Below are 72,089 nucleotides of genomic sequence, written 5' to 3'. Positions count from 1 at the left end.
CAAGGAAGATCCTTTATGTGACTTATGCCCGTGACCATTATCAAAGATGTCGCAATCTAAGTCAAGGATACAAATTGATAGATGAATTTATTAAGGAGTTCCATACATTGACATCATGGTTAGGGTTTCTTGAGTATGAAGACCAAAAGATTTCAAGATATCTTAATGGTCTTAATCCAAACATTAGAATATATATATATATATATTTTTTGAAAAGGTATTTATTTATGGTAATGGTGGCCATAGCGGCGATCTTCATTATTACCATTACATTACAGGCCATTACGGTTGTTTCAACCTTTAAAAAAAATTGTATCGGCCCTGTAACAGATTGACAACGGCTGTTATGGCCCCCATAACACATAACAATTCCCACCATCATGTAACAACCATATCAAGTATTACATAAACTATTTTTTAATACCTTATCTTTCAAAGATATATTTAAAATGTCCAATGTATATATACTTGTGATGAAATAATATTAATTGGGGACTTGGGAGATGATTTGGTGCCTTATGAAAACTTTTATCAATAATGGACAACATGCTAATTTCTCACACAAGGCAACAATTGTGCCTTCCATATGTCTAAGGATGATGGGCTAACATCCAACAATGAAGCCAAACGCCAACTTGCTGGGAGGTGGTTATGGACAAGGGGCTAGTGCACCCAAGATGGAGTAAAACAACACTCATTTTTAATACTTTTAAGTGTGGACAATCAGGACGTAGTTCTTTTCGCTAGTTTGGACATCAATCCACAGTTAAAGTAAATTTGGCTGAGGAAGGAGAATTATTTATGACACTTCCGACTGTATGAAAGCCAAGTATGGCACAAAAATATCAAGAACATGCATAAGACTATCCTTTTTCGTTTCTTCTTCCTTTCTTTTGTTTAAATTCATGTAAGTACTCTTAAGTGACTTAGTACCTATTGTATGAAGCACTCTGTTACACCTTGCATTGTTGACTTCTAACGTGCGTATTTTGCCTGCTAGTCAATGTTAAATCAATACATGCTTGTGATGTTCCGAGAACATGAATAGCAATATGGTCATTTTGTGTATTGAAGCTCTTTCTTTCTCAAAGAATAGTTTTCCAGTCATTTATGGTTTCTATCCTTGTGAGTGCTCTTGATGCATCTTTTTGACAATTGGTTTCTATCAGTAAATGTTAAACCGGCGTTTGGGTGAATGGCTAGCATCATGGGTTTGCTCCCCATAAACGCAAGTTTGATTCCTCTTCCCGTGATTTACCCAATGCACGTGGTTTGCAGGTGATTGCGTGCATCTCCAGGGATTAGTCTTGCCTTAAAAAGGAGTGGGACACCCTGTTGTCATTAAAGAAAAATCAGTAAATGCTAAACCAAAGGAAGATAATTATGACACTGATTTGTATCTAATTTCAATGTTCCTACCTGTAGGTGTTGAGCCAAAAGTCACTATCTCACCGGAAAGCTTTGATGAAGTGCAAGTGTGGTTTTGTTATTTCTTTAACTCTGCGTGAAAGCAACTGATCTTATCTCTTTTCACAAATTCAAACAACAGAATCTTTTTGTTTCCTTAATGTTTTCCTTTAATCTATGAACTTTGCAGTTTTGCGTTCAGAATGTTTTCGTTTTTGAACTTCATGATTTGCTACAGATGCATCAGGCAATATGATACCTGGAGTTGATGTTGTTCATAATTGACGGCAGGTTAGGTTCTCATTGATAAACTTTATAAAGTGGCATTCATGAACAAATGCACAATGACCGACATTCTAAATTATTCAACCCCAACAAATTTTTGTGCTGATCCATAAAGATGGGAAACAAATTACATAGTTCCAGTTTTGACCTCTTTGGTAAATTCCAATCAGTTTTAAGGATCCCAAATAAATTCAGGTTCAAGAGTAGCATAACAGTTTACCCACCACAAATTGAAACCACTTGTTTTGAAATATTTTATCCATTACTCAGTTTGCTAGTAACGGTTTCCAATATGATATGTTCATTTAGTCTAAGGTTCAATGTTGTCAGAATTTACTGCCCATTGATTGGTGAGGAGACAGGTCCAACTGAGCTGACAGTTCTGTGTTTTGACACTTCACAGTTTTTGGGGGGTACATCTAGTATGGATCTGTTCAAACAAGTTCAAGTGGCCGCTGTCTTTGTTTGTCTTACTTAATGACTTCTTACTACTTTTCACCATTCTATTTGATTAATCTGGTAGTCTGAAAGCTTTTTGGGTATCCATCTGGTATGGGTCTGTTTAAACAAGTTCAAGTGGCTGCTGTCTTTTTTGTCATACTTGATGACTTCGTACTATTCACCTCAATGTTTTCAGAATACCATGGGAAAGGAATTATGGTATTTGGCATTGGCATGATCAACAACATACGAATAATCAAATGCTTAGAGAAAACAATAGCACTAACACAATTGAGTCTTTTTTGCTACTCTTTTGTGGTGATTTGATGGATTCATGGATTTTTTTCCCCATTAAATTTGGTGTTTTAATTAGGCATGGGCTTATAATGGTCCTTTTGGTGTTGTTGAATTTTGAAGTCTATCACCTTTCCAGAAAAAAAAAAAAAAGGTTTATAATGTTATTTTGTGGGGTTTATGAGGGTTTTGTGGGCCTGATCTATGGCATCCCTAAATGAGACTTCAAATAGAATTGATTGATGAGGAAGCGAGAAGTTGACAAAAACAAATGCACCAACTGAACATTGGGTGATAAACAAATGAAAAAGAAGAAGATTTGAATGCAAACATTACTGCAATAGCAGAGACAGACTCTTCCATGTCCATCCTGCAAATCACTTTGGATTATTGCAAAGGCTGGTTTAATCACAATCCATGTGATGCATAAACCAGCAAGTTGTTGCAGTTTCAATAATCTTCATGCTGTAAGAAATGAATTTTTTTCAACTTTAAATATTTATGTCTTATGCCATGCTGGATTATTGTAATAAACCATATGCATTTGATCTAAACTAAATCCAAGAGCTACCCACAAGGAATTTTTCGAGCTTCTTACATCTGATAGAGTATGCTATCTACTCACATTGATGGTTTTATTTATATTATTGTGAGAACTCTGGCATTTTCATTTAATATAAGCTGTTTGCACTTTGTTCTATCTCCCGGGACTGCGAAAAAGTAGAATGGTATGAGATGTGATTGCCTTCTTAATTGGAAAATTGATAGAACAAATTAATATTGGGAAATGACCAAATACAGGGTGTACTAAAGAAGCTTGGAAGTCTACCAGAGATGCATTCAATCTTCATTTTGGGGTTCAAAATGATTTTCAACAATTAAAGAGTCGTTATAAACTGCTTAGAAAGCATTATCTCACTATGCAAACTCTTCCACAACATAATGGATATGGTTGGGATGATCATGCATGTGTTATAAGAATGGTTTTCCTCCTTCTTCTTCGTCTTTTATTTTTTTTTAATTAATTAATTTATTATTATTATTATTATTATTATTATTATTTATGTTGTTTTTCCATGATATTTTATTGTTTGTATTGACTTCATTGATAAGAAATGATATTCCATTTTTTTTTCCTATAGTTTTTTCATCTTACAGCAACAGATAGCAATGCTGACATTAGCAGAGGACCACAAATACAAATAGGCATACAAACCTTGAATTCTCAGATACAAAGTCAAGCTCAAGTATTTGGTATCTATCAATCTTCTAACAGAAGGTTGCATTCTACAAGTACATATTTATTAGCATATTTCATCGCCAAGTAATCTAGGCCATCCCTCTTTTCTAACCCACCAAAGTGGATGATTGAACCGAACCATGAAAGACGGACAATTATTATTGTTGATTTTTCTACTTGAACATGAGCTTGTTGGCCTGTTTTCCTTTTGAACTATCCATTTTAAAATTGCTTGTTGAACAAATAGGATTGCCCAATTGATACAATATTCATACAAATGAACACACCAGATGATCCATCCATTCATCCACATGAACCCAGCCCATCCTGCTACCACCTATATATGCGAGTAGTACTAACCATTGATTGAATGGTCTGAATAGCCTGATTGGAGATGGATACCGTTTCCACATGGACATATAATGCCTGGACATGCCACATGGAGGGTAGATATTAAGGACACAGATGGAGGTTAGTTCAAAGTGACAAGTATGACGTATTAAGAAAGTACCCAATACTCTTCATTTCCTTAGAGTGGGCTAATAGCTCAATAATCTAGACTGTTGAAAGAATGGACAACACCATGTAAGATCATGTCCTAAGTTTTCCTAGACCGAGAGATCCAAATCATCCAACGTTTGGTCCTTGCTTGTTTGAACTGAAACAATGCTAGGGGTCGTTTTGGAGTATCCTTGAAGGCCCGTTTGGCCGGGTGGATTGGAAGGGATTGAATGGTATTAGGGTGGATGGCATGGATTTCTAGGTAATGATGATGTTGTCAGTGGATTGTCTTGAGATCCATGGGATTGCTGTATCCCTGGATTGGTATATCCAGTCTGTTTGGCACGCCCGGCCAATCCCGGGATTAAACCTTCTCATCCCTGCCAATCCCTCTGACCAAACACATCCAGGCAAATTTGAACGAATTAGGGTGGATTGGATTGGATTTAAAAGTAATGATGGTGTTGTCAGTGTATTGTCTTAAGATCTGTGGGATTGGGATCAGATCACGGACTCTGTTTGGCACGCCTGGCCAATCCCGGGATTTAACTTCAATCCCTTCCAATACCATCCAGTCCCTTCCAATCCGACCGGCCAAACGGGCCCTGAAAGGAGCATTCGATGCTTAAACACTGTTATGAGCCAAATCCCAATTCCCCGTGTCGGATAAACCGTTCAAATGGGCCCTGTACTGTGCTTTTTTCTCAAGCGTGGAGTTGCAAAATCTCAGCCAAGGATGCTATTTAAAACCAAGGGTCAATTATCATAGAAATTTATTTAGGTTATTAAGTTGAGAATCGTACCATTTCTCCAAATTAAGGGTCGGTTTCTAGTGCATGATAGCCATAATAGCACCATCAGCGGGGGCACATGGGCTCAACACTATTTGTAGGATGTAACCCGTTCAAAAAGGTTATCCAACCGTGGAAGTAGGATGCTAAAGAAATCAGATTAATCCAACCAACCAAGTGTACCATCACTTAAATTAGGAGGTTTTTGAATGATTGTCCATTGTTTTTTCATGGTGTAGCCCACCTGATGATTGTATAGGCTCACTTTTTTATTATTTATTTATTTATTAATTATTATTATTATTATTTTTAGGGAAGTGGGCTCATGCCGCTGAGATTCCATTGATATGAGAAAATTTACAGCCTTTCGGGTGGGTCCCAACAAAAAGATATCGGACCGCACCTATCATATAAACACAACTTAGGCTACACGCTAAGATCGGATGAAAGCATCCTGATGGCCCTCCCCTCTAAAGCAAAAAACAAACATCAGAACTTGTCTCTGGGGCTATCAGAAGATTGGGATCCACGTCAAGAGCACCTGATGGATCCAAGACCGGCCTTCTTTTCTTTTCTTTTTCTTTTTTCCTGAGGAAAATGGAATGGAGGAGAAATTCTGCCGGAAAAGGTTCCCAAGAACAAGTAACTGGCTGAGCAGCCCGCAAGGCGAGGATCGAGTGAGAGAGCAGGGCAATGAAGGCTTACAACAAAAAGAGGCCTCCCGCAGCACAAAAAAACTGGGCCTAACCAAAAGTAAATCAGCCTATTCCTTTTCTTGGCTTGTTGTGCCTAATGAGGCCTAAGGAGGCTTTATCAAGGAGATATGAGCCTCTAATGAATCTGGGGAGGTCAGCCGGAGCAAGGAATATCCTGTTAGGGGACCCGTTGCTGGCTGTTTTGGCGAGGCCATCTGCCACTGATTTGCCCTCATGAAGAGTATGGGAGAATTGGATATGCATGGACTGGATAAGATGTTGGATTTTTCCAAGGTTTTACCAGATTTTCCAGCAGCTGGGATTGATCAACGCCTTGTAGACCACGCGAGTCTGTTTTTGCGATGATGTTGGACAGCCCCTTGTCCCTGCAGAGTTGCAAACCTTCCGCCATGGCATGGCTTGGGCTCCTGCCACTGTATTGGAGATATGGTCGTATTGGTTGTGATTATAAGTAGCGTTGAGTAATTGGACAGAACAAATCCAGGACCATATTAGAATGTGTGGCCTATTGGGTGGTGGCACATGCTCCTTTGCAACTGCAAGTCCTGTATTAGGAGGGGGCAATTTCCATTCTAGTGCTAGTTGGACTGACCATATTAAATGCCATTTGTCAAATGGTTAAATAATTATTTAATATATTTAGTTCAATCCATACCGTCCAAATTGTGGACACCATAATGCATATATGGAAGCCTAAAAATCACATGGTTAGATTATCTTAAGTATTTTAATTATTAGATTTTTTTAAATTAATAAATTCTTAGCATAAGCATTTTAATTATTAAAAAACCAACAAAGTAAATAATAATTTACATAGTTTATCATTAATTTATGAAATTGCAATTTATGTAATCCAAACACCAAATAGTGTAAGCACAAAGGTCCACAATAATAGGAACAAATTGACTGCCAAACGCTATAAATAAGCATTATAATCATAAAATACCAATGTCCAGATTACTCTATACACATAATGCTATGATGCACACAAAACGGAGGCTAGGACATGTGGCATAGGCAAGGGTACAAAGCCGGGGAAGTTGGTGGGATCCCTGACGGTGGGGCCTACTGTGATTTACGTAGCTTGAATCCACGGCCGTCCATCCGTTTTGAAAGCTCATTTTAGGGTGTCATGCTAAAAATGAATCACATTAAAATTTTAAGTGGATGACACCACATGAAACAGTGGTGATTAAATCTCCTCCATTAAAAACTTCTTGGGGCCACTGAAATTTTAATTTTCGGTCCAACCTTTTAATAAGGTCAGGAATACCTGGATGAAGGACTCATCCAAATATCAGCTTCATCCAGAACTTTTGTAGCCCACAAGAAATTTCTAATGATCCATCACCACTGTTTCTTGTGGTATGGTCGTCCAACTGAGATTTAGATCTGCTACATTTATAGGATCATGCCCTAAAATGAACTGTCAAAAAGGTTGAACGGAATGGATGTAAGTAACATGCATCAAGGTGGACCCAAAGTCAGGGATCTCACCCACTTCCTCGTACAAGGCCCAAGAACTAGGAGACCCACCGTGTTGTGTGTGACATCCTCTCTGTCCATCGGCTACAAAACATAAATTTGATGGCCATCATAATAAAATCATAATAATCATCCTATCTATCCTGTTTTGTTTTTACCCAATGGATTAGACAAGGCGTCTCTCTTCAAAATCAACATATTTTATCTTCTTCCCTTTGCTTAAGCTTGTATTTGCCAAATGCAATGGGTGAATAACCTCTGAATATGTCTCCCTATATTTGTCAACCCTGAAATGCACATCAACATAGTCATCTATGTTACGTCCACTGTATTCGATAGCTGCAATGGCATGATTGCAAAGGTGTCCAAAGATTTGCCAGTCAAGGCATGAGCATTGTCTGACTTAGAAAATAAAAAAGGCATGAGCATGTTCTCCGTTCAAGATCCACCTTCTCTGTATTTGCATCTTCTGCACAAAGAACCTTAAGCTCTGCTGCACCACCACACACAGAATAATCATCCTCTATGTAATCCTCTATTATAACTTCAACGGAGGGAACCGATATTCTGTCCCAGTTTGAACTTTCATTAAGCCTTTTTGTAAATATATCTTTCATATAATCGTGCATGTTTACCAACACCCTAGTGATAGCCTGATAGGCACCTCTGTCCATTCAATCTCATCACACCACCAATCGCGTACCACATCTAAATAAAAATTCTCAGAAAAATAAAGCTTCTCTTCAAAGTGAAAAGTGGCCCAATGCTTAGGATTAATATCCTTTACAATATTCCATGCTTCTTTATATTTATCACGAATATCACTCATGCGAGCATCAAATTCAAAATGACCCCCTGCATAAACTGCATTTATAAAAATCTGATCCAAATCCCGACATTTGAACTTCTCCCACATTTCTAGAATCAGCTCCCACTGAGAGTAACGATGACATGCAAGGGGAAATATACCACTAACCACTTCAAGAATTCCTTCTTGTCTCCCTGATATAAATGTTAATTTAGGTATGCATTTCAGGACTTGAGCCAATTCATCACAGAACCATTTCCAACTCCCTATGTTCTTTGATTCAACAAATGCATATGAGACTGGGAACCAATTGTCTTTTGCATCAAAGGCTATGGCAAACAGCCACACGCCTTGGCATTTTCCTTCCATCTTTATACAAGTAAGCCTTACAAGTGGTCGGCATGCTTGCTTGAAACCATGAATGACAGCCTTATATGCAACAAAAAGTCTCAAGGAGTTGTCCGATGACCTACTAAGCTTTGCTGTGCTTCCTAGATTTGTTCTCTGTATTTCTTCACAAATCTCCATGAGAGTTGTAATCAAGTGCCTCTCTTTTACTGCCAATTCTTTACCCCTCCAAGCTTTATCATAACTCACTTTGATTCCATATTCTCGACTAATCTCATCAACAATATCTTTGGGTGTACGACACAATTTTTTCTGGAGTCGGTCCTTCACCAAATCAGCAATCCACTTCTTACTGGCTTGTCGATGCGTTCTTGTATTTGACATTGTTGACTCATTTACAACAGTACAAGTAATGTCTCCCTTCAAGGATTTTATTTTGAATGTAGGTTTGTCAGGAAGCTTCCATGCATATATGTGCCATGGGCAATTGTTTTTAATGCATTTCGCCTGATAATGGCCACCGCCTGACCTCGTTCGCTTGTATTCAAAATTCGAATGTACGGCGTACTCCCTTAAAACCTTGTGGAAAGCATTTGCATCTTCAAATTCTTGGTCTTTTTTTAAAATTGACATAATTTTCGGCATGTCATTAACACAACTACCAACCACTCCATAATGTAATTCTTGATTATCCATCAACAAGCAGTCCACTTTACGTAAATCATTTGATGCACTTGGAACATTATTGTTATTGACATTGGTATTATGTGAGAAAGGTGCAGGTGTTCCATTACTTTGATGGAAATTCCACAATGATGCTTGATCATTTTCATTATTGGCATTCTGCATCAGAAAACTTAAGAAACAGAGAGAGTTAGAAACAAGAGAGAGAGAGAGAGAGAGAGAGAGAGAGAGAGAGAGAGAGAGAGAGAGAGTCAATGAACTGCATAACTACAAACACAAACAAATTTGTATTTCAACTACCTGGGAATCGCAGTGGGGATTGAAAAGTTTTGATCACAAAAAACAAAGAGCTGAATAGGCTTGCTGCGTTGAGGAAATGCTTCCATCATATTAGATACGTCATCATCATTCTCAATCAACACAAGTGAATCCAAATTTAGACCAGGATATTTGTACTTGATGCTGCTAATGTTGGTCCACTTGCAAATCCCACACACTTTGGATAAAAGATTATTGTAATCAATCCCTCGATTGACACAAACAATGCGGTTTGTGCCTCCCTTGTAATAAACAGTATTTAATTCCGAAATGAAGTTGCCCCCAAATTTACAGAGCACCAGCATCTTGCTCGTAGACATCATTTGGATGTGTTGTAATGAACTGAAAATTCATAACAGGAGAAACGTTGTTATGCTTAAGAAGCTCAACAACAATAGCTTTTACATGCATGTTTTAGAAAAGAAAAAAGTCAAATTCTTGTCTACTTAATTGTTTACTTATGACCTAACCTCAGTTCTAGGGTAATTATATCACAATTTCCCTGTGTACTTATTTGAATAGGTGAGGAGCATGATCTTGTTTTTTATGACAAGGACCTCATTGTCCTCATGTTGGATGAAACATGCCTTAAAATTTGCCCTGATTACAGAATTCTACCAATCCAACGTTTAGCTGTTTTCCTATTGAGTTGGGTGCTTGTCGCAATTCTTTCTTCCTTATTGTCTACTCACAGGCCACACGTTGAAGAGTTAGAATTGTCCCATCGTGAAGATATTTGGGGCATGGTCCAATCAGAGCTGGCTAAAATCACAGGTCTTAATTAATCACAAACCATGTTCCCTGCTTGTGTAATCAAAGAGCTCCAAGTTACCACACATTTTCTCATCCCAAAACTCTCAAAATGCAAGTATCATATGATTCTCGATCAAGTAAAGCATGCAGGTTCAGCCCACCTTTTACTAATATGGTGGGCCATCATGAGTAGGCCCTTCTGCAACAATCACTTTTATTGAATGATTTAAATTGTTCAAGCTAGTAGACTCCAGATGCATAACTTTGCCCATGGTCCACACTAAGAAAAGGTTAACCAATCTTATGAATAAGATAATTCAATGGGTGTGGGTTAGGGTCCAATTGGGACCCATTTGAGGTTCAGGTACCATCTTTTGATGAACCATACCTAAATTTGATAAGGTTATCAAGTACCTATCACATCTTAGGACCTTGGCTTGACCATCAGGACCACCAATTAAGGGGTCATGATCATCCAATTGAGACCTTAAAGCAAGATCCATCCATGAAGTCACTTGTACAAATTGAAGAAGCAAGGATACAATATACATGTCTTTAGAGAAAGGTTATGCAAGATAATAAACCACATGAATTAGATATAGAATGAGAGAAATCAGATCTTAGATGTCGATCAGAATGGCATAGATCTAGTTACAATTTTCTAGAGAACGATCAATACAGGCAAAAACAGTGGAGATATCCAGAGGGGCCTTTGATCACTCAAAATTAGTGGAGATCTATGCAAGTCTTCATTGCAGAGGTGGATGCAAACATACATCAAACATTTAGGGAGAGCAATAGAGAAGAGAGCTTTGCATTTCTTGAGTTTGGTTTGGGCGTGTCATGTTTAGGGAGAGAATTTTGTAGCAGTCCTCCGTCTTCTACATAACTTTTCTTTTGAGACGTGTTATATAATTTTCCCTCTTTTAGGCAATCATTTTCCCATGTATTGCTTCACATACTGGTCAATTTTCCATGATGTATATGCATTATATTCATGCTGCCCATCCGTTTTGACGGTCATTCTAGCGCATGATCCAAAGAATGAAGCAGATCCAAATCTCATGTGGACCACACCACAGGAAACAGTGGTAATTAAATGCCCACCATTAAAAACTTCCTAAGGCCTACTGTAATCTTTATTTTACATTCAACCTGTTAATAAGGTCACACAGACCTGGATGAAGGGATCACACAAATATCAGCTCGATCCAAAATTTTTGTGGCACCCAAGAAGTTTCTAAAGATCAGTGTTCAATCACCACTATTTCATGCCTTGTGTTCCACCTGAGATTTGGATTTGATTCAGTTTTGGGCTCATGCCCTAAAATGAGCTAGCAAGTTGGATGGATGGCATGTGTTAAGAACCTAACCAATGTGTGGCGGTTGCACTCTAGTTGGTCAGGTAGCCCTTTTCATGTTGTGGCGGCTTTCACTCTTTCTGGTGAACACAAGATGCCGTGTTGGCTCTAATACCAATTGTTAAGAACTTAACTAATACCCCAAAAGCCCCAAGACTGATGGAATATGTAAAGTCAGGTTATTAAACCCTTGAGATCCTAACGACATGATATAAGACATACATCATAGTGGCGCCCAAAGTTAGGGATCCGGCAATCCACCCACACCACGTCCCTTTGGATTTATCAATCATCTTTTGCTGCATAAACACCATTATTTAATTTTTAATTTTTAATTTTTTTTTAAAAAAAAAAGAAAGAAAGAAAGAAAGAAAAGAAAAGAAAAGTGTAAAGCCCTCGGTTGAGAGGTTGGAATTGATTCATATATACGCTCTGCGGGGTATGGTTGAGATGAGTACCTTCCATATTAAATTTACACTCTCTTTATCAATATCATTTGTTACATGGCAGTAAAAAATTCACCTTGTGATACCTCAAAAGGAGGAACTCGGCTGGAATAAAGTAAGAGGGAATGTGAAAGAATAGGAAGAAGAAAGAATGAAAGAGGAGAAAGAAACTTTAGTACCTTTGCTCGAGGAAAGAATTGACCAGAGACGGTAATTGAGAGGAAGAATCTTTAATGATATGATTCAAAATATTTTCAATCTTTGCTTGTAAGATGAGTTACTAGCACCAAAGTCTCGTCATGTAAAAATGATTAAGCAGGTGGTCCTAATAGAAAAGGTGACAGAAGCAAATGTTGAGAGGTACGAGGACAAATGCGTTGACATAGGATAGGAAGGCCAGGATGCGGATTAGTTACTACTTACCACCCTGATCGTATCTAGCTAGGAACGGACGCAGGAAGTTCCTGCAATGAAAACTTAAGTGGGTCCTCCGTAATTTGTTTCAGAAATCTACCTGTCCATCTGTTTTGTGATCTCATTTTAGGACTTAAGACTAAAATTTAGCAGGATTCAAGACTCAAGTGGGTCGCACTAAAGGAAAAGGTGGGTAGGAAAATTCTTACTGTTGAAACCTCCCTGGGTTGACAGTGATGTTTACATGCCATGCATCTATACCGTTCATAGCGTCCTTCCTAATGGGATGAGCCGAGCGAACAAATATTATCCTATTGAAGACTTCTGTAATCCCACGAATATTTTAACTGTGGACATTCGACTATTAAGTTTTTGGCCAACTTGTGTATATGATCTGGCTCATTTTTTGTCAGTTTTGGCAGCCAAAAATGAGCCAACAAAAAGGATGGATATGTTAGAATTCTCCCAAACATCACGGTGGGCCCCACCTAAGTTTCCACTGTGAAAGCTATTAGCAGGAAATCCAGATTGCGATATGAGGGCCATATGGATTTTATCCACACCGTCTAAATTTGAGGCAATTCCAAGGCTAAAGTCTACTACACGGTGGGGATTAAACACTCCCGTTGAAAACTTTTTAAAAGCGACGGTGGTTTTGGTTCACGCTGATATTGGTATTTTCTCTATATGAACAGGTACGGATGGATGGAATATGGTAGAACACCTCACCAGTATACAATGTAAGCCCCACCTTTGCGCTCGTAACTTGCCACATTGGCATGGTATACAAATTTTGTTTTTGTTTTGTTGAGAAAATGCCAATTTCCTATTTCCTTGCGTTTGAGCATTTTTACCTGTTTGGGTATTTGTCTTGTGAGATACAATCTCCGTAAATAACTTATCTTTACAAAATCATGTGTTTTAGGGCAAAACAAAATTGCCTTTGATCTTTAATTTTAATGGTAGATGTAACGACTCATCCCACCATTGTGATATTGTCCACTCTGTCGAAGCTCACGGATTTAAAACGCGTCACGCTAATTAAGGTATAATATTGTCTACTTTAAGTCACAACCATTTTGGTAGCTCGACCAGGTCCTACTCAGGCTCCGCCCACAACAGCCCGAATGCACCCTCACGGATTTGTTCTTGCTCAGCAGAAGCACCAAGGCCACATCACCCACAGGACTCGTCACTTGGGGTAAGGATACTAGTAGCTCACCCAGGCCTGCCCGGCCCCGCCCACATCAGCGCCTACCCGTCCATGATATTGTCCAACCCAACTGCCATCAGAGTGCACAGCTGTGGTTTTGTTTGTCACTGGACACAGGCTCACCTGTTCTAAGCACAACGCATGACGCTAGGGCGGGCTGTTACAAATGGCATCAGAGCCGAGGATGGCTCTGCCCTCAGTGGGGGATATTGTGACATAATACTGTGGCACATGTAGGCAGATGCTGAGTGGGCGAGGTCTGAAAAAGGACTTGGGCGAGTTAGTAGTGGTTGGCAGACTACTGTGTTGGTAGTGGGGCAGGCCGTTATAGTAGAAATCCGGTGTAATAACGAATTTTGACAGTCCTTATCTCACTTTTATAATACTTGTGCCTTTGTCTTGAATTGCTTTGATCTGATCATTACAAGGAAAATTGATGATATTGATTGTAGGAATGGGTTTAATCATCAATGACTGTCTATCTTGCACGTTCTCTCGGAGTATCAAATAGCTACTACTCTCTTTTACTCCTCCCGCAGCCCTTTCTAATTTTTCCTGCTTTCCCTCCACCATCCTTGCTCCTTGTTGACGGAAGGAGAAGAGGAAGCTGAACTGTCGGATCATCGACGGCTGCTGGGGCCATTCTCGTAGGTGAGTTAACCATCGATGTGGCCTTCTTTCCTTTCCAAACGAACTGCCAAGGATTCAATCCCAGACTCCATTTCCGCTATCTTGATTGTTGGTGTTTTCTTCATATCCGTTCGTTCTGATTTTCAGTTCCCTGAGTGATTCCTGAAATGCTACTCGCATTCTCACTGAGATCGAACTCTAGGTCATGCCTCTGCTCTGGAGTCCACCAATAAATCAGCGTGGCCTAGAATTAGCCACTGATAGCCGGTTAGCGGGAATCTCGGCGCAGTTCCAAGATGGGATCCGGAGAGATCCTGTTTTGTATATGCGTTGGGATTCCCGCCAGCTGCTCGCTGGAGTGGGTGGGATGTTGGGGGTAAGACGAATGGTTCTCTCTCTCAGACTAATGGCTCTCTCTCTCTCTCTCTCTCTCTCTCTCTCTCTCTCTCTCAGTGAAATATACCGCTGTAAATCTGCATCCGGATTCCTACAGATTGGGGTGTGCTGTCTTCATCATGTACCCTTGGGGAATACCCAATCGACGACGGCGTTAACATATCTGGTTTCAAACAGTTCTAATTTCCACTTGCTTCATGATTTCCGCTCATCCTTGGGTGATAGGAAATTGAGGGTACGCTGAAATGTTAGCATATCTTGTTTCAAACAGTCCCAATTTCCACTTGCATCGGCATTCCTGCCCATCATTAGTTGGGGGAAATTGTGGGTATGCTGCAGTTTTAACATCTGTTTTTATTTATTTATTTATTTTTAAGAGTCCCAACTTCCATTTGCATTGGGATTCGTACAAGTCCTCAGGTGGTGGGAAATCAAATGCACGCTGCATTGTTAACATATCTGGTTTGAAACCTTCAGAATTTCCATGTGCGTTGGGATTCCTGCATGTCCTCACAGTGGTGGGAAATTGAGGCTATGCTGTTGTTTTTTCATATTTGGCTTCAAACAGTCCCCAGTTACATCTGTATCAGGATTCCTGCCTGTTGTCAGGTGGCGTGAAATTGAGGGTCCATTGCCGTGTTAAGATATCTGGTTTTAAACAGTCCCAACTTCACCATTTCCATTGGAATTCCTGCCTGTTCTTAGGTGGCGGAATGGAAATTGGGGGTACTGCTGCTCTTGTTACACTGTTCCCTTTTACCCTAACGTCGATATTGGTAAATTTTAATAATGCCTCGCTTGGAGATTTTGACTGCTAATGTGGAATTTGGTAGAAGCAGCTTCCTATGCTTGTGATTTCTGCTGTGGGATTCGTGGCTCTCTTCTTGGTACACATGGCAATGTGGCTTGTATGTGATATGAGGTATTTAGATATAGTTCATTCCTTAGGTGGAGCCTGCAGTGAGAAGAGCCTTGCCCAAAAATTAGACCAGTTTATTCATCAGATAAATTGTGAAGGGCATCCCATCTGATGAGTGGACTGCCTATGTTTTAGCCAAGGCATGCTCAAAGTGGTTTGGATTGCACAAGTGTGTTGATTTAACATGTATGCTGAGAAGATGTTGCCTACTCATGACATACAAATGAGGGGGAAGTGAAGCAGATACGATTCAAAATATCCTCTCCTATTTGATTTGCTTCATCACACAATAAGAATACCATCTCTCTTATTTCTGTTTCTTTCAGTGTACTGCTACACTTGCATAATCAAATCATAAAACTAGCATGAAGCATGAAAAGTTGAGAGTTTGGGAGCGTAGAAATACTTATGCGGAAATACATGTCCCCACATAAATCAAATAGTTTGCTCTTTCGTGAGTTTGTGGAAATGTCCCATCACAAAAATCACTTCTTTCCATTTCCGTTTTCAGGAAAAATCCTTGGTTAAAGTCCAGAATTTTCGTGAGAGGTATCATGAAAGATATCTTATCAACTGAGAGGTATTTCTGAAAATCTTGCAAACGTATTTGATAGATATAATGTTAGAAAAGTGAATAGTGATGTCAATTTTTACTAGGAAATGGAAAAAGCTCTCTAACAGCCCATTTCCATTTCCATTTCCATTTCCATTTCCATTTCTAGTCAAGGTGTTCCGTATCCGTTACGATATAACTGTAAAGGCCAATACGAATAGGTAACCGGCATGACCATTATGCGATACAGGGCAATTGGGTTTTTTTGGACCATATCGGCCCTGGGCACAACGACCGGCACAACGACCGTTACCCCTGTAATCGTCGAAAAATGACCTTTTTTTTTTCAATTTAAATCTATTTTTCTCCTCATTTTTTTTTTCATTCCAAATTTTTTTAAAGATTATTCTACAATAAATTTTGACCACTCTTACTATAGTTTTTAGGATTAAAACCGTCGTAGATTGAAGTGATTTGGGTGAATAGAAGCTCCGAGGGCTACTTTTAAAAAAATAAATAAATTGAAAAAGTGGTATTTATGCATTTTTTCGATTTCTTGTTCTAATGCTTGATTGTGATGTGTAAATATTAGAGACACATAACCATGTTCATAAATTCACCTGACAACTAGATACAACACTCTCACCAAAGATTGGACCGTTACACAACCATAAACATATTCAAAATAAAAATGAATACATATTTGGAATATTTACATTATTTTGGATTTTTTAAATATTTTTTTTAAAGAAGATTTCGGACAAAAAAATTTCAACTGTTATGGGGTTCGTAATGGTCATTACACCTCATATCAACCATTATGGCCAATACCCGTATCGGTAACGGTGGTGACCGTTACGGCCACCATTATCGAAATAGAATACTTGTTTCTAGTTGTTGTTGAAAAAGGTAACAAAAAATTTCCACAATAAGGCCTTTCAAAAGATAAAATTCCCACACTTAACTTTTCAGCTCTCTTCAACTGATTGTTATGAGGCTTAGAGTGTATGCTTCATGCATGGCATTTTCTTGGATAGCATACTCCTGATTTGCACTTCTATTGGCTAGAATCAGCTTCCCAAGAGAACTACCACCAACTTCAACTCGGGAGCATCGGAGCGTTGAGCTTTCTATCTTAATGACTATAGATTGAGCCCAACTACTTTCGACACAATCCTCCAAAGAAATACTAGGGAAATCTTTTGTAAAATTTTGCTTGAGAGGTTACCATATCTAAGGAAGATACTTCCAAAGTTGATATATATTTGATTTGAGTTTGTCCACTTGTAAGTGTTGAGCGGAAAGTTATCTTGAAGGCGAGATTTGACCGAGTGAAGGTGTGGTCTAATTCTTTTCTAAACTTTGCATGGATTAGTTGAAGAAAACAACTATTTCTTCAACCTCTTTTTGGTGCAGGATGGGATGTTCTAACTTAATACGATGTGTTGAAACTAGATAGTGGATTAACTAGAGTAATCAAAAGACAAAATAAAGCTAAACTACCACAAGTTAAAGAAACTCAGATTTGTAACATGTTAAGATTCAAAACACCTGACAGTCCCGCAATGTGATTCTTATGAAGTATCAAGTAATTAGGATCATGTAGAAGATATGACTCCCACTTAGCTTAAGTATTAAATCTGAACGTACATGGAATCACTTGAGTTCTATGGGTTTTGCATATTTAGGGTTGTTTTAAGGGTTAGGGAATGTAGGGAATAAGTTTAGAGTATTTAGGAAACTAGCAATTTAGGGCTTCGATATAGGGATTTAGGATTTTGGGGATAGGGATTTGAGGGTTTAGGGTTAATAAGTTAGGAAAAACTGGGGAAATTAGGTTTAGGGTTATAGGATTTTAGGGGAATTTGGATTAAGGTTCAAATTTGGGGATTAGGGTTTGGAAAGATTGGGGATTTTGGGAATCTTAGGGTTAGGGATTTATATTTAGGGTTTGATAAAGGGGATCTAAGTGAAGAGGGAAGTCAAATATTCGAAGCAGGGGGGCCACGGATTGGGGCTGTCCGTACGGACATTGTTCACGCGATACTGTTCCCACGGTGCTATTCATGGTTGGAGCTTGGGTTTAGTTGGGTATAGGTTAGGTCTAGGTTGGTTTAGAATCATAAAAAAGAAGAAGAAATAGAAGAAGATGATGAAGAAAGAAAGATGAGAAGAGAAGTACCTTGAGAAAGAGAAAATAAGAGGATAACTAGGGGAATCACTCTCCAAATGGCTTCACACCATCAATCCAATCGTAGGATGAATTGCTCAATCACATAGCAAAGGAGAGGAAACTCTTTTCATTCATGGTTCATAATCATCAAACCCTAAATGGGGTCCGAACCTTTTATAGTATTAGAAAGAGACTTTTACAAAAAACCTCTCTTAGGAAAGAATTCTCATAAAAAATCCCTATCTTAAGTAAACCATAGAATAGTCTAAAAAAAATAAAATAAATGACAAAAACTACTCAAAACAAATAATTCTAAACTATCCTAAACTATTCATGGCCAATAAGGTGGTCCATGATCAAGATGGGCCATAACCAAGAGCGGTCCAAAGGTCTATCGTGTGCGATCCAACAGGCCGATCGATGTGCCCATGCAATCCAACGGTCCAAACACTCCAAACAAGCAACCCAGGCGCATCTACCTAGTGTTGGGTCTTCAACGATGGCTAGGAATGTGACTTGGGCCTCGTGGGCCCCATGTGATGATCGTCTAGCCATAAATGCTCGAATGTCCTCTTCACTTTTTTTCTTTGAATTTTGTCATCTTGTGCTATCAATAAACTGATATCTTATTCTTCCATTGTTCAATTGATTCTAACTCGATCCAAGAAAGTATCATGTAGTGATTTTTCATGCTTCCTTCAATATTTACTAGAAAATGCTATCTATTGTGAACATTATTCTGAAAAAATGTACCCTTTTCGATTACATTGAATATAAGATGCCTGCACCTGGCCCCACCTCCCAAGACTATAGCAAGGCAAATTGGAATGAAGCACACGACACTTTCGTAGTTAAAGGATTGATAGAGCAAGCTAATATTGGGAAACACAATGCCTCGGTTTGGAATAAGGAAGCATGGAAGTCCATTAGAGATGCATTCAATCTTAGATTTGGGTTAGAATTTGATCATATCAAAAATTAAAAATTGCTACCGCCTGCTCAAAAGGCTATATCACATTCTATAAACACTTGTTCAACAAAGTGGGTTTGGTTGGGATGATCATTTCCATGCTGTTACCGTTAACACGGATGTGTGGAACCAATATCTCTTAGTAAGTTCATCTACTAGGATTTATTTTGATGGTTAGTTTGTGCATGATTTTCACTAATAAGAATCTATTTTCTTTTTATCATAGATGCATACTAAAGCCAAGTTTTTTTAGAAAGGAAAACTTCCCTATTTACGATCAGCTAGACATATTAATACAAGGTACTTGTTTTCTTTTCATTCTGTTGATATGTTAAAAGCTTTAGGGATTTTTTATATGGTTTTTTTGAAGTTATGGATTCAATATCAAAGCATGCATCCTTTTTCATACTTGGTTTTCATTCAAATGTGAGAATACGAAGGATCTATATATTGGAATATTGGTATTGTATTGGCTGATATGGCTGTATCGTATTTGAATTGTCACGACTCACAAGATGATATGTTATAGGGGGTTGTATTGGTATCAATACAGGTTGCTGCAAGCCGATACACCCATGAAAGCCCAATTTTGAATTCTTAAAAAAAAAAAAAAAAAAAAAAAAAATTCACTTGTCTCCTTTGTTTTTCATTTAAACCAAAGAGGAAGCTTAAAAGCTCATTTTAAGCTAGATCTAGGCCTATTTTTGGATTAAAAAAATGATTTGAATGTGATTTGATAAAGCTAAGTGAAGTGGACCATTATGGGAAAAATCAGAAAGAAGGGTACACTTTCACTTTCTTTTTGTTGTATTTCAATGTGATGGATCTTAATTCACCAAATTATGCTTGATTTGTGTTCAATTAGGGCGCATTTAGTTAACCTTCAACAAGTGAAACCAACAGACAACATTCTCATCAGGGAATGGTTTGATACACCATCGTATGTATGTCCAAAATTTAAAAAAAAATGGATAGAATTTTGAATATCTTATTTTTGTCTTTTATTTTTCCTGGTTTTCCCCTTAATTCTTTGGCTTATTATTATTATTATTATTATTTTTCCGACTGATTCAGGCTGATATGGTCTAATAAGGTCCGATGTCGATACGCGACGCCTATATTGTTTCGTTTTTTAGCTAGTGCTGATACGCTCCCCGATATTGATATTCAAAACCATGAAACAATCTTTTTTTTTTTTCCTGTTCATTAATTTTCTGATAATTTTGAGATTGCGATGGAGATGAGAATCCTAACATCTTTTCTATCTAGAAGTGTGAATTTCTCAATCTTTTTGAAGATTTTTGTAGTATACTTTTCTTGTAGTTATTCATCTATAATGAGGTAAAATGGCAAGGTCCCATAGTATTGCAGTTTTCTTTTCTTCTGATATATGATATCAAATTCTGTATCAAATATATGCAATTGTGAATTCATTGCATTCGGTTAATTAGAAGATTTTCAGAAATGTTCTGTTCTGTTATCATTTCTGCAAGTTTGATTGAAATTTCGAGTTTTCTGTTTCATTGTATTCAATTCAATGCTTCATTTTGAATTGTGTTTGAATTCTGAGTTTTCTGTTTCCTTGTATTCAATTCAATGCTTCATTGTGAATTGTCAAATATATGCAATTGTGAATTCATTGCATTCGGTGAATTGTAAGATTTTCAGAAAGGTTCTGTTCTGTTATCATTTCTGCAAGTTTGATTGAAATTATGAGTTTTCTGTTTCCTTGTATTCAATTCAATGCTTCATTTTGAATTGTGTTTGGAATTTTATTTCCTTGGTCTACTGTGTGATTTTCAATTATTCCTACTATTATTTGTTTCTACTATATACATCAATAAGATACATTCAAATCTTCACTTCTATGAGAAGAAATCAATTTTCTGGTACATGGATTTTAAAGGATTTTAGATGTGGAATGTTGCTGCAGCTGGAGTTCTTTGCATTGTGGAAGTGGCACAAACATCACAACCGCAAGGAATGGAAATGAGCCTAAGAAAATAAGAAGGAAAATAATTCTATTGGTCCTTCGGATCTTTGCTTCCAAAAGATGACTAGGAACATCAATTTCTAGAAGAAGAAGAAGAAAAAAAAGAAGAAGATGATGATGATGATGACTGGATGCCAAGTCAGATCTGGTGGAGAAGAGAACCAAGTATTACTGATCTGTTGAAATGGGAAGATATTGGTTTGCAAACATCACTTTTTATCTAAATCAACAAAAACAAATCATATTCAGATATCTGTGCATCTTTGTGTCTATATTTCAATTTGAATCCTCATATTTAGTTGATAACAGTAGGGTCTAGTGAAGATGTTGAAGTGATACTGTTTTCCTTCTGGGATTAAACTGTAGCATGTGAATGCAGCATATAGTGTTAATTGCCACTCCAATTGAAGTTTTGATGCTTGGACCACTGGACTATGTGGATTGGCAGGCCCATGGCCCACCATTCTAACATGTTCTGATTTTGGGCTGTTTGTTGCAAAATTTGAGGTTAAATGTCAGTGATCATATTTGCCATTTGTGGAAGATAAGGGGGGCTGATGTGGAAGATATGATTGGAGATTTTGGGGTATTTAATAGATTTTCTTTTGTTATTTAAAACCAAATCTTCATTGGTGTGATTTTGTTATTGTAAATAAGTTATAGATTGATTTAAAATCAATGTAATAGTTTGTGTATTTTCATTGAAGATTCATAGGGATTGTCTTTAGGGTCTATAAAGGGGGAGGTGCTATAGGAGGTAGGCATTCCACATTTTTTTACATTTATGAGTTTTTGTGTAAGCCTTTGTAAGGAGAATTTTAATTTTCATTGAAGTTGCTCACTCCTTGCTACTCGAACATTCTTGGGGGCATACTCTTGTCCATTCTTGCGATCCAAGTATTGAAATCTCATTGACTCAATAACTAGGTTGCACTATTTTGGAATCAAAGCAGGTGCTTGTTGGGGGGATTTTGACTCCACGTCATTCCCTAATGGTTTCGAAGGGGTGACGCATGAAGAATTTGTGTAAGTAATCCAATTGATCCATGTACTCATAGACTGTGTTTTAAATAGCAAATAGCATGTAGTGTAGAATTCACCCCTCTGAAGTGTGAGGTGTAAGCTACATAGCGTGTAGCGTAAGCTACATGCTACTTCTAAATTTTTTAGTCAAGGTTGCGCTTTGTTGCACCAATTTCATGATATTTTGGACCAATTAGACTGATTAATAATAAATTTTAACAATATTTCATTATATTTGGTGCAACTAAACTTAACCTAAAATAATATAGGGTAATGATTAAGCGTAAATGTAAAGAAAGCAATGAAACTGATTTAATGCTGTCACTTATATTCATAGTTCAAAAAAAATGCTGTCACTTATATTATTTTTACTAAAAGCAGTGAAAAATTAACTAATTTTTTTGAAAAAAAAAAATGTAACAAATCATTGAAAGCATCAATTGATTTTAATGTTGTAGTTAAAAAAAATTGTAATGTGAGCTACATAGCGTGTAGTGTAGTTATGTAGCATGTTGCACATGAAAATTATCATGTAGCGTAGGCTACACATGACTTGAGCTATTTTCATGAGCTATGTAACGTTAAGGCTAAGCTACGCTATGTAGCGTAAGCTACATGCTACACAACGTAGCTATTTAAAACATTGCTTACAGAGTGAGTAGATTAACTCATGCTATGGTAGGTAATCTCACCAATCAAGTGGGAGAGCTCCAGTGTAGAGGGATCTAGATACTGAAGTTGGAGCACATGGGCACTAGGGGAAGATTCCTACCAAGGTCCTAACCAACAATGGTCAGCCCCAACTTGTGATGATACCAATGATTGAACTCTTTGATTGTTGCAATGTGAAAGAGAGTCTGAAATTAAGGTAAAAAATTTCTAAATTCCATAGTCGTTTGCATGCTGGTGACTTAATCAATTGGCCGAGCAATGCGGAAAAGTTGTCAATATAAAGAAATTGTGGACAATCTGAAGGTTAGGTTAGGTATGAAGTCCTTTGGTCACACGTTAGCATGTTGGAATGATTTCTAAGCCGAAAAATCTGTCAGGATAAGGAAAAAGTAAATTCTTAGGAAAAGATGAGAAAAAAAGTTAAAAGGAAGATCATAGCAACGACTTATGCCTGTGTCCTTTATCAAGATGTCACAATCCACGTTAAGGAAAGAAATTAATAAATGAATATACTAAGGAGTTCCATACATTGACATTGTGGCAGTGTTTCTTGAGTATGAAGACCAAAAGATTTCAAGGTATCTTAATAGTCTTAATTAGGACATTAGAAATAAATTGTTTCTCTACAAAGTATTTAATAACAGTAATGGTGGCCATAGCGGCCACCTTCATTACAATTACAATACGGGTCATTCCGGGTGTTACAACCTTTATAACAAAAAAAAAAAAAGAAAAAAAAAAAAGAAAGAAAGAGAGAAAAGAAAGAAAAAAACTGCATCAGCCCCATAATGGATCGTTAACGGCCTTTATGGGCCATTTTTTTCACACCTTATGTTCTTGACTCTCTGGGTATGGGCATCTATTACAACAAAAGACTGATTGTGGTGGATCATTAAAATTCAAAATTCAAGATATGTGTATGGTGAGGAATGGTTTCTACTGATGAGTATAATCATTCATCAGGTTAAAACATTCCCTTAGCAATATCATGTGTTGAATTTCTTGCTTAATTGGTGCGCTTCACCACAAATCCAAAATAATTGATAATTTAGAGTTCAAAATCCCAACAAAATCTAGGTTTCAATTTTCAAGTGTTGGGAAAGGGAGATCCTTACTTTTGTCCAGCTATTCAAGTATCTGACTTAGGCACCCCAGTTTTTTGTTTTGTAGTATCAAAGTCATTGATCACTCCCATTTCCATGTATTAACAATTCTAGTTGTCCCACCATAATATATTGATTGCTAATGTGGAAGTGGCTATAGGCTTCTTCCTATAGTTTCAATGCTCCAAATTTCCTTGGTACTCTTGCAGAAAGCTTCTCCGTATGATTGTACTTCAAGTTCATGGTAATCCATGGACATGCACCTACTTGTGAGTCTCGTGGCCTAGAAACAATTTGAAGTAAACACTAAGGGCCCTTTTGGATACCGCCAAATAAATTACTTTTTCTACTTAACAGCAGCAGACAAGTAACTTATTTGAGATAAGTAAGTTTGGTTTATGATCAATTATAAATAGTTTTTTATTTTTTATTTTTTAAATTAAAGTTACTTAATCACTTCCGTTTAATAAGTAGAAATCAAGATAAGCTACTCAAGGCATAAGAAACTTATCTAAGTAACTTATGATCCAAACGACCCCTAAACATCTGGAAAGCTATGTTTTCGTCTCATTTGTTTTTTTTTTTTATATGACTCTTAGGTAATAAACTTTAAAACTTTATTAATCTCAAACTGACAAATCCCAAACTCACACTTTCACTTGGATAAAAAAGGGAAGACTATCCATTTAAAAAATAAAAATAAAAATTCGTTTAAGTATTCTTAAGTGACTTAACACCTATTGCATGAACCACTCCATTACACCCTGCATTGTTGACTTCTAAGTTCTAACATGTATATTCTGCCTACTTGTCAAGGTTAAATCAATACATGCTTGTGATGTTATGAGAACATGAATAACAATATGGTCATTTTGTGTATTGAAGCTCTTTCTTTCTCAAAGAATAGTTTTCTAGTCATTTAGGATTATGGGTTTCTATCCTTGTGAGTGTTCTTGATGCATCTTTTTGGCAATTGGTTTCTATCATTTCTTGCTAAACCAAAGGAAGATAATTATTACATTGATGTGTATCTAATTTTAATGTTCCTACCTGTAGGTTTTGAGCCAAAAGTTACTATCTCACTGGAAAGCTTTGATCAAGTGCAGGTGTGGTTTTGTTATTTCTTTAACTCTGCTTGAAAGCAACTGATCTTATCTCTCTTCATGAATTCAAACAACAGAATCTTTTTATTTCCTTCATGTTTTCCTTTAATCTACTAACTTTGCCATTTTGCATTCAGAATGCTTCTGATTTTGAACTTCCAGATTTGTTACAGATGCATTAGGCAATGTGATACCTGGAGTCTGTGGTGTTCATAATCAACGGCAGGTTAGGTTCTCATTGATAAACATTATATTGTAAAGTGGCATTCATGAACAAATGCACAATGATTGGCATTCTAAATTGATCAACTTGAACAAATTTCTCTGCTGCTCCATAAAGATGGGAAACAAATTACATAGTACCAGTTTTGAGCTCTTGCTAAATTCCAATCTGTTTTAAGGATCCCAAATAAATTCAGGTTCTAGAGTACCATAGCATTTTACCCACCTCAAATTGAAATCACTTGTTTTGAAATATCTTATCCATTACTCGGTTTGCAGCATGCACGACATGGGCAGTCTGTAACTGTTTCCAATCTGATATGTCCAGTTAGTCTACAATTCAATACTGGCAGAATTTGCTGGCCATTGATTGGTGAGGAGACAGTTCCAACTGAACTGACAGTTCTGCATTTTGACACTTCACAGAGGGAGGGAGAGGGTTAAGGATTTCTTCAAACATGTTCAAGTCGCCACTGTTTGTCTTACTACTTTTCACCATGCCATTTGATTCATCAGCTGGTTAAGGATCTCTTCAAACAAGTTCAAGTCGCTACCATTTGTCGTACTAATTTTCACCATGCCATTTGATTCATCAGTTAAGGATCTCTTCATGTTCAAGTGGCCACTGTTTTTTCTTACTACTTTTCACAATGCCATTTGATTCATGAGCTTGTTTGGAAAGGTTTTTGGGGGTCCATCTGGTATGGATCTGTTCAAATAAGCTTTGTTTTGTCTTACTTAATGGCTTGTACTGCTTTTCACCGTGCCATTTGGTTCATCACAGTTTTGAGTGTTTTCAGAATGCCCTGGGAAAGGAATTATGGTATTTGGCGTGATCATCCACATGTGTATAATCAAATGCTTATAAAAAACAACAACACTAACATAGAGGAGTCTTTTTATTTTTGCTGCTCTTCTACGGTGATTTGATGGATTCATGGATTTAAATTAGCCTGCATTTGATTCGATGTTTTAAGGATGCAGGGGCCTATAGTGGTCCTTTTGGTGGTCTTGAATTTTGAAGCTTATCACCTTTCAAAAAAATAAAATAAATAAAATAAATAAAATAAAGAAAGAAAGAAAGAAAAGAAAAGAAGTGAAGTTTATAATATTATTGTGGGGTTTTGTGGGCCTGATCTATGGCATTCCTAATGAAACATTAAATAGAAGTAATTGATGAGGGAGAGAGATGTTAACAAAAACAAATGCAGCAACTGAACATTACTGCAATAGCTCCATCATTCAGAAGAAGATTTGAATGCAAACGTTACTGCAATAGCTACTTCAGATTATGTTTTGTATTTTAAAGTTACCACCAACAAATAGCACAAACAAACTCTTCCATGTCCATCCCGCAAATCACTTTGGTTTATTGCAAAGGCTGGTTCAATTGCAACCTTTGTGAAGCATAAACCAGCAAGTGATCACAGTTTCAACAATCTTCATGCTGTAAGAAATGAGTTTCCTTTATCTTTGAATTTTGCTCTCTCATTCCATACGTAGATTATTGTTAATAAACCATATGCATATGATCTTAACAAAATCCAAGAACTACCCGCACTGAATTTTTTGTGCTTCTTCCATCCAATAGATTTTGCTATCCATTCACATTGATGATTCTATTTATATTATTTTAAGAAATAGGGCATTCTCATTTAGGGGCCGTTTGGATCTTAAGTTGCTTAAGATAAGCTACTCATACCACAAGTAGCTTATCCTAGTTTCTACTTATTAAGAAGATAAGTATGTTTGGTAAACAACATACTTATCAGCCTCTCCTCTCTTTCATCTGTCTTGATGCCTCTGTTCAGCAACTCATGAAAAGTAGAACAGATAAAAAATTAACCAAAGTGATCAAGTACTTTTAAGTAAAAAAGTTACTTATTAACTAATCATAAACCAAACTTACTTATCTGAAATAAGTCACGTATCTACTGTTGCAAGTGGAAAAGTAACTTATTTGGTGGTATCCAAACGGGCCCTTAATATAAGCTTTTGCACTTTGTCCCATCTCCCATAACCGCAGCAAAGTAGATTGGAATGAGCCTTCTTAATTGGAATATTGATAGAACAAACTAATATTGGGAAAAGGATCAGATACAGGGTGGACTAAAGAAGCTTGGAACTCTACAAGATATGTATTCAATCTTGGTTTTGTGGTTCAAAATGATTTTTGACAATTAAAGAGTCATTATAAACTGCTTAGAAAGCATGATCTCACTATACAAACTCTAGGACAGATGATTGCTGCATCAACTTTTAATGCAACCCAAGTTTACTAGTTGGTATGGTCCACTTGAGCGTTGGATTTGCTTCATTTTTGGGCTCATACCTTAAAATGATACGAGAAAAGGGATGGTTGGCATGGATAAACAGATACATCATGGTGGGCCCTCACACAGACGGGTGGGGGTGGGGCGTAATCTGCTTCCAACCATCCGAAAGTCCCACCCGGCTCAATCTGTGTGGGGGCTACCATGATGTATCTGTTATCCAAGCTGTCCATCCCTTTTATCAAGTCATGTTATGGTATAACCTAAAAAATTAGGCAAATCCAAGGCTCTAATGGACCACGCCAGAGATGACTCTTGCATTTAATGCAACCTAAGCTTACTATTTGGTGTGGTCCATTTGAGTGTTGGATCTGAGAAAAGTGATTAACGGCATAGATAAACAAAAGCATCATGGTGGGCCCCTGTGGGCCCCCACACAAATTTGGCCTGTTCTTGTTACGTCCAGGTCCTGCCCCGCCGCACGCACGCATTAAATACTTAGGGGGCGATTGGCGTGGGGTATTAGATGGGATAGAATTGCGGGCCCCATGTGATTCCATCCCGCGCATCTGGAGAGGCTGGGAAAGGTTGGGATTAGGTGGGATGGAATTACATTTAGTCCCCTGTTGGATTATAGTGTATTTTGAAATCCATTACACATGTGGGCCCCACATTGATGCATGCATTTATCCATGCTGTCCATCCATATAAACCGTTAACATGTGACATTCTGGTTATATGTGTACAAGTGAACACCATCCGTTGTGAATTTGATCCATTGATTACAATTCCATGGTCCACCAAACATGAATTTTCTTAATCCTGTGTTTTCCCTTTGCAAAATTTTTATACCAAACATGGGATTGGATGGCTACAATACCATTGTATTTCCTTACATGCAATCATTGTGCAATAATGATGTTAATCCCATCCAATACAATTCAATACTATTCAATTCCATGGATAGCAGTTCAATCAACTCAACGAGGATTTCCTCCTAAAAGCTTTTAGGTTGAAGTTCTTACATTGGGAAAGGAGGTGGGGCCCACCTTGATATTTGTGAGGAATCCATCCGTTTTAAAAGATCATTTTAGGGCATGCGACCAAAAATAAGATAAATTTAAAACTCAAGTGGGCCACACGAGAAAACAGTGGGGATTGAGTGACCACCATTGAAACATTCATATGACCACAAGAGTTTTGCATCACGCTAAGGTTTTTTGTGTTGTCACTTGTTAGTACATCCCGATGGGAATGACCTTATAAACGATTTGGATGACATTTAAACATTAAGGTGGAGCTCATGAAGGTTTCAATAGTAGGAAATTCTTTCCCCATTGTTTCCTCTCGAATGGCCCACTTGACTTTTGGATCCCTTGAATTTTGGTAGCATGTCCTAAAATGATCTCACAAAACAGATGGACGAGGTGGATTCATCATTTCCAGTGTAGTTTTCAAACATGGTTTTTGAGATTGTTGGTTGTTTTCCAGGTACAACCAAACATTACATGAATCAAAATATGAATTTAAGTCATCCATCCTGTGATCCAAACACCAAAGTGAATAGGCTCACTCCCATGGCATCAAGTGACAATCCATCGACAAGTTCCTTCACTCCGCAAAACACCCTCTAAAATGGTCTAGAAAAATGGATGAATGGCATAGATAAAACCCATGCATCATTGTGGGCCCCAAAGAGCCGGATTATCGTTCCAGTCAGGGCAAGATGCAATCCGGTACCCGCTTAAAGCGCAAGTTGGACTAGCCATAGTAAATGCCATTTGTCAAGTAATTATTTAATACGTTTACTTCAATCCATACCATCTAAATTGTGGACACCATATAATGCATGTATGGCAGCCTAAAAATCACATGGTCGAATGATCTTAACTATCTGATATTTCTACCCTTTTGAATAGATTTTTTAATTAATAAATTCTTAGCATAAGTATTTTAATTATTAAAAGAACAAAGTAAATAATAATTTATATAATTCATCATTAATTTATGACATTGCAATTTGTGTGATCGAAACACCAAATAGCATAAGCACAAACAATAATAATAACAAAATCACTACCAAACACTATAAATAAGCAATATCATTATAAAATATCCGCATCAAGATTACTTCATACGCATAATGCTATAGTGCACACAAAACGGAGGCTAGGACACGTGGCACATCATCGAGTACAACAATATTATAGGGAAAGACGCGGAGTAGGTACTCCCCTCGCCTGTATGAAGCTTGGGAGAGGCGGAGGCTCCGAGGGCTACTGAGGATCAATGTGATGTATTAATTTTATCCACACCGTTCATCTATTTTTAAATATCATTTTAGATTAGAAAACTAAAAATAGAGAAGATCAAAGGCTCAAATTGGCCACAAAGTGGGGAAATAATTCTTACCGTTGAAATATTCTTGGGGGCCACAGAAGTTTTGGATCAAGATGATATTTATTTTTTTCACTTCATCCAGGTGTATATGACCATATAAACAGGTTAGATGGAAAATAAAAAACACGGTGGATCCCAAAAAGGTTTCAATGGTGGATATCCTTAGCACCGCTGCTTCCTGTGGTGTGGGCCACTTTAGAGTTTGATCAACCTTATTTTTCATCCAGTACTCTAAAATGATATGTAAAAATGGATGGACGGTTTGGATAAAATTAATAGATCATGTTGGCCCCTCAGTGGCCCTCGGAGCCTCTGCCTGTCCCGCGCTCCGCACAGGCAGGGGTAGTACCTAATCTGCGCTACTGTGGTAACCACCATGTTGTGTGTGACATCCTCTCTGTCCATTGGCTGCAAAATATAATTTTCATCATCATCACTATCCTGATTGTAACCAATACACCTCCTCAGACTCTACATATTTTCTCTTATTACCTTTGCTTAGGCTTGTTTTAGCCAAATGCAATAATGGATGAATAACATCTGAATATGTCTCCCTGTATTTGTTAACCGTGAAGTACACATCAAAGTAGTCATACACATTACATCCACCATATTGGATAGCTGCAATGGCATGTTTGCAAGGGTACCCATACATTTGCCATTCAAGGCAAGAGCATGTTCGCCGTTCAAGATCCACCTTCTTTGGATCTACATTTGCATTGTTCACATCACGAACCTCAAACTCTGCTGCACCACCTGACATACAATAATTTTCTGATACCATCTCTCCAACACAAATGCCTTAGCATAAATATTTTAATTATTAATTTATGACATTGCAATTTGTGTAATCCAAACACCAAATAGCGTAAGCACAAAGGTCCCCAATAATAGTAATAAAATCACTACCAAACACTATAAATAAGCATTATCATTATAAAATACCCGCATCAAGATTACTTCATACACATAATGCTATAGTGCACACAAAATGGAGGCTAGGACACGCTGCAAACTTATCGAGTACAACAATGTTATAGGCAATGGACACAACATCCAAGCACTGTGGTAACCACCATGTTGTGTTGTGTTGTGTTACATTCTCTCTGTCCATCGGCTGCAAAATATAAATTTGATCGGCATCATAATGAAATCATAATAATCATCATATCCTGTTTTGTTTTTACCCAATGGATTAGACAAGGCGTCTCTCTTCACTATCAACATATTTTCTCTTCTTCCCTTTGCTTAGGCTTGTGTTAGCCAAATGCAATGGATTAATAACCTCTGAATATGTTTCCCTGTATTTGTCAACCGTCCAGTACACATCAACATAGTCATGTATGTCAAGTCCATTGTATTTGATAGCTGCAATGGCATGTTTGCAAGGGTTCCCAAACATTCAAGGCAAGAGCATGTTCGCCGTTCAAGATCTACCTTCGTTGGATCTACATTTGCATTGTTCACATCACAAAACTCAAACTCTGCTGCACGACCTGATACAATGATTTTTTGACAACATCTCTCCATCAGAAATAGCTCCTTCAACTCCAAGAACGAATGTTGCCTCCCAATTTGAACTTTCTTTAGATCTATCATTAAATATCTCTATCATATAATCGTGCAACTTTACCAACACCCAACTGATAGGCACGCCTCTCCATTCAATCCCATTACACCACCAATCATACAAGTCGTCTAAAAAATATCCCCCCCCCCCTCCAAAAAAAAATAAAAAATAAAATAAAGCTTTTCTTCAAAGTGAGAAGTGACCCAGTGCTTAGGATTAATATCCTTTACAATATTCCATGCTTCTTTATATTTATCATGAATTTCACTCATGCAAGCATCGAATTCAGAATGACCCCTTGCATAAACTGCACTCTTAAAAAGCTTATTCAAATCCGAAAATTTAAACTTCTCCCAAATTTCTACAACCAGCTCCCACTGAGAGTAACGATGACATGCAAGGGGAAATATACCACTAACCACTTCAAGAATCCCTTCTTGTCTCTAACCACATCATAGTAGCGCCCAAAGTTAGGGATCCGGCAATCCACCCACACCACGTCCCTTTGGATTTATCAATCATCTTTTGCTGCATAAACACCATTATTTAATTTTTAATTTTTAATTTTTTTTTAAAAAAAAAAGAAAGAAAGAAAGAAAGAAAAGAAAAGAAAAGTGTAAAGCCCTCGGTTGAGAGGTTGGAATTGATTCATATATACGCTCTGCGGGGTATGGTTGAGATGAGTACCTTCCATATTAAATTTACACTCTCTTTATCAATATCATTTGTTACATGGCAGTAAAAAATTCACCTTGTGATACCTCAAAAGGAGGAACTCGGCTGGAATAAAGTAAGAGGGAATGTGAAAGAATAGTAAGAAGAAAGAATGAAAGAGGAGAAAGAAACTTTAGTACCTTTGCTCGAGGAAAGAATTGACCAGAGACGGTAATTGAGAGGAAGAATCTTTAATGATATGATTCAAAATATTTTCAATCTTTGCTTGTAAGATGAGTTACTAGCACCAAAGTCTCGTCATGTAAAAATGATTAAGCAGGTGGTCCTAATAGAAAAGGTGACAGAAGCAAATGTTGAGAGGTACGAGGACAAATGCGTTGACATAGGATAGGAAGGCCAGGATGCGGATTAGTTACTACATACCACCCTGATCGTATCTAGCTAGGAACGGACGCAGGAAGTTCCTGCAATGAAAACTTAAGTGGGTCCTCCGTAATTTGTTTCAGAAATCTACCCGTCCATCTGTTTTGTGATCTCATTTTAGGACTTAAGACTAAAATTTAGCAGGATTCAAGACTCAAGTGGGTCGCACTAAAGGAAAAGGTGGGTAGGAAAATTCTTACCGTTGAAACCTCCTTGGGTTGACAGTGATGTTTACATGCCATGCATCTATACCGTTCGTAACGTCATTCCTAATGGGATGAACTGAGAGAACAAATATTATCCTATTCAAGACTTCTGTAACCCACAAATATTTTAACCCTGGACGTTTCGATTATTAAGTTTTCGGCCAACTTGTGTATTTGATCTGGCTCATTTTTGGTCAGTTTTGGCAGCCAAAAATGAGCCCACAAAAAGGATGGACATGTTAGATTTCTCCCAAACATCACGGTGGGCCCCACCTAAGTTTCCACCGTGAAAGCCATTAGTAGGAAATCTGGATTGTGATACGAGGGCCATGTGGATTTTATCCACACCGTCCAAATTTGAGGCAGTTCCAAGGCTAAAGTCTACTACCCGTTGGGGATTAAACACTCCCGTTGAAAACTTTTTAAAAGCCAGGTGGTTTTGGTTCACGCTGATATTGGTATTTTGCATTCATCCAGGTTTATATGAACAGGTACGGATGGAATGGAATATGGTAGAACACCTCACCAGTATACAATGTAAGCCCCACCGTTGCGCTTGTAAATTGCCACATTGGCATGGTATACAAATTTTGTTTTCGTTTTTCTGAGAAAATGCCAATTTCCTATTCCCTTGCTTTTGAGCATTTTTACCTGTTTGGGTATTTGTCTTGTCTTGGAGTGCAGATACACTCTCCGTAAATAACTTATCTTTACAAAATCATGTGTTTTAGGGAAAAATAAAATTGCCTTTGATCTTCAATTTTAATGGTAGATGTAACGGCGCATTCCACTATTGTGATATTGTCTACTTTGTTAAAGCTCACGGATTTAAAATGCGTCATGCCAATTAAGGTACAATATTGTCCGCTTTGGGTCGCAACCATTTTGATAGCTCGACCAGGCCCTACTTAGGCCTCGCCCACAACAGCCTTGATGCACCCTCACGGATTTGTTCTTACTCAGCGGAAGCACCAGGGCCACATCACCCACAGGACGCGTCACTTGGGGTAAGGATACTGGTAGCTCGCCCAAGCCTACTCGTCCCCGCCCACATCAGCACTTACCCATCTATAATATTGTCCAACCCAACTGCCATCAGAGTGCACAACGGTGGTTTTGTTTGTCATTGGACATAGGCTCACCTGTTCTAGGCACAACTTGTGGCACTGGGGCGGGCCGTTACAAATGGTATCAAAGCTGAGGATAGCTCTACCCTTGGTGGGGGATATTGTGACATAATACTGTGACACATGTAGGCAAACGCTGAGTGGGCGGGGTCTGAAGAAGGACCTGGGTGAGCTAGTAGTGGTAGGCAGACTACTGTGTTGGTAGTGGGGTGGGCCGTTACAGTAGAAATCCGGTGTAATAACGAATTTTGACAGTCCATTTTGCTTATCTCACTTTTATAATACTTGTGCCTTTGTCTTGAATTGCTTTGATCTGATCAATACAAGGAAAATTGATGATATTGATTGTAGGAATGGGTTTAATCATCAATGACTGTCTATCTTGCACGTTCTCTCAGAGTATCAAATAGCTACTACTCTCTTTTCCTCCTCCCGCAGCCCTTTCTAATTTTTCCTGCTTTCCCTCCACCATCCTTGCTCCTTGTTGACGGAAGGAGAAGAGGAAGCTGAACTGTCGGATCATCGACGGCTGCTGGGGCCATTCTCGTAGGTGAGTTAACCATCGATGTGGCCTTCTTTCCTTTCCAAACGAACCGCCAAGGATTCAATCCCATACTCCATTTCCGCTATCTTGATTGTTGGTGTTTTCTTCATATCCGTTCGTTCTGATTTTCAGTTCCCTGAGTGATTCCTGAAATGCTACTCGCATTCTCACTGAGATCGAACTCTAGGTCATGCCTCTGCTCTGGAGTCCACCAATAAATCAGCGTGGCCTAGAATTAGCCACTGATAGCCGGTTAGCGGGAATCTCGGCGCAGTTCCAAGATGGGATCCGGAGAGATCCCGTTTTGTATATGCGTTGGGATTCCCGCCAGCTGCTCGCTGGAGTGGGTGGTATGTTGGGGGTAAGACGAATGGTTCTCTCTCTCAGACTAATGGCTCTCTCTCTCTCTCTCTCTCTCTCTCTCTCTCTCTCTCTCTCTCTCAGTGAAATATACCGCTGTAAATCTGCATCCGGATTCCTACAGATTGGGGTGTGCTGTCTTCATCATGTACCCTTGGGGAATACCCAATCGACGACGGCGTTAACATATCTGGTTTCAAACAGTTCTAATTTCCACTTGCTTCATGATTTCCGCTCATCCTTGGGTGATAGGAAATTGAGGGTACGCTGCAATGTTAGCATATCTTGTTTCAAACAGTCCCAATTTCCACTTGCATCGGCATTCCTGCCCATCATTAGTTGGGGGAAATTGTGGGTATGCTGCAGTTTTAACATCTGTTTTTATTTATTTATTTATTTATTTATTTTTAAGAGTCCCAACTTCCATTTGCATTGGGATTCGTACAAGTCCTCAGGTGGTGGGAAATCAAATGCACGCTGCATTGTTAACATATCTGGTTTGAAACCTTCAGAATTTCCATGTGCGTTGGGATTCCTGCATGTCCTCACAGTGGTGGGAAATTGAGGCTATGCTGTTGTTTTTTCATATTTGGCTTCAAACAGTCCCCAGTTACATCTGTATCAGGATTCCTGCCTGTTGTCAGGTGGCGTGAAATTGAGGGTCCATTGCCGTGTTAAGATATCTGGTTTTAAACAGTCCCAACTTCACCATTTGCATTGGAATTCCTGCCTGTTCTTAGGTGGCGGAATGGAAATTGGGGGTACTGCTGCTCGTGTTACACTGTTCCCTTTTACCCTAACGTCGATATTGGTAAATTTTAATAATGCCTCGCTTGGAGATTTTGACTGCTAATGTGGAATTTGGTAGAAGCAGCTTCCTATGCTTGTGATTTCTGCTGTGGGATTCGTGGCTCTCTTCTTGGTACACATGGCAATGTGGCTTGTATGTGATATGAGGTATTTAGATATAGTTCATTCCTTAGGTGGAGCCTGCAGTGAGAAGAGCCTTGCCCAAAAATTAGACCAGTTTATTCATCAGATAAATTGTGAAGGGCATCCCATCTGATGAGTGGACTGCCTATGTTTTAGCCAAGGCATGCTCAAAGTGGTTTGGATTGCACAAGTGTGTTGATTTAACGTGTATGCTGAGAAGATGTTGCCTACTCATGACATACAAATGAGGGGGAAGTGAAGCAGATACGATTCAAAATATCCTCTCCTATTTGATTTGCTTCATCACACAATAAGAATACCATCTCTCTTATTTCTGTTTCTTTCAGTGTACTGCTACACTTGCATAATCAAATCATAAAACTAGCATGAAGCATGAAAAGTTGAGAGTTTGGGAGCGTAGAAATACTTATGCGGAAATACATGTCCCCACATAAATCAAATAGTTTGCTCTTTCGTGAGTTTGTGGAAATGTCCCATCACAAAAATCACTTCTTTCCATTTCCGTTTTCAGGAAAAATCCTTGGTTAAAGTCCAGAATTTTCATGAGAGGTATCATGAAAGATATCTTATCAACTGAGAGGTATTTCTGAAAATCTTGCAAACATATTTGATAGATATAATGTTAGAAAAGTGAATAGTGATGTCAATTTTTACTAGGAAATGGAAAAAGCTCTCTAACAGCCCATTTCCATTTCCATTTCCATTTCCATTTCCATTTCTAGTCAAGGTGTTCCGTATCCGTTACGATATAACTGTAAAGGCCAATACGAATAGGTAACCGGCATGACCATTATGCGATACAGGGCAATTGGGTTTTTTTGGACCATATCGGCCCTGGGCACAACGACCGTTACCCCTGTAATCGTCGAAAAATGACCTTTTTTTTTTTCAATTTAAATCTATTTTTCTCCTCATTTTTTTTTTTTCATTCCAAATTTTTTTAAAGATTATTCTACAATAAATTTTGACCACTCTTACTATAGTTTTTAGGATTAAAACCGTCGTAGATTGAAGTGATTTGGGTGAATAGAAGCTCCGAGGGCTACTTTTAAAAAAATAAATAAATTGAAAAAGTGGTATTTATGCATTTTTTCGATTTCTTGTTCTAATGCTTGATTGTGATGTGTAAATATTAGAGACACATAACCATGTTCATAAATTCACCTGACAACTAGATACAACACTCTCACCAAAGATTGGACCGTTACACAACCATAAACATATTCAAAATAAAAATGAATACATATTTGGAATATTTACATTATTTTGGATTTTTTAAATATTTTTTTTAAAGAAGATTTCGGACAAAAAAATTTCAACTGTTATGGGGTTCGTAATGGTCATTACACCTCATATCAACCATTATGGCCAATACCCGTATCGGTAACGGTGGTGACCGTTACGGCCACCATTATCGAAATAGAATACTTGTTTCTAGTTGTTGTTGAAAAAGGTAACAAAAAATTTCCACAATAAGGCCTTTCAAAAGATAAAATTCCCACACTTAACTTTTCAGCTCTCTTCAACTGATTGTTATGAGGCTTAGAGTGTATGCTTCATGCATGGCATTTTCTTGGATAGCATACTCCTGATTTGCACTTCTATTGGCTAGAATCAGCTTCCCAAGAGAACTACCACCAACTTCAACTCGGGAGCATCGGAGCGTTGAGCTTTCTATCTTAATGACTATAGATTGAGCCCAACTACTTTCGACACAATCCTCCAAAGAAATACTAGGGAAATCTTTTGTAAAATTTTGCTTGAGAGGTTACCATATCTAAGGAAGATACTTCCAAAGTTGATATATATTTGATTTGAGTTTGTCCACTTGTAAGTGTTGAGCGGAAAGTTATCTTGAAGGCGAGATTTGACCGAGTGAAGGTGTGGTCTAATTCTTTTCTAAACTTTGCATGGATTAGTTGAAGAAAACAACTATTTCTTCAACCTCTTTTTGGTGCAGGATGGGATGTTCTAACTTAATACGATGTGTTGAAACTAGATAGTGGATTAACTAGAGTAATCAAAAGACAAAATAAAGCTAAACTACCACAAGTTAAAGAAACTCAGATTTGTAACATGTTAAGATTCAAAACACCTGACAGTCCCGCAATGTGATTCTTATGAAGTATCAAGTAATTAGGATCATGTAGAAGATATGACTCCCACTTAGCTTAAGTATTAAATCTGAACGTACATGGAATCACTTGAGTTCTATGGGTTTTGCATATTTAGGGTTGTTTTAAGGGTTAGGGAATGTAGGGAATAAGTTTAGAGTATTTAGGAAACTAGCAATTTAGGGCTTCGATATAGGGATTTAGGATTTTGGGGATAGGGATTTGAGGGTTTAGGGTTAATAAGTTAGGAAAAACTGGGGAAATTAGGTTTAGGGTTATAGGATTTTAGGGGAATTTGGATTAAGGTTCAAATTTGGGGATTAGGGTTTGGAAAGATTGGGGATTTTGGGAATCTTAGGGTTAGGGATTTATATTTAGGGTTTGATAAAGGGGATCTAAGTGAAGAGGGAAGTCAAATATTCGAAGCAGGGGGGCCACGGATTGGGGCTGTCCGTACGGACATTGTTCACGCGATACTGTTCCCACGGTGCTATTCATGGTTGGAGCTTGGGTTTAGTTGGGTATAGGTTAGGTCTAGGTTGGTTTAGAATCATAAAAAAGAAGAAGAAATAGAAGAAGATGATGAAGAAAGAAAGATGAGAAGAGAAGTACCTTGAGAAAGAGAAAATAAGAGGATAACTAGGGGAATCACTCTCCAAATGGCTTCACACCATCAATCCAATCGTAGGATGAATTGCTCAATCACATAGCAAAGGAGAGGAAACTCTTTTCATTCATGGTTCATAATCATCAAACCCTAAATGGGGTCCGAACCTTTTATAGTATTAGAAAGAGACTTTTACAAAAAACCTCTCTTAGGAAAGAATTCTCATAAAAAATCCCTATCTTAAGTAAACCATAGAATAGTCTAAAAAAAATAAAATAAATGACAAAAACTACTCAAAACAAATAATTCTAAACTATCCTAAACTATTCATGGCCAATAAGGTGGTCCATGATCAAGATGGGCCATAACCAAGAGCGGTCCAAAGGTCTATCGTGTGCGATCCAACAGGCCGATCGATGTGCCCATGCAATCCAACGGTCCAAACACTCCAAACAAGCAACCCAGGCGCATCTACCTAGTGTTGGGTCTTCAACGATGGCTAGGAATGTGACTTGGGCCTCGTGGGCCCCATGTGATGATCGTCTAGCCATAAATGCTCGAATGTCCTCTTCACTTTTTTTCTTTGAATTTTGTCATCTTGTGCTATCAATAAACTGATATCTTATTCTTCCATTGTTCAATTGATTCTAACTCGATCCAAGAAAGTATCATGTAGTGATTTTTCATGCTTCCTTCAATATTTACTAGAAAATGCTATCTATTGTGAACATTATTCTGAAAAAATGTACCCTTTTCGATTACATTGAATATAAGATGCCTGCACCTGGCCCCACCTCCCAAGACTATAGCAAGGCAAATTGGAATGAAGCACACGACACTTTCGTAGTTAAAGGATTGATAGAGCAAGCTAATATTGGGAAACACAATGCCTCGGTTTGGAATAAGGAAGCATGGAAGTCCATTAGAGAAGCATTCAATCTTAGATTTGGGTTAGAATTTGATCATATCAAAAATTAAAAATTGCTACCGCCTGCTCAAAAGGCTATATCACATTCTATAAACACTTGTTCAACAAAGTGGGTTTGGTTGGGATGATCATTTCCATGCTGTTACCGTTAACACGGATGTGTGGAACCAATATCTCTTAGTAAGTTCATCTACTAGGATTTATTTTGATGGTTAGTTTGTGCATGATTTTCACTAATAAGAATCTATTTTCTTTTTATCATAGATGCATACTAAAGCCAAGTTTTTTTAGAAAGGAAAACTTCCCTATTTACGATCAGCTAGACATATTAATACAAGGTACTTGTTTTCTTTTCATTCTGTTGATATGTTAAAAGCTTTAGGGATTTTTTATATGGTTTTTTTGAAGTTATGGATTCAATATCAAAGCATGCATCCTTTTTCATACTTGGTTTTCATTCAAATGTGAGAATACGAAGGATCTATTTATTGGAATATTGGTATTGTATTGGCTGATATGGCTGTATCGTATTTGAATTGTCACGACTCACAAGATGATATGTTATAGGGGGTTGTATTGGTATCAATACAGGTTGATGCAAGCTGATACACCCATGAAAGCCCAATTTTGAATTCTTAAAAAAAAAAAAAAAAAAAAAAAAAAAAATTCACTTGTCTCCTTTGTTTTTCATTTAAACCAAAGAGGAAGCTTAAAAGCTCATTTTAAGCTAGATCTAGGCCTATTTTTGGATTAAAAAAATGATTTGAATGTGATTTGATAAAGCTAAGTGAAGTGGACCATTATGGGAAAAATCAGAAAGAAGGGTACACTTTCACTTTCTTTTTGTTGTATTTCAATGTGATGGATCTTAATTCACCAAATTATGCTTGATTTGTGTTCAATTAGGGCGCATTTAGTTAACCTTCAACAAGTGAAACCAACAGACAACATTCTCATCAGGGAATGGTTTGATACACCATCGTATGTATGTCCAAAATTAAAAAAAAAATGGATAGAATTTTGAATATCTTATTTTTGTCTTTTATTTTTCCTGGTTTTCCCCTTAATTCTTTGGCTTATTATTATTATTATTATTATTATTTTTCCGACTGATTCAGGCTGATATGGTCTAATAAGGTCCGATGTCGATACGCGACGCCTATATTGTTTCGTTTTTTAGCTAGTGCTGATACGCTCCCCGATATTGATATTCAAAACCATGAAACAATCTTTTTTTTTTTCCTGTTCATTAATTTTCTGATAATTTTGAGATTGCGATGGAGATGAGAATCCTAACATCTTTTCTATCTAGAAGTGTGAATTTCTCAATCTTTTTGAAGATTTTTGTAGTATACTTTTCTTGTAGTTATTCATCTATAATGAGGTAAAATGGCAAGGTCCCATAGTATTGCAGTTTTCTTTTCTTCTGATATATGATATCAAATTCTGTATCAAATATATGCAATTGTGAATTCATTGCATTCGGTTAATTAGAAGATTTTCAGAAATGTTCTGTTCTGTTATCATTTCTGCAAGTTTGATTGAAATTTCGAGTTTTCTGTTTCATTGTATTCAATTCAATGCTTCATTTTGAATTGTGTTTGAATTCTGAGTTTTCTGTTTCCTTGTATTCAATTCAATGCTTCATTGTGAATTGTCAAATATATGCAATTGTGAATTCATTGCATTCGGTGAATTGTAAGATTTTCAGAAAGGTTCTGTTCTGTTATCATTTCTGCAAGTTTGATTGAAATTATGAGTTTTCTGTTTCCTTGTATTCAATTCAATGCTTCATTTTGAATTGTGTTTGGAATTTTATTTCCTTGGTCTACTGTGTGATTTTCAATTATTCCTACTATTATTTGTTTCTACTATATACATCAATAAGATACATTCAAATCTTCACTTCTATGAGAAGAAATCAATTTTCTGGTACATGGATTTTAAAGGATTTTAGATGTGGAATGTTGCTGCAGCTGGAGTTCTTTGCATTGTGGAAGTGGCACAAACATCACAACCGCAAGGAATGGAAATGAGCCTAAGAAAATAAGAAGGAAAATAATTCTATTGGTCCTTCGGATCTTTGCTTCCAAAAGATGACTAGGAACATCAATTTCTAGAAGAAGAAGAAGAAAAAAAAGAAGAAGATGATGATGATGATGACTGGATGCCAAGTCAGATCTGGTGGAGAAGAGAACCAAGTATTACTGATCTGTTGAAATGGGAAGATATTGGTTTGCAAACATCACTTTTTATCTAAATCAACAAAAACAAATCATATTCAGATATCTGTGCATCTTTGTGTCTATATTTCAATTTGAATCCTCATATTTAGTTGATAACAGTAGGGTCTAGTGAAGATGTTGAAGTGATACTGTTTTCCTTCTGGGATTAAACTGTAGCATGTGAATGCAGCATATAGTGTTAATTGCCACTCCAATTGAAGTTTTGATGCTTGGACCACTGGACTATGTGGATTGGCAGGCCCATGGCCCACCATTCTAACATGTTCTGATTTTGGGCTGTTTGTTGCAAAATTTGAGGTTAAATGTCAGTGATCATATTTGCCATTTGTGGAAGATAAGGGGGGCTGATGTGGAAGATATGATTGGAGATTTTGGGGTATTTAATAGATTTTCTTTTGTTATTTAAAACCAAATCTTCATTGGTGTGATTTTGTTATTGTAAATAAGTTATAGATTGATTTAAAATCAATGTAATAGTTTGTGTATTTTCATTGAAGATTCATAGGGATTGTCTTTAGGGTCTATAAAGGGGGAGGTGCTATAGGAGGTAGGCATTCCACATTTTTTTACATTTATGAGTTTTTGTGTAAGCCTTTGTAAGGAGAATTTTAATTTTCATTGAAGTTGCTCACTCCTTGCTACTCGAACATTCTTGGGGGCATACTCTTGTCCATTCTTGCGATCCAAGTATTGAAATCTCATTGACTCAATAACTAGGTTGCACTATTTTGGAATCAAAGCAGGTGCTTGTTGGGGGGATTTTGACTCCACGTCATTCCCTAATGGTTTCGAAGGGGTGACGCATGAAGAATTTGTGTAAGTAATCCAATTGATCCATGTACTCATAGACTGTGTTTTAAATAGCAAATAGCATGTAGTGTAGAATTCACCCCTCTGAAGTGTGAGGTGTAAGCTACATAGCGTGTAGCGTAAGCTACATGCTACTTCTAAATTTTTTAGTCAAGGTTGCGCTTTGTTGCACCAATTTCATGATATTTTGGACCAATTAGACTGATTAATAATAAATTTTAACAATATTTCATTATATTTGGTGCAACTAAACTTAACCTAAAATAATATAGGGTAATGATTAAGCGTAAATGTAAAGAAAGCAATGAAACTGATTTAATGCTGTCACTTATATTCATAGTTCAAAAAAAATGCTGTCACTTATATTATTTTTACTAAAAGCAGTGAAAAATTAACTAATTTTTTTGAAAAAAAAAAATGTAACAAATCATTGAAAGCATCAATTGATTTTAATGTTGTAGTTAAAAAAAATTGTAATGTGAGCTACATAGCGTGTAGTGTAGTTATGTAGCATGTTGCACATGAAAATTATCATGTAGCGTAGGCTACACATGACTTGAGCTATTTTCATGAGCTATGTAACGTTAAGGCTAAGCTACGCTATGTAGCGTAAGCTACATGCTACACAACGTAGCTATTTAAAACATTGCTTACAGAGTGAGTAGATTAACTCATGCTATGGTAGGTAATCTCACCAATCAAGTGGGAGAGCTCCAGTGTAGAGGGATCTAGATACTGAAGTTGGAGCACATGGGCACTAGGGGAAGATTCCTACCAAGGTCCTAACCAACAATGGTCAGCCCCAACTTGTGATGATACCAATGATTGAACTCTTTGATTGTTGCAATGTGAAAGAGAGTCTGAAATTAAGGTAAAAAATTTCTAAATTCCATAGTCGTTTGCATGCTGGTGACTTAATCAATTGGCCGAGCAATGCGGAAAAGTTGTCAATATAAAGAAATTGTGGACAATCTGAAGGTTAGGTTAGGTATGAAGTCCTTTGGTCACACGTTAGCATGTTGGAATGATTTCTAAGCCGAAAAATCTGTCAGGATAAGGAAAAAGTAAATTCTTAGGAAAAGATGAGAAAAAAAGTTAAAAGGAAGATCATAGCAACGACTTATGCCTGTGTCCTTTATCAAGATGTCACAATCCACGTTAAGGAAAGAAATTAATAAATGAATATACTAAGGAGTTCCATACATTGACATTGTGGCAGTGTTTCTTGAGTATGAAGACCAAAAGATTTCAAGGTATCTTAATAGTCTTAATTAGGACATTAGAAATAAATTGTTTGTCTACAAAGTATTTAATAACAGTAATGGTGGCCATAGCGGCCACCTTCATTACAATTACAATACGGGTCATTCCGGGTGTTACAACCTTTATAACAAAAAAAAAAAAGAAAAAAAAAAAAGAAAGAAAGAGAGAAAAGAAAGAAAAAAACTGCATCAGCCCCATAATGGATCGTTAACGGCCTTTATGGGCCATTTTTTTCACACCTTATGTTCTTGACTCTCTGGGTATGGGCATCTATTACAACAAAAGACTGATTGTGGTGGATCATTAAAATTCAAAATTCAAGATATGTGTATGGTGAGGAATGGTTTCTACTGATGAGTATAATCATTCATCAGGTTAAAACATTCCCTTAGCAATATCATGTGTTGAATTTCTTGCTTAATTGGTGCGCTTCACCACAAATCCAAAATAATTGATAATTTAGAGTTCAAAATCCCAACAAAATCTAGGTTTCAATTTTCAAGTGTTGGGAAAGGGAGATCCTTACTTTTGTCCAGCTATTCAAGTATCTGACTTAGGCACCCCAGTTTTTTGTTTTGTAGTATCAAAGTCATTGATCACTCCCATTTCCATGTATTAACAATTCTAGTTGTCCCACCATAATATATTGATTGCTAATGTGGAAGTGGCTATAGGCTTCTTCCTATAGTTTCAATGCTCCAAATTTCCTTGGTACTCTTGCAGAAAGCTTCTCCGTATGATTGTACTTCAAGTTCATGGTAATCCATGGACATGCACCTACTTGTGAGTCTCGTGGCCTAGAAACAATTTGAAGTAAACACTAAGGGCCCTTTTGGATACCGCCAAATAAATTACTTTTTCTACTTAACAGCAGCAGACAAGTAACTTATTTGAGATAAGTAAGTTTGGTTTATGATCAATTATAAATAGTTTTTTATTTTTTATTTTTTAAATTAAAGTTACTTAATCACTTCCGTTTAATAAGTAGAAATCAAGATAAGCTACTCAAGGCATAAGAAACTTATCTAAGTAACTTATGATCCAAACGACCCCTAAACATCTGGAAAGCTATGTTTTCGTCTCATTTGTTTTTTTTTTTTATATGACTCTTAGGTAATAAACTTTAAAACTTTATTAATCTCAAACTGACAAATCCCAAACTCACACTTTCACTTGGATAAAAAAGGGAAGACTATCCATTTAAAAAATAAAAATAAAAATTCGTTTAAGTATTCTTAAGTGACTTAACACCTATTGCATGAACCACTCCATTACACCCTGCATTGTTGACTTCTAAGTTCTAACATGTATATTCTGCCTACTTGTCAAGGTTAAATCAATACATGCTTGTGATGTTATGAGAACATGAATAACAATATGGTCATTTTGTGTATTGAAGCTCTTTCTTTCTCAAAGAATAGTTTTCTAGTCATTTAGGATTATGGGTTTCTATCCTTGTGAGTGTTCTTGATGCATCTTTTTGGCAATTGGTTTCTATCATTTCTTGCTAAACCAAAGGAAGATAATTATTACATTGATGTGTATCTAATTTTAATGTTCCTACCTGTAGGTTTTGAGCCAAAAGTTACTATCTCACTGGAAAGCTTTGATCAAGTGCAGGTGTGGTTTTGTTATTTCTTTAACTCTGCTTGAAAGCAACTGATCTTATCTCTCTTCATGAATTCAAACAACAGAATCTTTTTATTTCCTTCATGTTTTCCTTTAATCTACTAACTTTGCCATTTTGCATTCAGAATGCTTCTGATTTTGAACTTCCAGATTTGTTACAGATGCATTAGGCAATGTGATACCTGGAGTCTGTGGTGTTCATAATCAACGGCAGGTTAGGTTCTCATTGATAAACATTATATTGTAAAGTGGCATTCATGAACAAATGCACAATGATTGGCATTCTAAATTGATCAACTTGAACAAATTTCTCTGCTGCTCCATAAAGATGGGAAACAAATTACATAGTACCAGTTTTGAGCTCTTGCTAAATTCCAATCTGTTTTAAGGATCCCAAATAAATTCAGGTTCTAGAGTACCATAGCATTTTACCCACCTCAAATTGAAATCACTTGTTTTGAAATATCTTATCCATTACTCGGTTTGCAGCATGCACGACATGGGCAGTCTGTAACTGTTTCCAATCTGATATGTCCAGTTAGTCTACAATTCAATACTGGCAGAATTTGCTGGCCATTGATTGGTGAGGAGACAGTTCCAACTGAACTGACAGTTCTGCATTTTGACACTTCACAGAGGGAGGGAGAGGGTTAAGGATTTCTTCAAACATGTTCAAGTCGCCACTGTTTGTCTTACTACTTTTCACCATGCCATTTGATTCATCAGCTGGTTAAGGATCTCTTCAAACAAGTTCAAGTCGCTACCATTTGTCGTACTAATTTTCACCATGCCATTTGATTCATCAGTTAAGGATCTCTTCATGTTCAAGTGGCCACTGTTTTTTCTTACTACTTTTCACAATGCCATTTGATTCATGAGCTTGTTTGGAAAGGTTTTTGGGGTCCATCTGGTATGGATCTGTTCAAATAAGCTTTGTTTTGTCTTACTTAATGGCTTGTACTGCTTTTCACCGTGCCATTTGGTTCATCACAGTTTTGAGTGTTTTCAGAATGCCCTGGGAAAGGAATTATGGTATTTGGCGTGATCATCCACATGTGTATAATCAAATGCTTATAAAAAACAACAACACTAACATAGAGGAGTCTTTTTATTTTTGCTGCTCTTCTACGGTGATTTGATGGATTCATGGATTTAAATTAGCCTGCATTTGATTCGATGTTTTAAGGATGCAGGGGCCTATAGTGGTCCTTTTGGTGGTCTTGAATTTTGAAGCTTATCACCTTTCAAAAAAATAAAATAAATAAAATAAATAAAATAAAGAAAGAAAGAAAGAAAAGAAAAGAAGTGAAGTTTATAATATTATTGTGGGGTTTTGTGGGCCTGATCTATGGCATTCCTAATGAAACATTAAATAGAAGTAATTGATGAGGGAGAGAGATGTTAACAAAAACAAATGCAGCAACTGAACATTACTGCAATAGCTCCATCATTCAGAAGAAGATTTGAATGCAAACGTTACTGCAATAGCTACTTCAGATTATGTTTTGTATTTTAAAGTTACCACCAACAAATAGCACAAACAAACTCTTCCATGTCCATCCCGCAAATCACTTTGGTTTATTGCAAAGGCTGGTTCAATTGCAACCTTTGTGAAGCATAAACCAGCAAGTGATCACAGTTTCAACAATCTTCATGCTGTAAGAAATGAGTTTCCTTTATCTTTGAATTTTGCTCTCTCATTCCATACGTAGATTATTGTTAATAAACCATATGCATATGATCTTAACAAAATCCAAGAACTACCCGCACTGAATTTTTTGTGCTTCTTCCATCCAATAGATTTTGCTATCCATTCACATTGATGATTCTATTTATATTATTTTAAGAAATAGGGCATTCTCATTTAGGGGCCGTTTGGATCTTAAGTTGCTTAAGATAAGCTACTCATACCACAAGTAGCTTATCCTAGTTTCTACTTATTAAGAAGATAAGTATGTTTGGTAAACAACATACTTATCAGCCTCTCCTCTCTTTCATCTGTCTTGATGCCTCTGTTCAGCAACTCATGAAAAGTAGAACAGATAAAAAATTAACCAAAGTGATCAAGTACTTTTAAGTAAAAAAGTTACTTATTAACTAATCATAAACCAAACTTACTTATCTGAAATAAGTCACGTATCTACTGTTGCAAGTGGAAAAGTAACTTATTTGGTGGTATCCAAACGGGCCCTTAATATAAGCTTTTGCACTTTGTCCCATCTCCCATAACCGCAGCAAAGTAGATTGGAATGAGCCTTCTTAATTGGAATATTGATAGAACAAACTAATATTGGGAAAAGGATCAGATACAGGGTGGACTAAAGAAGCTTGGAACTCTACAAGATATGTATTCAATCTTGGTTTTGTGGTTCAAAATGATTTTTGACAATTAAAGAGTCATTATAAACTGCTTAGAAAGCATGATCTCACTATACAAACTCTAGGACAGATGATTGCTGCATCAACTTTTAATGCAACCCAAGTTTACTAGTTGGTATGGTCCACTTGAGCGTTGGATTTGCTTCATTTTTGGGCTCATACCTTAAAATGATACGAGAAAAGGGATGGTTGGCATGGATAAACAGATACATCATGGTGGGCCCTCACACAGACGGGTGGGGGTGGGGCGTAATCTGCTTCCAACCATCCGAAAGTCCCACCCGGCTCAATCTGTGTGGGGGCTACCATGATGTATCTGTTATCCAAGCTGTCCATCCCTTTTATCAAGTCATGTTATGGTATAACCTAAAAAATTAGGCAAATCCAAGGCTCTAATGGACCACGCCAGAGATGACTCTTGCATTTAATGCAACCTAAGCTTACTATTTGGTGTGGTCCATTTGAGTGTTGGATCTGAGAAAAGTGATTAACGGCATAGATAAACAAAAGCATCATGGTGGGCCCCTGTGGGCCCCCACACAAATTTGGCCTGTTCTTGTTACGTCCAGGTCCTGCCCCGCCGCACGCACGCATTAAATACTTAGGGGGCGATTGGCGTGGGGTATTAGATGGGATAGAATTGCGGGCCCCATGTGATTCCATCCCGCGCATCTGGAGAGGCTGGGAAAGGTTGGGATTAGGTGGGATGGAATTACATTTAGTCCCCTGTTGGATTATAGTGTATTTTGAAATCCATTACACATGTGGGCCCCACATTGATGCATGCATTTATCCATGCTGTCCATCCATATAAACCGTTAACATGTGACATTCTGGTTATATGTGTACAAGTGAACACCATCCGTTGTGAATTTGATCCATTGATTACAATTCCATGGTCCACCAAACATGAATTTTCTTAATCCTGTGTTTTCCCTTTGCAAAATTTTTATACCAAACATGGGATTGGATGGCTACAATACCATTGTATTTCCTTACATGCAATCATTGTGCAATAATGATGTTAATCCCATCCAATACAATTCAATACTATTCAATTCCATGGATAGCAGTTCAATCAACTCAACGAGGATTTCCTCCTAAAAGCTTTTAGGTTGAAGTTCTTACATTGGGAAAGGAGGTGGGGCCCACCTTGATATTTGTGAGGAATCCATCCGTTTTAAAAGATCATTTTAGGGCATGCGACCAAAAATAAGATAAATTTAAAACTCAAGTGGGCCACACGAGAAAACAGTGGGGATTGAGTGACCACCATTGAAACATTCATATGACCACAAGAGTTTTGCATCACGCTAAGGTTTTTTGTGTTGTCACTTGTTAGTACATCCCGATGGGAATGACCTTATAAACGATTTGGATGACATTTAAACATTAAGGTGGAGCTCATGAAGGTTTCAATAGTAGGAAATTCTTTCCCCATTGTTTCCTCTCGAATGGCCCACTTGACTTTTGGATCCCTTGAATTTTGGTAGCATGTCCTAAAATGATCTCACAAAACAGATGGACGAGGTGGATTCATCATTTCCAATGTAGTTTTCAAACATGGTTTTTGAGATTGTTGGTTGTTTTCCAGGTACAACCAAACATTACATGAATCAAAATATGAATTTAAGTCATCCATCCTGTGATCCAAACACCAAAGTGAATAGGCTCACTCCCATGGCATCAAGTGACAATCCATCGACAAGTTCCTTCACTCCGCAAAACACCCTCTAAAATGGTCTAGAAAAATGGATGAATGGCATGGATAAAACCCATGCATCATTGTGGGCCCCAAAGAGCCGGATTATCGTTCCAGTCAGGGCAAGATGCAATCCGGTACCCGCTTAAAGCGCAAGTTGGACTAACCATAGTAAATGCCATTTGTCAAGTAATTATTTAATACGTTTACTTCAATCCATACCATCTAAATTGTGGACACCATATAATGCATGTATGGCAGCCTAAAAATCACATGGTCGAATGATCTTAACTATCTGATATTTCTACCCTTTTGAATAGATTTTTTAATTAATAAATTCTTAGCATAAGTATTTTAATTATTAAAAAAACAAAGTAAATAATAATTTATATAATTCATCATTAATTTATGACATTGCAATTTGTGTAATCCAAACACCAAATAGCATAAGCACAAACAATAATAATAACAAAATCACTACCAAACACTATAAATAAGCAATATCATTATAAAATATCCGCATCAAGATTACTTCATACGCATAATGCTATAGTGCACACAAAACGGAGGCTAAGACACGTGGCACATCATCGAGTACAACAATATTATAGGGAAAGACGCGGAGTAGGTACTCCCCTCGCCTGTATGAAGCTTGGGAGAGGCGGAGGCTCCGAGGGCTACTGAGGATCAATGTGATGTATTAATTTTATCCACACCGTTCATCTATTTTTAAATATCATTTTAGATTAGAAAACTAAAAATAGAGAAGATCAAAGGCTCAAATTGGCCACAAAGTGGGGAAATAATTCTTACCATTGAAATATTCTTGGGGGCCACAGAAGTTTTGGATCAAGATGATATTTATTTTTTTCACTTCATCCAGGTGTATATGACTATATAAACAGGTTAGATGGAAAATAAAAAACACGGTGGATCCCAAAAAGGTTTCAATGGTGGATATCCTTAGCACCGCTGCTTCCTGTGGTGTGGGCCACTTTAGAGTTTGATCAACCTTATTTTTCATCCAGTACTCTAAAATGATATGTAAAAATGGATGGACGGTTTGGATAAAATTAATAGATCATGTTGGCCCCTCAGTGGCCCTCGGAGCCTCCGCCTGTCCCGAGCTCCGCACAGGCAGGGGTAGTACCTAATCTGCGCTACTGTGGTAACCACCATGTTGTGTGTGACATCCTCTCTGTCCATTGGCTGCAAAATATAATTTTCATCATCATCACTATCCTGATTGTAACCAATACACCTCCTCAGACTCTACATATTTTCTCTTATTCCCTTTGCTTAGGCTTGTTTTAGCCAAATGCAATAATGGATGAATAACATCTGAATATGTCTCCCTGTATTTGTCAACCGTGAAGTACACATCAAAGTAGTCATACACATTACATCCACCATATTGGATAGCTGCAATGGCATGTTTGCAAGGGTACCCATACATTTGCCATTCAAGGCAAGAGCATGTTCGCCGTTCAAGATCCACCTTCTTTGGATCTACATTTGCATTGTTCACATCACGAACCTCAAACTCTGCTGCACCACCTGACACACAATAATTTTCTGACACCATCTCTCCAACACAAATGCCTTAGCATAAATATTTTAATTATTAATTTATGACATTGCAATTTGTGTAATCCAAACACCAAATAGCGTAAGCACAAAGGTCCCCAATAATAGTAATAAAATCACTACCAAACACTATAAATAAGCATTATCATTATAAAATACCCGCATCAAGATTACTTCATACACATAATGCTATAGTGCACACAAAATGGAGGCTAGGACACGCGGCAAACTTATCGAGTACAACAATGTTATAGGCAATGGACACAACATCCAAGCACTGTGGTAACCACCATGTTGTGTTGTGTTGTGTTACATTCTCTCTGTCCATCGGCTGCAAAATATAAATTTAATCGGCATCATAATAAAATCATAATAATCATCATATCCTGTTTTGTTTTTACCCAATGGATTAGACAAGGCGTCTCTCTTCACTATCAACATATTTTCTCTTCTTCCCTTTGCTTAGGCTTGTGTTAGCCAAATGCAATGGATTAATAACCTCTGAATATGTTTCCCTGTATTTGTCAACCGTCCAGTACACATCAACATAGTCATGTATGTCAAGTCCATTGTATTTGATAGCTGCAATGGCATGTTTGCAAGGGTTCCCAAACATTTAAGGCAAGAGCATGTTCGCCGTTCAAGATCTACCTTCGTTGGATCTACATTTGCATTGTTCACATCACAAAACTCAAACTCTGCTGCACGACCTGATACAATGATTTTCTGACAACATCTCTCCATCAGAAATAGCTCCTTCAACTCCAAGAACGAATGTTGCCTCCCAATTTGAACTTTCTTTAGATCTATCATTAAATATCTCTATCATATAATCGTGCAACTTTACCAACACCCAACTGATAGGCACGCCTCTCCATTCAATCCCATTACACCACCAATCATACAAGTCGTCTAAAAAATATCCCCCCCCCCCCCCCCCCCAAAAAAAAAATAATAATAATAAAATAAAGCTTCTCTTCAAAGTGAGAAGTGACCCAGTGCTTAGGATTAATATCCTTTACAATATTCCATGCTTCTTTATATTTATCATGAATTTCACTCATGCAAGCATCGAATTCAGAATGACCCCTTGCATAAACTGCACTCTTAAAAAGCTTATTCAAATCCGAAAATTTAAACTTCTCCCAAATTTCTACAACCAGCTCCCACTGAGAGTAACGATGACATGCAAGGGGAAATATACCACTAACCACTTCAAGAATCCCTTCTTGTCTCTCTGATATAAATGTTAATTTAGGTTTGTATTTCAGGATTTGAGCCAACTTATCACAGAACCATTTCTAACTCCCTACATTCTTTGATTCAACAAATGCGCATGAGACGGGGAACACACAATCTTCTGCATTAATGGCCATGGCAAAGAGCCACACACCTCGGCATTTTCCTTCAACCTTCATACAATGAAGCGTCACAACTGGCCAGCATGCTTGCCTGAAACCATAAATGGTAGCCTTATATGCAATAAAAAGTCTTAAGGAGTTGTCCGGTGAACGACTAAGCTTTGCTGTGCTTCCTGGATTTATTCTCTGTATTTCTTCACAAATCTCCATGAGAGTTGGAATCAAGTTCTTCTCTTTTACTGCCAATTCTTTACCCCTCCAAGCTTTATCATAACCCACTTTGATTCCATATTCTCGACTAATCTCATCTATAATATCTTTGGGTGTACAATGTAATTTTTTCTGGAGTCGTCCTCTACCAAATCAGCAATCCATTTCCTATTGGCTTGTCGATGCGTTCTTGTATTTGACATTGTTGACTCATTCACAGCGTTACAAGTATGGTCTCCTTTCAAGGAATTTATCTTGAATGTAGCTTTGTTAAGAAGCTTCCATGCATGTATGCACCATGAGCAATTGTCTTTAATGCATTCCACCTGATAATGGCCACCGCCCGACCTGGTTCGCTTGTATTCAAAATTTGAACGTATGGTGTACTCCCTTAAAGCCTTGTGGAAAGCTATTGCATCTTCAAATTCTTGGCCTTCTTTTAAAACCGACATAATTTTCAGCATCTCATTAACACAACTACCAACCGCCCCATAACGTAATTCTCGATTATCCATCAACAAGCAGTCCACTTTACGTAAATCATTTGATGCACTTGGAACATTATTGTTATTGACAATGGTATTATGTGAGAAAGGTGCAGGTGTTCCATTACTTTCATGTAAATTCCGCAATGATGCTTGATTATTTTCATTATCAGCATTCTACATCAGAAAACTTAAGAAATAGAGAGAGTTAGAAACGAGAGAGAGAGAGAGAGAGAGAGAGAGAGAATCAATGAACTGCATAATTGCAAACACAAATATTAATGAACTGCCTAATTGCAAACATAAACAAATTTGTATTTCAAGTACATGGGATTCGCAGTGGGGATTGAAAGGTTTTGACCACAAAAAACGAAGAGCTGAATAGGCTCACTGCTTTGAGGAAATGCTTCCATCATATTGGATACGTCATCATCATTCTCAATCGACACTAGTGAATCCAAATCTAGACCAGGATATTTGTGCTTGACGTTGCTAATGTCGGTAAACTTGCAAATCCCATGCACTTTAGATACAAGATCGATGTAATCAATCCCTTAATCGACATGAACAATGCGGTTTGTGCCTCCCTTGTAATAAACTTTATTTGATTCCGAAATGAAGTTGCCCCCAAATTTACAGAGCACCGGCATCTTGTTCGTAGACATCATTTGGATGTGTTGTAATGAACTGAAAATTTATAACAAGAGAAATGTTGTTATGCTTAAGAAGTTGAAGAACAATAACTTTTACACGCATGTTTAGAAAAGAAAAGAGCCAAATTCTTGTCTACTTAATTGTTTACTTTTGATCTAAAATCAATTCTATAATAATTATATCACAATTTCCCTTTGTATTTACTTGAACAAGCGAGGACTATGATCTTGTTTTTTGAGGAAAAGGACCTCATGGGCCTCATGGTGGATAAAACACGCCTTAAAATTTACCTAGATTAGAGAATCCTACCAATCCAACGTTTAGCTGTTTTCCTATTGAGTTGGGGGCCCATTGCAATTCTTTCTTCCTTATTATCTACTCACAAGCCACACATTGAAGAGTTAGAATTGTCCCATCGTGAAAATATTTGAGGCATGGTCCAATCAGAGCTGGCCAAAATCATAGGTCTTAATTAATCACGAACCATGTTCCCTGCTTGTGCAATCAAAGAGCTCCAGGTAACCACACATTTTCTTGTTCAAAACTCTCAAAATGCAAGTATCATATGATTTTCGATCAAGCAAAACATGCAGGTTTTGATCCACCTTTCACTAATATGGGGGCCATCAAGGAGAAGATTCTACTAGGATAATCACTTTTATTGAATGATTTTAATTTTTCAAACTAGTAAACTCCAGATGCATAACTTTGCCAATGGTCCACACTAAGAGAAGGTTAACCAATCTCATAAAGAAGATAATTTAATGGGTGTGGGTTAGGGTCCAATCGGGACCCATTTCAGGTTCAGGTACCATCTTTTGATGACCCAGACCTAAATTTGATAAGGTTATCGAGTACCTATCACGTCTAAGGACCTTGGCTTGACCATTAGGACCACCAATTAAGGGGGTCATGATCATACAATTGAGACTTTAAAGCAAGATCCATCCATGAGGTCACTTGTACAAATTGAAGAAACAAGGATACAATATACATGTCTTTAGAGAAAGGATATGCAAGATAACAAAATACATGATTTAGATCTAGACTGAGTGAAATCAGATATCAGACGTCAATCAGAATGGCTTAGATCTAGTTCCAATTTTCAAGAGAACCATCAATACAAGGAAAAACAGAAATTAAATGGGGGAGAGGGGCCTTTGAAGGTCAAAGCTGGGATGGCTTAAGATAATCCGTTATTGTAATTCGTTATTTTTTATACTGCATTTCTATCATATAATTAGAGGCCCATTTCAGTAAAAGAAGAACTCATCTGAAAATAATGTAGCCCAAGTAGGGGGAACGTGAAGAAGTGGGAAAAAAGAAAGAATGGAAAGAGGAGAAGAAACGTTCGTACCTTTCCTGTGGAGATGGAATCCTTTGGTTGGACCAAATTGGAAAAATCTAACGATTCAAAATCTTTCTAACCCTAGCTCGTAAGATGGGACATTTGCTACGAGTTATCACCGAATGGTGCGTGCAACAAAAGTCTCGGCGTTGATAAATAGCCAATCAGGGGAGGCGGTTAGGGCCCGTGACCCGAATACCCACCAGCTAGCTGGTGTCAAAGTTCTGTGGGCCCCTGCCGTGATATATCTTTTTATCCATTCCGTCTATCCAGATTTCCAGATCAGTTGAGATAATGATCCCAAAAATAAGGAAGATCCAATTATCAAGTGGACCACACCACAGGAAACAGTGGGGGAGAATGATGTCTATCGTTGAAATCTTCCTTTGGCCCTCCGTGATGTTTATTTGTCATCCAACATGTTCATAAGGTTACACACCTAAATGAAAGGAAAACATAAACTGCAGATTGATGCAAAACGTGTGTGGCCTCCAAGAAAGTTTTCAACCGTATACATTCGAATCCCACCTTTTCCGTGTCGTCCACTTGAGCGTTGGATCCACTGAAGCCGCTTCGAGAAACAATTACAATACCGTTTCTTCTTTCCCACGTTTGGGACCCACAAAAGAAACCGGATGACATAGACGCTGTTTGCCAATGCCGACCACTACCATGTGGTTAGAAACTGTGGAGCCCCCTGAGATGCCAATGACATATCAACTCCGTCCATCAGTTTCACAAGACCACAGTAGGACACGAATTTCAAAATGAGTCAGATTTAAAATTATTTCCTTCATTTTCATAGCTCGCACAACAATTTACTAAATTATTAAGGGAATATACTCTGTGCCCAGGAACACCTTTTGAGTTCATGGTATTGGAAAACCATTTGATGAATGGGCAGATGATCGAGTGAGCCTCACATGATGGATCATCTATATCAATATCAAGGTGACCCCAAATGATGGACGATCCGTATCAAAGGTCCATCACTAATTATAAATGGCCCACATGTAAGGTGACCCCCACAAGATGGGCAACCCACATTGAAGGTGGGACCCACGTGATGACAACCCATATCAAAGGTGGGCTCCACATGATGGACAATTAATAAAGGTGGGCCCCGCATGATGGGCAATTAATAAGGGTGGGCCCTACATGATGAATGGCCCATATCAAAGGCAAGTCCCACGTAATGGAAAACTAACATCAAAGGTGGGTTCTAATGATGGGCTGTAGATATTGAAGATGGGCCTCACATGATGGTCAATAACATTGATGGTGGGCCCCACATAATGGAAAACTAACATCAAATGTGGACCATATCTAATGAACCGTAAGCACTAAAGGTCAGCCCCTAATGATAAATGGCCCACAACTAAGGTGGGATCCTGCATGATGAACGACCCACATCAAAGGTGGGGTCCGCAATGAATGATCCACATCAAAGGTTGGTCCAACATGATGAGCAGTGGATATAAGAGGTACCAAACATACTTTTGAGATAATTTCTTATAATGTTGGAAATCAAATATGCTTCTCTATTTTTTTATGATTCATTGTTTACCCAATATACCTATCCGCTGATTAAGTAAGAACCAAGATAAACAACTTATGATATAAGTAGTTTATCCAAAGTAACTTACAATCCAAAATCCCCCTAATTATTCCCAATCATGGTATACATTTTTTATTTTGTTGGTATTATGCTAAGTGGACCCATGTTTTACTGGTCCAAACTATTGGTTGGGTGATTCCTTCCATGCACTATGCTTTGATTTGTGGACCCTAGTTTGTTGACATAGGACCGTTGGATGTTTGTTATATTCGATGGTAAATTTATTTATTTATTTATTTTAAAGGGTATTTTTGTCATTTACAAAAACTAAGCTGCATAAGTACTGGGATGCAAATTCCAAAATAACAAACCTTTTTGTAAAAATCCCTGATAATTATATCAAGAAATGTGGTCGCTAATGATAGACATTTAAAGTAATAATGAGTAAGCCCCTTTAAAAAAAAAAAAAAAAAAAAACTCATTCTGTTGCGAATACAATGAATGATAATATAGTAACAAGATGGAAATTTCTTTGGTAAGGTTGGGTGCTTGAGCTTCATCTCCTGCATTGACATTTTTATTTTCCTTAAAAAGCCATTCACTCAGCCTGACTGAGTTCCAGTCAAGTGGTGTCAACTGAGTTGTGAGTGGACTTGATGAGTCTTTCCTAGTCCCAAATGAGTCTCGCTTGTTAGTAAGTTTCTCAGTGACTCAGACTCGAAATCGAGTTGAGTTGAGTTGAGTTGACTCCGGTGAGTTTCAAGTAAAGTAACCGAGTTTTAGAATTATGGTACAGAACCTGAATATGAATGCTTTGAAGAGAAAAAAAACTATAATTTAGTTAATTCATTTCATCATACCAATGATTGCAATGAAATTCAACTGTGCTTCCAAACACATATTCTAAATGATACTTTATAGAAGCAAAGTCGTTTGTACCATTTGTCTAATCAACCAAAAATCAGTGACGCTAAAACATAGTTGATCCCCGCACTTGGCCTGGACAGGAAAACAATTCAACCAGCAATGACAGAATCTATTTCGTTAGACTACCATTTTCACTAAACAGCCCAATCATCGTTAGTTGGGGAAGAAGCACAAGAGACTTAGATTTGCAATCTACTAATTTAATCACAGCGTTTGATGGAGTTCCACACACTAACTTAAAGTTTATAAGCCATTTGAAACATATTTTACAGGGACTACATCAACATCAGTGATGGAAACAGGGAAAAAGAGAAAAGCATATTTTACATGGATAACATCAACATAAGTTGTTGTTGATGTCTTAAATCTTTCAGCAGCAGCAACAGGGTTCGTTGATGCCATCAAACAGCTGCTCGATGCCATTGAGAAAATCTAAAAATTGCACATTGGTTGCTAGACACTTTTGGTGCCCTACTCGATGACATCGAAGGGGTTTGATGCCATCGACGAGCCATCGATGACATCGAAAGTCCCATCAAAGTCCCATCAAAAAATTCAGAAAATTCATGTTTTATCACTGAAACAATTAGGTGTTTTGTTCGATGACATCGAAGGCTGTTTCGATGCCATCGAAGTGTCATCGAAGGTGCCATAGATCTATCGTGCAGAGTTACATAAGAGCTGTGTATTCGCGGAATTTGTTTCCTATTTTGATTGTGATTCTCATAAGGCTACAAATATTGGTGTAATCGGGAATATTGAGTATCTTAAGGCTTCGTAATTTGTTCCTAGGGTTTCAAGGTTATATCTTAGGTTGATTTGAGGCTTGTTCGAATTGGGTAATCTCTCTCTTGTAATTTTCTACTTTCATAGTGAATATTTGTCACTTTGTGCTAAAAAAAAATTTCCAAAGGAGTTTTTCCACGTTAAATTCAGAGTCTTTGTGACTGGGCTTGATTGTGCGATTGGAATACTTTACTTGATTCATCTTTGTGTGCTTCCGTAGTCCCCTAACAAGTGATATCAGAGATAAATGTTGGGATATGGTTTGAATATGAAAGTAGAGTATTAATGGCTTTTAATCCTAAGTTTGGTGTTGAAAAATACTTTGGAAAAAATAACTTTGAATTATGAAAGGTCAAGATGATCGGCCTCCTAATTCAGCAAGGATTGGACAATGTCATCCTTAAGAAGCAGTCATATTCTATGATAGATGAAGAATGGAGGAAAACGAATAAGAAAGCGAGAACCTCTATCCAATTGTGCATAACAGATGAGGTCATCTACAATGTCATGAGAGAGAAAACTATAACAAGTTTATGGGCGAAATTAGAAGACATCTATGCGAAGAAATATCTTGAAAATCACTTATACTTGAAGCTTCAGTTGTTCAATCTGAAGATGGCAAATATATGTGATGTTGAGGCTCACATTAGCAACTTTAACAAGATGCTTTGCAAATTGCTGGATGTGGAGGAAATGATAAAGGATGAAGATCAGGCATGTATCCTATTAAATTCTCTCCCGGCTTCGTATGAGTCATTCAAGGACTCATTGTGCACTGGTAGATTGACCCTTAGCGTTAATACCGTTATCTCAGCCCTTCAAGGAAAGGTGATGAGAAAGAAAAGTGGTGACGTGGATGCCTTTACTGATGCATTGATTACGAGGGAGGTAGAATTCTGAGTGGAATAGTGAATCTTCTCAATCGAGATCCAAATCCAAGGGCAAGGGCAAGGGAAAAGTTGAAGTACTCGAATTGTGAAATGTCTGGATACATAAAGAATGATTGTATAAATCCTAATGCAAGAAAAGAGAGCTCAGAGGCTTTTTCCAAGGAGGCTAACACTGCCGAGTCTGATGAAGGTACAAGCAGAAGTGATATGTTGTCAGTGTCCATGGTCGGACACTTATACGATAATCGTAAGGATGAATGGATATTGAATACTCATCGGAGTTGGTTCACCAGTTACAGACAGTGCGATGGTGGCTAGGTATTTATGGGCAATGATAATGCTTGTAATATGGTGGGTGTTAGATCGGTGCGCATCAATATATTTGATGGCATGGAGCGTACCTTGATCGAGATAAGACACGTTCCTGATATGAGGAAGAGCTTGATATATCTTGGTGTACTCGAGGCACTTGGGTGTAAATTTACCGATTTTGATCGTGTCTTAAAGTTTCAAAAGGTGCACTCGTTGTCATGAAAACACTTTATAGGTTTATCGGGAATACTTCATTGGGTGGAGATGTAGCATCTGTAATGGATTCCACGTCTGCACGTATGTGGCATGCATGTCTAGGCCAAATGAGCGAGTAGGGCATGAAGGTACTTTTTGACCGTCATTTAATTTTAGCTTTTAAGAGTTTTGATTTAAGTATATGTGAGCATTGTATATATGATAAACATTCAAGGTTATCTTTTAAAACTAGAAAATATCTATGTGTGTTCTTGATTATGTGTATTCTAATGTATGGGAGCCAGTTCCCGTGGTTTCCGGTGGAGGGTCGTCATGGTTCGTCACATTCATTGACGACTACTTCAGGAAAGTGTGAGTTTATTTTATGAAAAATAAATCTTATGTTTTCATCAACTTTAAGCAATGGAAGGCTATTGTTTAAAAATAATCAGGGAAGAAGATGAAGGTTCTAATGACAGATAACGGTGAAGAATTTACTTCAAGTGAATTTAATCAATATTATAAGGATGAAGGGATCGTGAGGCATAACACAGTATGCCACACACCACAGCAGAATAGTGTGGTTGAGCAGATGAATCAGGCTTTCTTAAAGAGGGCCTAATGCATGATTAATAATGATGGGTTGGGCAAAGAATTGCAGACTAGGATTATTAATACGACTTGTTAATTGGTGAATTGGTCCCCTTCTACGGCCATTGATTGTAAAATTCCAGAAGAAGTATGGAGTGGTTAGCATGTAAACTACTCAGGATTGCATATGTTTGGTTGTGAAGCTTACTCTCATGTATCGTCAGTTGAGAGAGATAAGCTAGACCAAAGAGCTAAAAAGTACATTTTTATTGACTATGGTGGTGATGTGAAAGGGTACAAGTTGTATGACTGGGTCATACGGAAAATCATCCCCAGTCATGACATCAAATTTGACGAAGGATCATTATTCCGAAAGGATGAATATGAGTAATCGAAAAAGTTGCTTGTGGACATTCAGGTGGACACAAATGATACTCAGGCTAATAAAGGTACGCAGGAAGAGGTATAGGAGCAGGTGGAGCAGCCACCTGCGAGAAGGAATCCATCGCGGGATCTCAGGTTACCGATAATATATAGGGATGACTCAAACGTCCCTTTTTCCCTCATTACGGATGAGGGGGATACGTCTACCCTTTAGAAGGCTCTTGATGAGCCTGATACTGAAAAGTGAAAAACAAAGATGGACGATGAGATGGACTCCTTATACAAGAACAAGACATAGGAGCTAGTGCAGCTTCTTGTTGGCCATAAAGCGATCAGGTGCAAGTAGGTCTTCAACAAGAAACATAATAGGTACAAGGCAAGTTTGGTAGCGAAGGGATATGCTTAGATAGAAGGTGTCTACTTCACTGAGATATTCGCACCGGTTGTGAAACAAGTATTTATCAGATTCGTATTGACACTGGTTGCCCAATACAATATTGAGCTGGAGCAAATGGATGTGAAGACTGTTTTCCTGCATGGGGAATCAGAAGAGTAGATCTACATGAAGTAACCAAAAGGTTTCAAAAAAAAATGGATAAAGAACAAGGTTTGCAAGTTAAAGAGGTCGTTGTACAGCCTGAAACAGTCGCCTAGGCAGTGGTACAAAAAGGTTGATTCTTTCATGGTAAGTAAGAAGTTTACTAGGAGTGAATATGATCATTTTGTCTATTACAAGACACTGAGTGATAACAAATTCATTATCTTATTTTTTTATATTGATAATATGCTTATCACCAGTCATAGCATGTCTAAGATCAATTTACTGAAGACTTAGTTATCAGGGACATTCGAGATAAAAGATCTAGGGGCTACAAAGAGGGTTATCGGCATTGATATACATAGAGATAGGAAGAGGAGCATGCTTTAGTTATCTCAGGAAGAATACCTTGAGAATATGTTGATCAAGTATGAGATGGATAAGACAACACCGGTCAGCATTCCCCATTTGGCTCATTTCAAGTTTTCTTTTGAATAGTGTCCTAAAACCGTTGAAGAAAAATAGATTATGTCTCGCACGCCTTATTTAAGCACGGTTGACAGCTTGATGTATATCATGGTTTGTATTAGATCGAATATTTCATATTGTTGGTGTTGTTAGCAGATACATGTTTAACCTTAGAAAGCAACACTAGGAAGTAGTGAAATTGATACTTCGATACATTCGAGGTATGAAAGACTACATCTTATCTTTTAAGAAATCAAGGGTCAAATTAGTAAGGTATGTGAATTATGATTATCTGGGTAGTGTAGACAGTAGAAGGTTAACTTCCGGTTACTTGTTTGTGCTAGTAGGTAGAGCGATCAGTTGGATGTTAAAGCTTCTGTCACGCCCCAAACTCGAAAAACGGGCTCACAAAATTTCAGATTGCCGAATCCGGTGTCGACAGCCTCCGTAGTGCCCCATTCTCCGATCCCGGCACTCGCATGCCAGATTCCGATCCTGGGATCCTACAAGGAGGATTTTCAGTATGATTTTTTTTTGAAATGAAGCATAACCACAAGCATAACCAAGTCACAAAACAACATCACCACATATCCACTATATCAAAAATTTTAAATACAATGCAGAAAGGGAAATACAAGGTGATTAAAAACTCTAAAATGATCTGATGTACGCTCCTGCCTCAGCGCTACTGCGATCTAAGGCCACCTGCACGCAACGGTCGTGCATAAGTTTACAAAAGCTTAGAGGGTGGTGTAAGTGTGTGCGCAAGGTAATCGCCAAGTGTACAATATCAGAGTAATGCGAAAATATGCGGTAAGTCCATGAATGCTATTAGCTGTACCAAAGCTATGTAATGCAAGGCATGAATGCTATCAGTCATACCAAGGTCATGCGATGCGAGGCCTATGTAGCCAAATGTCATATGCGAGATGCAAAGCAAGCATGCCAGTACTCATCAAGTACACATATCAGTACAGTTTTTCTTTGGGATATCACCGGGATTTAATACACTCCACACTGACTGCCGCCTCCCTAGCCGCACAGCCCGAATAGACCTCACTATCAGCCTGACCAGTAGTCTGTCAATACCTACCCGGCTTGTCGATAGTGGACTCATTTGTGAGCTGGTCAAACTCAGTCTAGCTTATAGCTCCCTCACTCGGGCAGATAAGGCCACACCCCCTTCCAACCGACCACGACACAGTGGGAGACGCGGCCTACTGGTATTCGGCACTTGGGCGCTCGTGTATCCACTCGATCTAGACGTTGGAGCAGCTCCTGGTACCAAAAAGGTTCTAAAATTTTCACCCAAGGACATCCAAAGTGCCCACAATGCTAGAACTAAGTATTTTTAGTATCCGATACGGCCATCCATGATGTACCTGTGGAGCCACGGCCTTGATGTCGTAAGGGCGTATAATGATCAAGTCACACATATGCGAGATGCATAAGTCACACCGTTAAATCATGCAACAATCCCACGTGTACCACGCGCTCATGTGGGGCACTTCGTCTCGTAAGGAGTCCCGTAAGAGTCTTAGCCCAACAGCTTATGCTATGATCTAACATTCCTCATATCAAGCATACATATGATGCGTATGGGCATGAATCATGGAGCTATACTAAGCATGTTATAAAGTGATGAACTGTCCTTACAATGAAGATGGGCCTATATGGCCTACACACAACAAGTACGGGCCTATCAATGGGCCCTATGGAGAGTTATAATGCGGACATTTAACCAACATTGCTCTCAAGGCATGGCCCGCCATAAAACATCATTACACAAACCATGGGAATCACACATTGCAATGGACCCTAAGGATATCCCGTTGGGCCTCGACCCATGGGCATTAGATACATCAAATGGGCCGCATCACATGGGCCTTATATTGATCAAGTGAGCCCCACCAATGGGCTTTATGTAAATTACATTGGGCCATAACCCATGGGCCTTGAATACATCACAATGGGCCTCATAACAGGGGCCTTACATTCATATCAAAGTGGGCCTCAACAACGGCCTCATACACATCAAGGTGGGCCTCAACAACGGGCCATAAATATGACAAGTGGGCCACATCGCATGAACCATATGTATATCAAATAGGCCACACCAATTGGGCCCCATGCATATTAAATGGGCCATACCCAAAGATAAGTGGTGAGAATGATTTCCACCATTAAAATTCTTAAGGCCCACCATAACATCTATTTTCTATCCAATCTGGTCATAAGGTCACACAGACCTGGATTTAAGAGGAAAACAAATCTCCTAATGATCCAAACTTTTGTGACAACAAAAGAGTTTCAAGGGTAGAAGCTCAATCCCACTACTTTTTGTTGGGTGGTCCACTTGATCCTAGATCTATCTCATTATTTAGCTCCTGCCATAAAATGAGCTTTCAAAATGGTTGGACAGATTGGATGCAACACATGCATCATGATGGGTCCCATAAGGATAGATGGTTTGGAGAGAACACATGCATCATTGGGGTCCCACCGTCCAGTGGTGTGGACGGTGCGGACAGAACACATACACCATGGTGGGTTCCATCGTCCACTGCCGAGGACGGTGTGAGTAAAACACATACATCATTGGCGGGTCCCACGTAGGGCTCACCATAACGCTTATTTGCCATCCAATCTGTTGACGAGGTCACATAGACCTGGTTGGAGAGTAAAAACAAATATCATATTGATCCAAAACTCCTGGACCACAAAAGGGGTTTTAATGGCAGATGTTCAACCCTCACTGTTTCCTGCCATGTGGGCCACCTGAGTTTTAGATAGGGCTGATTTTTGGAGGGGGCCCACTAGATGCACGATGTTGATGCTCCAACACACCTCACGGTGGGGCCCACGGCTGGGACGTGGGTACCTGCCTGTCCGTCCGCCAAAACGCAGTAACAAGCGTTGCCTGCTTATATTTTTTTTTAAAACGGAGTTTTTCTTAGGTTTTTCGTAGGTGGGGCCTGCATCAGGTGGATCTGACCCAACCATTGGTCGCTATGGCTCAAGACAAGCCAAACAATCCTAATATTCGAGGTGTTTTGGCATGTAGAAACATCAGGTGAATTTCAACGGTAAAAAACACTATTTGCTATGCTATGGCCCACCAGAAATTCGGATCAACTTCATTTTTCACCTCAACGCCTAAAATGATCTAAGGAATGGAATGGATGGCTTGGATTAAAAACATACATCAAGGTGGAGCCTGCATGAGTGGCCCACCCAAAAGCTCGTGAATCAAGCTAATATTTTTGTTTTCATTACACGTCCAGCGTCCCTGAACGCTGGACGGTTTGGCATAACACATACTTAAGGTGGGCCCTGCTCAGGTGGGCCACCAAATGATGGATGGTGTGAATACAACTCATACATAAAGTGGGCTCCACCTATAGATGGCTTGGATAAAGTACATGCCTCATGGTGGGGTCCACCCAGGTGGGCCACATGGCCACTTCATCACACACAATAGGAAAAAAATGAAAGAGAGAGAGAGAGAGAGAGAGAGAGAGAGAGGGACACGTGTGATGGAGGGACCCTGATACTATGGGCCCTCCTTTGCATGATTTACAACATTCATCAAGTGGGTCCCATTACATATGGGCCCACTGATCAAAATCAACGGTGGAGATCCTTTCTCCACCGAACTGCAAGGTCTAGATGACTAAGGAAAATAAACATCATGATGGGGTCCATGGAAAATGGCCCCATCATGGAATGATCATGAGGATCAAGGTGGGCTATCGGCCACATCTAGGGTCCAAAGTGAGATCCATACTATCAATCTGTAGGCCTCACTTGGCCCATCATAAAAATATAAAAATCTATCCTATAAAACACCCACCGTTCAATCTTCTTGGTCCGTTGGAACGCCGGTCTCCTTGTGCTTCACTTTGATGGAGGGTGATGAGAAGTGAATGGCTAGGATGAAGGATTTTAGTATGGGAAAGTGGGCCACACAAAACCACTTTTCTCTCTTGAAATTCCTTAGATGTGCACCACTTTCCTTGCTTGGAAAATGTAAAGAGAAGGAGGGAGAGAGAGTGATGGGTGATGGATGTGAGGTGAGTGATGGGTGAGGTGAGAGACTTGTTGACTTTTGGAGTTTGCTTGACTTGTGGAGAAAGAAAGCATGGGTTGCTCTTGTACTTGACATGAGGTGATTGATTGATTGATTTGAGTGATTGATTGATGAGACATGATGTGGAGATTCTCTTGTGATTGCAAACGCGTGGTGTTTTCTTCGAAATAAACGCTGGCCCACATCTCTCTGCCAGGGTATCGGATCGGTATACAAGACACGGCGTTGGAACCGTGGCGACGGTGTAGTCGCAATGGTACAAGTCTCGGATTAAGCCGACTCAAATCTACGGGATATGACTTAGGGTCACGTGCAAACGTCGATTATAGGTCGTAGATTATCGGACTTCGACGGGAAGGATCGCGGGAGTCGACGGAACAGTACGGACTAAGATACGGGTCTTACAGCTTTAATATGTGGTGGCTCTTTTCACAACCGAAGCTGAGTATATAGCGGTGACCAAAGCATTCAAGGAAGGTGTTTGGTTGAGAGATGATAAATCAATTAGGTCTTCAGCAGGAGGCTGTGCATGTTGATTATAACAACCAAAACACAATCAACTTGGCTAAAAGCTCAGTTTATCACTCATGTACTAAACATATTGATGTGCATCATCGTTTTATCCGATAGATGCTTGAGGAAGGAGGTGTAACTTTGGAGAAGATTCACACGAGCGTGAATCCGACTGACATGCTTAATAAGGTGGTTCCCTCAGAGAAGTTTAAGTTCTATGCAACTTCTCTAGGTTTGGCTAAGGTGTAAAGGAGAGATGGATGATGCATGAGAAGTAATGGCGGAGCTATGATGCAAGGTAGAATTAGAGAAGATGACAAGATGCTACAAAGAATGAAGATTGAAGACACGGTGGTGATTGTTGTTAATGTCTCAAATCTTTTAGCAACACAGTCTGTTGATGCCATCGATAGACTATTCCATGCCATTAAGGGCTATTTGATGCCACCAAGAAAATTTAATAATTGCATGTTGGTTGTTGGACACATTTAGTGCCTTGTTCGATGACATTGAAGGAGTTATCAGAAGCTGAACCGGGGCTATCAGAGTCACCCCAAAAGTCTCCAGTAAGACCAACCTTGATTTTTCCTCTGTTTCTTCTACTTGTTCATTAGAACTTGCAAAATTTGCACTTTGAAGGGGTATGGCATGATTGTCCACCCCAGTAACAATCAAACTTTAGGTCCCATAACTCAATGTCTTGGATAAGGCATCCCCAGCCTCTTGTTGCTTGGGTTACATTGATATCTCTAGGGAACATGACACCTTAGTGCTACAGCATCATTGGAGTAATATGAGGCCAGATATGCTTCGACCATAATTTCAACCTACAACTTATAACCAAACCTATCTGAAGGTGAGAATACAAACTGGTCACCAGTTTCAGCATCTTCCTATTAGAGCAAATACCAGATGCAGGCGAAGTAAGAAGGAAATCAAATCACAAGCAATTTTAACTTTCAAAAACACAAAATGTACAGAAGCATGGTGATTGTGTAAAAATGTTGATCCTTTGTTTGAGTCTAGCCAAATTTGCATTAAGAATTCATCAAGAATTCACTTATTTCAACCAAAATGCAAAATCTGAAACAAGGAATATAAAGGCTGCCTGACTCAATTGCTTCAACGCCTATGATAAAGCATAGATGCTATTGCTACTTGATTCATTCAACGAAGATTGTTAAGACCACTTGTACATCTCCAGTTGCCAAATTGACTCCCCCATATATGTCATGCTCGCACATACCTAAGTGAGACCTGGGCCATTTATCAGGAAGTTTCCAAGGTGAATGTGCCTTAGCTGAGAAACTGGCCTGGCTTAATCATCAAGTGGGCCACATGTGTATGAATTTGAGTAGTTAAAAAAGGATAACACATTTGACATGCATCATTGTCCATATGTGTTCACAACCCCAAGTGTAGGGTCGCATTGTAGTAATAATCTCGGTAAGACTGAGGTCGAATCCACAGGGACTGAAACTTGTACGTTTATGAAATTAACTAGAAGTAGAACTAAAAGATGTGAAACTAATTTTGAAGTATTTGAGAGAGTAATTGTGAATAGAGTAGTTAAAACTAAGAATTTAAAGGTGGGAACTAGGGTGTCAAGGATCCACTTGTAGTGATCAGGGAGCCCTCTTGCTTGATTCAAGTAACACAATTAGAATTGGAGTCCTATCCTATCTAATTGGAAAATATATCAATAAAACCAAATTTGAACTTTCATTGACCTAATTCTCAATGAAGGAGAACTATGATAATTGGCAGGTATTCCATCACCAAACCATGCCCAGGAGATAATGGCAAACAACAAGATTTACCAATCTCATAATCTCAAAGCTGGTGAATTATGAAGATTAGGAAAGATTCCATCACCTTACCATGCCCAAAGGACGATGATAAACAACAGGACTTACTAATTTCACAATCTCAAATCAGGAAAAAAAGACACTTAAAGCTATTATATATCTACTGTAATTTGAGTCACAATAAACTATTAAAAACTGAAAGTATTCCTTAAATATCAAATTAGAATCCATAGAGCTTAACATAAACATGAATCAAACTAATAGAAACATACCATCATACTACAAGCTTCACCTCTTAGCCCTAGCTAAGAGGTTTAGCCAACCATAGACATGATTGGACCAAAGTCTCTTAAGAAAAATATGAAAACAACTAAGGAAGAATAAGAAAAACTCTTGGTGACGGCTTCTCCACCCTTTTGCTCCACTCGTTAAACCCTAGAAGACGCCTAAGAACATCCTACGAAGTCCTATTTATAGTTGTGGAACTCCAACTTTCGCACCTAGTTGGAAAACTCTAGAAGCCTCAAACTTATGTAGTTTGCTAAAATAGACTTCACTCTACGTAGTTTCTCAAAATAGACTTCACTCTGCATAATTTTACAAAATAGACTTCACTCTGCATGATTGGACCTCACTTGGTTTTCTTGAATCTTTGGCATGTGAATTCTTCAATCTTGGTCTCTTAAGATCCATCCCTTGCCTTGGTGATTCTTGAGCATCAAATCCATGCTTTTAGCACCCTTTTCAATCCAAGCTCTTAAATTCACATTACAACACAAACATGAGTAAAATAGAACATTAAGTATTATCATGTTCATAAAACCAAGATATAAATGGGGGATAATATGCAATATTTGACCCTCAACACAATTCCCAACCAGCATTTTGCTAGTTCTGAGCAAAGTATACAAAAAATATTTCGAGAACCATATGATAATTTTTATAAGCTTAAGTTAAAAAAATAATCCAGATAATAGAATTCTAAAATATATCAATGTTGTGCATTACCTTCTCCTAAAATCTAGCATTTGATAAGTTTCATAATCAAGTTTAAAGCATTAATCCTCCAATTAGAACAATTCCAAACATTGAGTTCCATTGGTGTATAATGAAGTTTGGACTTATCATAATCAAAGGTTCAATTTGTCACTTTCATGATAACGTTGATAATTAAAAGATCATTCAGGACAACCAAAACCTAAACCGAAACTTGCCTTACAATTCATTTTTTAGTTCCCTCTTTTATTCCTCCATCTTCTAATTTTTCCATCGATGGCTTTCATACTATGTCAACCTTTTTAAAGATCTTTAATAGGTATCCCTTTTCGATGACAACTGTTTTTTTTTTTAGTTAGGTATTTTCTTTTTCTTTCTTTTCAATTCTTCTCATTGAACATGATGAAAAAATTCCCCAGGTTGGTTACTTCCATGCTTAATAATCATCAAGTTAACAACTCAATATCAAACTAACACTTTAATGTGTAAGCTGGATGTGACATGTGAAATCATGACTCAATCAATGTTTAAAACTTCTAATCGAGGATCAATAACTTAACTTAATTTTAAGATCTCCTAAGGGAATAAAATTCAAGAGATATAAGGCATCAACATTAAGTATCTTATAATTCTAATTCATGGATTAACTTCGAGATCACTTAAATTTGCAGAAATTTCACAACATTTTCTCAAATTTTCACAACTTCGCCCAAAGACTAAGAAAATAACTGATTAGCCTGCCTAATCCACACCCCTCAATCTAAAATTTACATTATCCTCAATGTAAAAGAGATAAGCATTCAATGTAAATAAGGCAACGAAAAGAAAAGGGAAGTGGTGGAAAGGTAGTACTTGAAGAGGGAATTCTGAAGTTTTTTTCTTCAAAATATCTCAATGTGAAGATGGGTTAGCACAAGAATTAAAACATCAGAAAGCAAACTTTCCTAAACAGCAAAAGTAAACTATCCTAAACGGTGAAAAGAAAACTATCTTAATCCTAAATTCTTTGAAAGCAATAAACCTAACTAGGAAAACAGGGGAAAGCTACTTAGTCATGCCGCAAGGTTCCTCCTCCGGCCAGTATCTTGATAAATTTCTCAGTAGGTTTCATAACAAGATCATCCAAAAGTCCTTTTTGCAATAGGCTTGTATGCCCTTGAGCATGATTTTCTAGAAAAATTTGTGAACCTTAGCATAAAATTTCCTTTTAATCTTCTAAGGTATCCAAAGTACATATGATTCACCTGAGATGGAGAAAGTTTTAGAGTTAGCCCTACCTGGTGAATCAGAGACTACAAGTAGATAAAATTCAGAGAAATTCTTAGTAGATGATATAGTCTCAACATATTCCAAAGTTTTAAGCTTCCGTTCAACTTGCAGCTCCTCCTCTTTTAATGGTAAACATTCAAGATCTGTGGAAGGAGGGGCTTCAGAATAAGGGTTCTCTCAGTCAGTAACAACTACCGAAGTATTTTTTTACAAAGCATCCATTATTTCTTTTATCATGAATCATTTGAATCTCCAAAATATGCCAAGCGATCTTTCAAAGAATTGAGATAGTCAGTTGAGAGAGGCTCATTTTTCACATTGAGATTTGTGATGATATGCCCAATGATTCTTTCGTCTTCTCTTAGAATAGAGGGAAACATGATCTCTTGCTCTTCACCTTGGTGAGAGTCAATTGTCACCGGATACATCTTGCCCTGCCTTGCATAGACAGATTGTGGATCAGTAGGCACATTGATGTGAAGACTTTGTTCATTATTACTGCTAAGTAGAGGCATTATATCATCAAGTGTTGATGGCTCAGAAGGTGGCCTTAACTAAGTGGTTTCAAATTTCAGAGTTATTTTGAGCAACTTGTCTATCTCCCTAATCATATTATAATTTAAATCAGGGGAGTGGTCTACACACGCCTCAAAAGATTCATGTGGTTCACTTGGAAGGGACTCTTCTTCCACATATAAATTAAACGTGTTAGATGAGTGGAGTAGATCATTATGGTCGACAATGTCCTGTATCTCGTGATCACTTTCCTGACCATAATTGAAATCGATTCCAGTGAATCTTAGGCTGTAAATTCATGATTCTCATCCCAATACTTATCATCTTCCAATTCAGTACAATTCACAAGTAGGATGAGATCACTTTCTTCACACTATTTTCCTAGGTTGACTTGAGGCTCGAATAAACTAGCCTTTTCCTCCTCATTGAAGTCAAGTGTGTCATATGACTGGAGTGTGTCAGTATCAATATATTTGAAAGATACCCATGTCTCTTGATCATTCCTTTGGACAGTCATCTCATCGAGATCAACTCTTCGAAAAATTGAGCCGTATGCTCATTAACACAATCCAACTCTTCATTCTCAATTTCATTACTCTTTATAAGCGAATTAGGATCACTTTCCTCACATTATGTTTCTAGATTGGGTTGAGATTATGATAACCTAGCCTTTTTAACCTTATCAAGGTGCAATTCAATCGCTTCCAATGATTTCATCATGCCTACGACAAGTTGGTTGAACTATTCTTGATATTTCGTGAAATTCAAACGTAAATCCTCTTGGATCGTTTCTCGTTGGATTTCAAAGGTAGGGGATCCAAGAGAATAGTCATTATAATTAATTGTTGGTTCATCTCTCCAATGTTGATGTTTCCACTGATCATAGTCATACAGGTCATGAGTGGGAGAGTCTGATGGTTGTTGGTACATATTATCACCTATAATATAATCTCTCATTGTTTTCTTCTTGTCCGATGGGTGATAATAGTTCTCACTCCCATAATTATGATAAACCCAACAATTAAGTATTGTTTTCTTAATCTGTGGGGTGTAATTATTCTCCTTCCTATAATCGCGTAAGGACTTCTTAACTGGTGGAGCATTGTATTCTGGTTGGTTCTCAATGATGGT

The 72,089-nt window shown here is 37.9% G+C and overlaps 4 long non-coding RNA genes across 6 annotated transcripts; 2 read left to right on the top strand and 2 right to left on the bottom strand.

Annotated features, from left to right (window-relative positions):
- The first annotated feature begins 396 nt into the window (after positions 1-396).
- On the top strand, positions 397-3,876 carry LOC131247392 (uncharacterized). Its single transcript, XR_009171701.1, has 2 exons — positions 397-1,698; positions 3,570-3,876. It is a non-coding gene; the product is annotated as an uncharacterized LOC131247392 (long non-coding RNA).
- Positions 3,877-30,837: 26,961 nt separating this feature from the next.
- Positions 30,838-51,671, bottom strand: LOC131247419 (uncharacterized). Its single transcript, XR_009171726.1, has 2 exons — positions 50,812-51,671; positions 30,838-31,220 (listed from the first exon to the last, which is right to left on the bottom strand). It is a non-coding gene; the product is annotated as an uncharacterized LOC131247419 (long non-coding RNA).
- On the top strand, positions 34,328-46,541 carry LOC131247398 (uncharacterized). 3 transcript variants are annotated; one of them, XR_009171712.1, is made up of 6 exons: positions 34,328-34,486; positions 34,613-34,841; positions 39,708-39,781; positions 41,420-42,505; positions 45,333-45,605; positions 46,028-46,534. It is a non-coding gene; the product is annotated as an uncharacterized LOC131247398 (long non-coding RNA). The 3 variants fall into 3 exon arrangements; XR_009171706.1 differs by having other exon boundaries at positions 45,333-46,541; XR_009171715.1 differs by lacking the exon at positions 34,613-34,841 and having other exon boundaries at positions 45,333-46,541.
- Positions 51,672-52,915: 1,244 nt separating the features above from the next.
- LOC131247412 (uncharacterized) lies at positions 52,916-55,235 on the bottom strand. Its single transcript, XR_009171720.1, has 3 exons — positions 55,127-55,235; positions 53,443-53,802; positions 52,916-53,305 (listed from the first exon to the last, which is right to left on the bottom strand). It is a non-coding gene; the product is annotated as an uncharacterized LOC131247412 (long non-coding RNA).
- Between the last annotated feature and the right edge of the window lie 16,854 nt (positions 55,236-72,089).

The sequence above is a fragment of the Magnolia sinica genome, chromosome 1, assembly GCF_029962835.1.
Source record: "Magnolia sinica isolate HGM2019 chromosome 1, MsV1, whole genome shotgun sequence".
Classification (NCBI taxonomy): domain Eukaryota; kingdom Viridiplantae; phylum Streptophyta; class Magnoliopsida; order Magnoliales; family Magnoliaceae; genus Magnolia; species Magnolia sinica.
Note: the sequence above shows the minus strand (reverse complement) of the source record. Positions and strands in the feature narration are given on the sequence as shown.